Consider the following 72,089-nt stretch of genomic DNA (forward strand, 5'->3'; position numbering starts at 1 on the left):
TCAAAATAATCTCAAAGAAAATACTAATGCTAATAAATCTAGAAGATGTCTTACATGTAACTCTACTACTATTGATTCCATAGGAAAAGAATTAGTTAATCTTGATTGGTCTGATATTTTCCAGTTTGATAATGTTGAACTCGCATATGATTGTTTTTTTAATAAGTTTAATGATGTTGTTAGTAATAAATGCTCGAAAGGTAATCATAAAAAGAATTCTTCACCAAGAAAATCATGGATTACTTTTTCTTTATTAAGATGTATCAATAAAAAAAACAGGCTTTATAAAGAATTTTGTAAAACACGCAAAGATACATCTCATAATAAATTTAAAAGGTACCGAAATATATTGAATCGTGAGTTGAAAACTGCTCGTGAAAAATACTATTATGACTTACTACAAGTTAACAAAAATAATCTTTCAAAAGTTTGGCAAATTATTAATGAGCTAATTGGGAAAAGTAAGCAAGATAAACTCCCAACTTTTTTATGAAAAATGATGTTAAAATAGAAAATGATGATATTGCTGAAGAATTCAATAATTATTTTTCAAACATTGCTTCTCTTGCTCAATCTAAGTTAAATCAATCACCGAAAACTCACTTTAGTTCTTATCTTAGCCATTCTTGTAATAAATCGATTTATTTGTACCCAACATGTGAAACAGAAATAATTAATGTTGTTAAAAAAATGAAAAATTCTAAGAGTGCAGGGTTTGATGACATTAACATGCATCTTATTAAGAAAGTCATTCATTCAATTGCTGTTCCCTTGGTTCATATTGTTAGTTTATCTATGTGCACGGGCTCTGTCCCAAATAAAATGAAAATTGGTAGAATAGTTCCAGTGTATAAAAAAGGTGATAGACATTTATTTTCTAACTATAGACCCATTACCTTATTACCCTGCTTCTCAAAGATCTTAGAGAAAATCATGTATAACCGTATAGCTAATCATATAAATAAGAACACTTTATTAACTAATGCCCAATATGGTTTCAGATCAAATCATTCTTGTGAACATGCACTGGTTGATCTACATGATGTACTATTAAATAATATTCATAATAATTTTCATTCACTTGGCATTTTCCTTGACCTATCAAAGGCATTCGATCTGATTGACCATAATATTCTTTTGTATAAGTTACCGTATTTTGGCATTCGTGGTGTAGCGTTAGACTGGTTTAATAGTTATTTACTGAATAGGTCCCAATATACAAGGTATAATAATTTTGATTCATCTCTTTCCAAGGTTGAATGCGGAATTCCGCAGGGATCCATACTCGGTCCCTTGTTATTTTTGCTGTACATTAATGATTTGTGTAATGTTACTTCATTTTTTCATTTTGTTTTATTTGCTGATGATACCAATATCATTTCCTCACATAAAGACTTTAATACGCTCCTACATAAGACTAACGAAGAGTTAGGCAAAATAGTTGACTGGTTTGATTCCAATAAGTTAGTAATTAATCATGACAAAACATGTATTTTGTATTTCTCTAAACCTAATATTAAGTTTCCTCCTCATACAATCAAAGTGAAAATTAATGATATATACTTGAATGTTTCTGACTCCGTGAAATTTCTTGGAGTTTTATTGGACAATCAACTTACTTTTCAAAACCATCGTATGTACATACTAAAAAAGATATCTAAAAATATCGGAATTATTTGTAAATTGCGTTCTATTTTACCCAAAAAACATTTATTCATGCTATATAATTCACTTATACTTCCTTTTATCCATTATTGTAACATTACCTGGGCCAACGTTGGGAAAAGCAAATTAGAACCATTTCATAAACTGCAGAAAAAAGCCTTACGCATTTGTACAAAGTCACCTTATTTAGCGCCATCTCGCCCCCTCTTTTTTGAATTAAAAACACTTAATATTTATCATATATATGAATTTAAAGTCGCAGTACTGATGTATTATGTCAAGCATAAAATGGCCCCAGCCAATATAATTAATTTGTTTAACTTTAATAATGATTTTCATCAATATTACACACGTTCAGCTTCCCAATTTCACCTTCCATTAACTTCTAATAAGCAAATGTATAATTCTTTTAAACATGTAGGACCGAAGATTTTAAATAATTTAAATACAATCATTCGTCCATGTTCAACAGCCTCCTCCTTCAAAGCCTCACTTTATTCATAAATATACTTCTTGATTTCCATATATCTTTTTCATAAGTTTACCTCATATATGTACACTGTACATGTAATCTCTCTTTCTCCTTCCCTTCTATTGGGTGAGTGTGTGTGTTTGTGTGTGTGTGTTGGATGTGTCTGCTTGTGATTATTATTAATGTTTTACTTATAATTTGTTAATTTTGTCAAAGGGGCACCAGTCCACAAGATCCTGATCTTTTTTGGCTGCCCCTAACGATATGTTAATTTTACACATGTATATGATTATGTCAATATGTTTTATTGCATTGTACTATTTTCTTTTATATCGTTGAATAAAGATGAATTGAATTGAATTGAATTGAATTGAATGTCGCTTCTTTCAAAGAACGCCAGCTACGCTCGCTTACCAGTAGCATAGAAGCCAGGAAATTTGTTTGGTATACTCGAAAATCAATAAAGGGTGGGGAGGAAATAAGAAGCTGAAGACAGGAGAAGATAGTAGATAGAACGACGAAGGTGGTGATAACTGCTACAGTTAGTATAATTATAGAGAGAGGGTGTTAGGCAAAAGGCAGAGGAGAAGGGAGAACTGCGCATCAGGTATGGTGTAACTTTAGATACAGAGAGAAGAGAGAGAGAGGGGGAGGGAGAGAGAGAGAGAGAGAGAGAGAGTGAGAGAGACAGAGAGAGAGAGAAAGAGCATTTCATAGTCGAAAGATTGATTGATAATATTGAGAGAGAGAGAGAGAGAGAGAGAGAGAGAGAGAGAAACAAATATTTCTAATGTCATCTTTTCGTCTGTGACATTTTACTTTACCACATCTTTTCGTTTATTCCTTTATCTTGCATGATTGTTATATCTTTAAAAAAAAAATATCGTAGATAGGGTAAGAACTGGTTATACATTATAAGATTATTAACAATCTGCATTTAGGAGTACGTCAAAACGTGATCCTATTATTCTTACAAAACAGTTACGACAACTGCAAAAAAACAAGACCCCCCCCCCCCACGAAAAAACAAAAACAAAAAAGGGTTATCTGAACCCGATATACACGTTGCATACGAGGATCATCAATGCTGTATAGTCAATACATTGTGAAACAATCTATACCCTTTAAATACCTTACTTCCGCTCTTCTATTGTTGGAGTTTATAACCATGACAACGACCTTTAACCTCGACCACATTCATTGTTCCTCTTTATGAAACTTAGCTGTAGGTGGGCCTGTATTATGAGACATAACTCTTTTCGCATATTCGATATAGGTCTCAAATACTTTCAAATATTTCTGTGTCATTTTTGTTTGTATATATTTTGTCAATACTTACAAACTATAATCGTCAACATTTGCCAAAAACTTACAAACTATCATATTTACCCTATATCATCTTCCGCCCTATAGAATCTATACAACTTGTAAGGTCTTGAAAATATGGAATGGGCATCTTCAACAACAATAAGTAACCTTCAGGTTAAAGGTAATACAAAGTGTTGATATGGGGTCATGAATTTGGTTCAAATGAACATAATGGAAGCATATGCGATCCGAATATTCAGTGATCGTTGTCGCGGTTGAAATCGAGTCTAAATTTATGAAATTGTAAATAATAAACTCTTTATGTTGTATAGCTCCCTCTTAAGTTCAAGATATTAATTAAGCAATAAAACAATGTTTCTTGACTAAAATCGACCGATTAGCTATACCCGTTTGGAAATTATATATCACAACTACATATTCTGAGATTGTCATGATCGAAACTACCATTTAGCGACTGTAGTCGCTATTTGACAATTACAGTCTTTAAAGAGAAGTATTCTGATATCTAAATTACGTACATTCTTTATATAGGGAGGTATTCTATTGTCTAATGTTGCCAAAATTAATGACAAATAAAATTTTATAACAAATAATCCACGTCGTTGCAGGTAAAGAGACGTTAAAACCCGTTCTCACTCTTTGTGATGTAAACTGATAATGATATTACTTCTAGCGCCATACTTATACTCCCACTCATTTCATACTCGTTGCATACATGTTTCAAAACCTTGTCATCAATTTGTATTTCACTTCCGTGTTTACGGCATATATTATCCACACCCCCGTCACAACGATCAAGTTCACTTCTTACACATCTAAGTTGCTGTTCTCACCTTCGTATTTTGAAGAAGAACTATTCGATGCACGTCATGCAAGATGGCGTTTATAAACACCGGGGATTCCCCTTGCAAATCCAACGAGAATGTTCACGCATACTTGCATGTCGTGCAGACATAGGCGGGTAGAGGGGAAAATGTGCATCCTGTATTACCATGTGTGTGAGGCCGCGACACTTAATAGTATACTATCATTATAAGGGACACTTAACACAATTGTCATATAAATGTCAATGTATGTTGCTGTCTGTGCTTTGTGAGGAGTTATTTTGTAATACTTGGTGTTTTTAAACGTTATTGAAACTAATCAATTTCTATCTCTATATAACGTTGAGGAAATGAAAACATATCATAGAAAATGAACCACGGCGTTGCAGATAAAGGAACGTTTGATCCATTTCTCGATCTTGGCGTGTTGTAAAATGATTATTGCATTTCCACGCGATCCATACTTTTACTCACTCTCATTTCACACTCGTTTCATAACCGTTTCATCACATTATCCACACATCATAACGATCCAGCTCTCTTCCTACACATCTGAGTTGCTGTTCTCACCTTCGTATTTTGAAATCCGATGAAAATGTATTCACCTCCTCGATTGACTGTCCTATGATGTCTAAAAGTCGTCTATAAACGTCGGGGATTCCACTAACACAGCCAACTATACTGTTTACGCATGCTTGCATGTCGTACAGAAATAGGCAGCTAGAGGGGAGACAAAATTTTAATAGAAATGTCAATGTATGTTGTTGTTTGTTTGTGCTTTGTGCAGAGTTATTTTGTAGTACTTGGTGCTTGTAAACGTCCATGAAACTAGTCATTTTCTCTCCCTCTTAAAACCACCTTAACTTTCATTATATCCACTTTTATTCATCAGTAGTCTGTTGAGAGGCAAAAGGGTGTTAACTCTGCCTCTGCCTTAAATCATAGTAAACGCCCTTCTGGTTCCAATCAGAATTACAGTACGTACTCGGTGTCTAGTTATTGACCCTCTCTATCTCTTTCAATCTCTCTGTCCCTGTCTCATCTTTCTTTCTTTCTCTCACTCTCTCTCATTCTTTTTACACATCTTACTCTATTCACTTCATCTCCCCTCTATCTGTCTTTGCACATATTTCTATAGTTAGTGATCCCCCTCTATTTCTCTCTCTATCTCTCTCTCTCTCTCTCCCTCTCTCACCTCTCATAAACCCTTATCGTCATTCTCTTTTTTTTTGGGGGGGGGGGGGGGGGCAAGTGCACCCTGTGCGCCCCCCGTAGCTACGCCACTGTCCGTTGTAAATATAGCGTTGCATTAAGCTGCTTATCTGTTAAAGAAAATGATATTGGAGTTCATGAAAGGAAATCAATATCTCAGATGGATGTTTTTATTGGTTTTTGTAGTTGTGGTTTTAGTTGTTAGAAAAAAAAAACATGTCTTTAATAAGTAGTAACGAATTGTCTGTTGAGACCGAGAAGGGTGTTAAATTATATACTTTGACATACATGTAGATTTTAGAGTTAATATCCTTCAGGCTCCAAGTAGATGAAGCAGGAAATTATGTTGCCTTTGATAATTTCCTTTCGTAAGTTGGACTCCTACGTGTATTTTCTTCTTGAAAGTTATTTGTAATTATGCACGTGTATGTAATTTAGAATGTTTTCTCTTTACAGTGAATTGTCAATTTGTGGACGTTGTTATCATTTTCTATGGATCATATCGATTGTTAGCATACATTCTTTCACTGTGAATGGTTTACTGATATATAACAAAACTGTACACGTTGTTTCAAAGGTAAAGCATGTTCATTTTATTCATCTAGCACACACCAAAAATAACATACAAACAAAATAAAATAGAAGAGATCAGCTTATGCAATGATACAAATGGTATTGTACATTCCATAGAATAAAAGAAAACTACCCTGCCCCGAAAACAAAAAACACAAAAACAAATGAGAAACAGAAAATGACAAAACAACAATACAAATTCGACTGGCAAAGGAGATTAGTAATTGCGAGAAGTTGTATGTGGACTTGTATGCAATATAATGCAGTGATCTTTGTATTGTGAGTGAGTGAGATGATTTCGTTGTTGTTATTGTTACAGCATCACTTCCATCGACCTACACAACAAAGGTTAGCATATATGATATAACAATTAACAATTAACAAAGTCAAATCGTACAAATATTAGGAATTATGATGTTATGTACAATTCATTAGCATACTTGTAATGTTAATAATTTCCTGATACATATCGGTTACATACCCTGGATATACAACGCGTTGTAAGCCATCATCATCATGATGACCTTGCAGCATTGCAACATGCCTCAAAGCAAATAATACAAACAAATGTAAATGTTACAAGTAATCATTAAAATATACATGTGGTTTCGCGCCTTCGTCATTGTAATACAAGTTCTTTAATTATATTCACATTCCTACTTATAAATTGTATTGTTTTGAAGAAAATAAATGTTGATTTTAATCGAATTGAATTGTAAGCGATTACAAACTTTGTAGCTTACATGTGCAATATCATTCTACTATCAGTTCTATGAAACTGCATATCAAAGATTGATATTTCCCATAGCAACATTATGATATCAACATTGTTGAATCTGACAAATGCCGGGTATTATGATGCTGTATATACATATCATGAGCAATCTCGTAATGTAAATAAAATGATAAATCTTGCAACCTACTTAATTATCACATGCCTCATTATATAATTGTTGGATACATAAAAATCAACGCATCAAATACCATAACGAAAATTGTATAAATACTAAACATAATGCAGCTATTATCCTTCATTGCGGTAAAATATGTTCAATAAAAAGGACATGTTCATGAAATAGATAACACATCACTTAAAAGCAAAATGTAGAAAAATAAGTAAATAAGAAAACAAATGTAATCCTTACAAAAACGCCTCATAATGCATGTAAATGTTATATGTATGAGCATGGGTGATGTGAATAGTTTCTTGACAGAAAGACTGCCACTTTTTTAGAAATTTGAAATCAATCATTTCAATCCAATTCTCAGTTGGTAGGTGACAGATCATATGACATAATGAAAAAGAAATGCTAAAAGATCGAGAGGGATAGGAAAATAATGTCGGGACTGCCCTTAGCTAAAAAAAAAAAAATTGAGAGAGATGGCAATTTTATTTTCTAAACTGACCTAGATCAACATGTAATAAAGGAAAATGAAAAATATCTGGATTTGAATCTTCCTTAATTTTTTAATGAAGCACGAATTAACATAATTTATATCATGTAATTAGCCTCGAATTGCACTGTTATAGTATTTCAATATCATTGGTATATTTATTCCTAAAATCAATATGATCAATATTCTTCTCATGCAAATTCATGTATTGCGTTACTTTTCTTTGAAATAAAGAAATGGATACAACAATTCATATATTTTAATGGACAAATTGTGATCCTGTATATCATATAATCATGGATAATCTAGGTACATGTTATAACACACATATTGAGATCTCCATGTAATTGTTGGGAAGCTGGTGAAAATATCCATATCATATATTCATGAACATACGTGTTTAAAAGTAGTGAACATGGACAATTCTAATCATACAAGATTTGAGTTAGAAGGTAAATCTCTTTTTGAATACGAGAATGTCTTTTCCATCGCACGCAATCAGTTTCCCTGATGACGTCATCATCACCCGAGTTGATAGAAGGTAAGCCCACCTTTCCTTCAATGAGTCCAGTTTTGGTGATAGAGGGAATGATGCTACTCTTCTTTTCTTCATGTCACCCCTACTCATCACCTGATCAATCACACACGTCTTGCTGTCATCATCCAATGTCACGACGTAGAGGTCGTCTGTCAAAGGATCGATGCAGGCATTCAGGATTTCATCACCATGGTGGATTACTCTTTGAGCACCCAGTCTGTCGATGATGAAAACTCTGTGATTTGATGGTGTTGGTTGAGCGATGATGTGACCTGATAATATTAAACCATGCATCCTTATATTGTCTTTACATGTGATGGTATTCATGATCTTACCATCAGCTGGGTTGATGACGAATATCTTAGATTGACCCCACTCAGCAGCGATGATCATCCCATACTGGCCAAAAGCGACATCCACCCCTGTGTCATCATCCATTGTATGTTTAGGTATTGTGATGTCATTAATGTGCTTCCATTGTCTGTCATACACACTGATGCATTCAATCAAACTGTCTCCTGTACCGCTGCTGTATTTACCGCACACTATCTTATTATCATTCAGCAATACACATGAAGCAACACTTGATGAGTCACTACAGGTTATCACTCTCCGAGTGTGTTTAGTGTTCATATCTAACATGTACGTATGACGGCTACCTAAAAAGTCATCTGTGATGATTACATTGCTTTCATCTATGCATCCTACAATGATCGGGAATGTGAATTTATCTTTGACATTGATTGTATCAATGAGCTTCCATTCCCCATCATACCAATCAATCCTCCCATCATACTTCTCTCTCCCAGCACCCTTCACAAACCTCACACCCGATATGGTATCAGTGACTCGTTTCACCTCACCCTCATCCAGTACCTTCTTTAGTTCATCACTCACTGATGTCTTCACATGATGCCCGTCTTTAACGACATTTTTAACATCTCCGAGTACTGTGTCAATGGTGTGTATTGTAGTCTCTGTGCTTATTGTGTCATCTTGCCATGCGTTCTTTAACTCATTAATCTGTCTTTCTTTCTCTTCAGCGATGTTCTTAATGTCTGTTTGAAAACCATGTTGTTTATTGTCAATTGGTTCTCGTCTTTTCTCTGCATGTGAATGGTTTAATTCAATTTGCTTCTCTCTCTCCTCATCGTTCTTTCGAATATTTTCATTGATTTTTTTAATCTCCTCGCGAAGTTTTGTATTCTTCTCATCAATCTCCTGGTTAATTTTAGCAAGATCCTCCTTCTCTTTGTCTTCGTCTGTTTGGATCGCCTCATTGATTACCAAATTAACTTCATCTTTCAAAGCTTGTAGGTGAGTGTCGGTGTCTTTCCTACACTGATGAATCTGATCTCCATAAACTCGATAAAGCTCCAATTTGTCCTTTGCCTTTTCTTTTAGAATGTTGAGTTGTGCTCTACTATCCATGATGGCGCCCTCTATATCCTGTAGCATGCAAGGCTGCTGATGATCTATCATTGCGCACAATTGACACACTGCTACATTATGCGTTTTACAATACAGTTTGATTTCTTCACCACCATGCTTCTCACAATACAGATTGAGCCTACCCTTTCTTGTTTTTACAAGGCATTCCTCTTTGGAGGCGCAGTCATCGCAGAGCTTCTTTTCCTTCACGTAGTACGTCACATCTGTGATTGATTGACAGTCCTCTCCTTCACAGATGTTTTCTGCTGAGTTGAAGTGTGCCGCCATCTTGATCAGAGTATTGTCTTGTAGAAAGAACATATCTCAAGAGAGAAAGAGAGAGAGGGATTTGGGGTGGGGAGAAAAGGGGGTAGGGAAAGACAGAGGGGAAGGAAGGAAGAGAGGAGGGAGGAGGGAGGAATAAAGGGAGAGAGAAGAAGGAAGGGTGAGAAATAGGGGTGAAGGAAGGGCGATAGAAGAAGGGGAGGTCAAGAAGGATGGGGAAGCCACGTTAGGAGGAAGAGAAAGATGATGAGAAGAAGTGAAAAAGAGAGGGATGACAAAGGGGAGTAAAGGAGAGGGAGCGAGATGTAATAAGTTCGATACTTCATTAGAAATATTTCCCCATGCACTTAAACAAAAATGAATGTTAATGCACAGTAGTGTATTTTCTTTGGTGAAATTGCTTTGAAACTGATATCTGTTTTTTATCATTCAATTAATCAAACACTTGTATGGTCACAATTTACCCATTCACATAATGGAACTACCGGCCCGATGAAGTCAGTAACCTGGAACCTCTGCACTCAACACTGCATGGGAGTAAGTTTGTGGTCAACTTATTTTATGAAACAAATCCAAGCAAACGTTTTCATATGCGCTTGTCCTGTATAGTGTAGAAGCTGTGCATTTTAAAGTGAAACTTTACAACTTGTAAACCATACAAAAGCAAGGATCCTAGGGCTGAAACAGGGTTTGTAACTTTTCCTCTTTTTTTTCTCCATTTTCACACCTATCTTCTCTTTTCTTATTTGTCTGCTGTAGGCTACATTAAGGACGTACATCATTAAATCGTAATCATGTTATATTGTAATGCACCTGTTACTGATTTACTTAATAGTATAATATTTTTATAGTGTTTTCAAGCAATCTATCCTCTTATTAAAATTGTTGTACGTGTTGTATTATTTACTATTTCCAATCATCTGTCATTAGATTACCGTGCCCCCAGCCCGTAGCTGCGTCACTGGTTGAAGATTAAGTTGAGCTCTGGTCATGAGATTGCATTGTGAAAGAAACGTTGTGGAATATATCGGAACAGGTTGATCATCTAGCATATGAGTAATGGTGTGTACTGCAAGGTTCTTATGTCATCAAAATGATAAGAAATTTGACTCAGTCTTTGTAAAGTTACAAACACTGAACACAGAAATATGTATACGGGACTACACGAACATGTTGCATAAAGATCCGTCCCGATTTGTATGATGTTACATGCCATATTTAGAATATTCAGGCATTTGAAGAGCCATGCTTTTCAGGGAATATTTTTTCTCTGATGTTCTTCCACACTAAAGATACACGCTGATTACTGTATATAAATATACATGTTTCTCTCCATAACCCCTGGTTATTAGCCTTTCCATACACTTGCTATAAATATTGGCTTCTCTGTGACTGTAATCCACTTTATATAAACCTTAGTGGTCGCTATATACTAGTTGTGGTGTAGTTGTTAGAACAACTTATGCTAACAAATGTATAGATAGAATTTGTATTAGTATTCCCTGTAATGTGAATGTGAGAATGTTATACTGCAGGTTCTATATGAAAACTATGAGAATGATAAACTTACCCCTTTAAAAAACGTATAGTAGCACAGTAATGAGTGATGTAGAGTCCACAGCACAGCAATATTCGTATTCACATTTCAATGTGTTCCCACGCCACAGGAATATCATTAGCGAAGTATATCAATATTTCAACATGCAGAAGTGACAAAGGCTATTACAGCTTAGGGAAAAAGGTGATTGCGCAACATTTTTCGAAGAAAGTTCAACAAGGTCAATTTTTGTTCGATGAGTGATTAAAACAGACTTCACAAACATTCCCACGTACTGGAATAGATTGTTGCTTCCGGAAAATTGATATGATCTTTTGACATAACATCCGGTTGAACATGTTGGTTTTGCAATTAAACATGAGAAAAAGTGATCATTGAAGATCGCTAGCATGTATACCTCTATGGAAAGGCTGGTTAAACTGTCAAACATACATTTGTGCTGTACAGTGGCGTACGCAGGATTTTGTCAAGGGGAGGGGGGGGGGGGGGCAGGTGGGGTGGGTAAGAGGACATTTTTTCCCTTTTTTTCTGTACTTTGTATTATTATCTGAGGACACTGGAGCCCAGCCTTTGAAAGGCCAATGGCCTCTGCTGGCTCCTCCATATTCTTTGTATTATTTATGTTTATATATTTGCTTATATGTATAATGTATTGTTAAATGTATTTTTATACGAGAAATGGAAATAAAATGAACTTGAACTTGCATGTATATTCATCTACATATCTTAAATAAGTAGTAATGAATAGTTTGCTGGTAGCCAGAAGGGTGTCAAATCATATACTTTGACATACATCAGGGGCGGATCTAGCTTTTTGCTAAGGGGGGGGGGGTTGACCAAAATAATGACGATGCGGAGCATCGTCCACGAGCCGCGAAGCGGCGAGCCGATTTTTTTGGGGTGTTTATTTGAACCCCGTAAGTGATGTTTTCCTGGCATCTATTAACACAATGGAGACCATAAAAAGCAGTGCATGATAACGTCTTTTTAAATCAAGTAACAGTTAAATACACAGTTATATCCAGAGTTATCATGTGTTTGGTTAAGTTACCTGATGAGTTGAATATCTTCTCACAATATTTGCACTTGAAAGGGTTTCTCTCCAACGTGCGTTCTTTTTTCTTTCTTTTTTTCTTTCTTTTTTTCTTTTTTTTTTTTTTTTTTTTTTTTTTTTTTTTTTGGGCCGCCCAAGGGGGGGTTGCAACCCCCCCAACCCCCCCCTGGATCCGCCACTGTACATGAATATTGTAAGGTTAATATCTTTCAGGCTCCAAAGACATGAATCAGGGAATTATGCTGCCTTTATTCATTTCCTTCCGCATGTTTTTTGAGAATGAATTTCTCTACTCGAAAGTTATTTGCCATTCTGCACATGCATGTTAAAAATTAAGAATGTCTTGTTACGATGGACTGTCAATTTGTGGGAGTTTCTCTCATTTTCCATGGATCATTTCTATTGTCAGCATTCATTCTTCCATGATCATTGAAGGTTGTGCATTGTGCCTTCTTAACACATGCTAAACCACCTTACAAGACAAATCTGCAATGTACAATGTGTTAATGTGTCCCAGATAAAAACGTGTGTTGTATGGTACACATTGCACATATATATTAACAATGTTGTTGTAGCATGTGTCTGGTCAATGAGGGGGCGAAATGTCATACATGCAATTCTCAAGATTCGTTGAAGCTAATTTCTTCCTCTCTCTCTCTCCCTCTCTCTCTCTCTCTCCCTGTCTCTCTCTCTCTCTCTCTCTCTCTCTTTATCCCTCTATTTATTCCTTTCTCTCCTTCTCTTTTTATCTCATCTCTCCGTTTGTCAATTAATTGCCGCTATCCCTGTCAATGCCCCGACCCCCTCTTTAAATATTGTAACAAACCCATCAGGTCAAACTTTTTTCATTTAATTTCCCATCCGAGTTCCTCTCATTTTAAAATATCTGATGAAACTCACAATGACAACAATTTTTCTCAAAATTTGAAGACTTGTTTTATTAAAGGCCAAGTCCACTCCAAAATAACCTACTATCAATAGAAGCAGAACAATCAGACAAACAAATCAAAACAGTTTGAGCAAAATTGGATAACTTTTCTCCCCAAGAATCTTATTTCTTCACACCAGCATCCAAGTTAAATTGATAGTAGTATGTTTGTGTGTGAATGCATAAATAAAGATTAATTGTTTCCAGTTTAATCATGACAATGTGAATTTTTATAAACGTTTTATATAAAAATCAATCATTATGAATATACAATATCCAGAAAATAGTATAAATTCTTCAAAGTTCATAAACGATTTTGTGAAATGTCAAGCACACAATATGATACAAATCATATAACCTTTAATATCAAAGGCATGGGGTAATCAAGTTTTGAAGGATAATAAGAAAAATTAACGGGATTAAAAGCAATTGATAAATAGGGAGAACATGACGTCACATACTAAACCATGTTGGCAATTTGTGTTGTAATTCTCATTGTTCCATAGTTTTACATACTTTTTCAAAAGATCATAACTTTGTTATTGGTTATCCAATTTTGCTCAATTTTTGTTGATTAGTTTTTGTAATTTTTCTTTTTCTACTGCGAGTTAGTAATATTTGGAGTGGACTTGCTCTTTAAGTATAAGGCCATCAACAAATTTGAGCAACGTCCTAGAGCAGGGCAAATTCACTGGCTGGCCCTGGTGTGATCACCACGCAATTGTCTAGCACTACAGTATTTGGAACCAGCAACCTTTACAACTTAGCCATTATGACGTCATACTTTGGTAACCTATCATACAGCTATGTTCTTGACTGTGTAATATGAATGGTCTACTGATAGATAACAAAACTGTGCAAATAATTTCAATGATATAGCATGTTAATTTGTATTTATCTACCACAGACTAAAAATATCAACAACAAAAAAGATGACAAACACGATATAAAATCATGCAATAATACATCATTATATTGTACATAGAATAACAGATGAATACCCCTCCCCCGAACAAAATAAACAACACGAAACATAACAAGGAAAACAACAATTACATTTTAACTAGCATAGGAGAGTAGTGGTAACGAGTAGTGATATGTGGACTGGCATACCATATAATACAGTGATATTCATATTCTGAGTGAGTGAGATGAACAAAAAAAACAACACTACAACTTATTTCATAGCCATCAACCTAGACAATAAAGATCAACATATGTTAAATAGTAATTAACAATCAACAAAGTTGAATCTTACAAATGCTGTGAATTATGCTGCTATGTCCATTTCTTGAGCATACTTGTAATGTGAATAGGTTATTGATACATGTTGTTAGCTTACAATCGCTATACAATACATTGTAAGCCATCATCCTCATCATCATCATCATCCTCATTAATTTGTAACATTGTTATATTATTTGTGTAATATTTGTTTAATAGCAAATACACACACGAACCATAATCAATATAATCTATATGTGATGATTGTGAGAAAGGACAGAATGCAAAGCTTACACTAATTTTGATTAATGTATCTGTTCTATTAAACTACATATCAAATAATGATGTTTCCCATAGCGAAATTATACAATCAACAATATCAAATTGTACATGTACTTAATATTATGCTGATATGAATGTAATATGAGCGTTTTACTGTATAAACTTTCTTGATAGATAATGAAACTTCGCCCTATTTAATTGTTATATTATTCAACCTAACATATATTATACTTCTTCTTCTTGGATACATATATCAACAAATTAAAAGTTAACAAAATCTAACGTTGCAGAAACTTAGTATTATGCAGCTATTTACATGGTGTGTTTGTGTTATAGATAACAATACTGCTATTTTGTTCATTTCATTTTTATAGCATCGCTTCTATAAAACTGCAGACAAAGATTAAGATATATCGTAGGAAACCGATATAAACAACAAATTTGAAGCATACATATACTAGCTGTTAGCGATGATAAACTGTAAAGCTTACACGTATTTTGATTATTGTATTTGTTCTATTAAACTACATATCAAATAATGATATTTCCCATAGCGAAATTATAAAAACAATCATTTCAAAATGTACATCTACTTGATATTATGCTGATATGTACGTATCATGAGCGTTTTCGTAATGTATATACTTTCTTGAAAGACAATGAAACTTCGCTCTATTTAATTGTTGTATTATTCAATCTTACACATATTAATCAATCTTGGTTACATATATCAACGATTCTCATAACAAAGTGAAAAATTCACAAAATTGAATGTTGCAGAAACTCAGTAGTATGCAGCTATTTACATGATGTAAGTGTGTTAGATAACAAGACTGATTGTTATACATCTTTCCAACAAACTACAAACAAAGATTAATATATCTCGTAGCAAACCGATATAGACAACAAATTTGAAGCATACAAATACTGGCTGTTATGATTTTATGTACATGTTAGGAGCATACTTGTTATGTGAATGATTTCGTAACAAATAGCAAGACTTTGCAGCTCATTTGATTGTTATATCAATCATTATATTGAAAATACTTGTTAGATACACATATCAACATACCTCATAGCAGAATAAAAAAACAAAAATCGAAAGTTACCCAACAATAGTACTATATGCAGCTATTTACATGTTATGAGTGTATTAAATGATAGAAGTCTGCAACTTATTGAATATTGTAGGTTTTGCCTTCAACAAATTACATATCAAAGGTTTACATGTTCCATTGCAATATTATGAAATCGATAGCATTAAATATATTACAAATATTGAGTTGTATATATCAATGTACATATCATGAGCATACTTGTACTGTTTTTGATATATAAGGATATTTTGCAACCTAATTGATTGTTAAATTATTCATACATTCTACCAAGTAATTTTGTTGGATATACATGTATCACCATACCTCAACGCAAAGTTACAAATTCAACAAAATGAATCATACATAAACACTCAGTCTAATAAAACTGTTAACATGTTGCGAGTATTTTAAATGACAAAACTGTAAAATTATGAAACTATGAATCTACACAAACATGACAAGTGTCATAGAAAATTCATAAAATAACAAAGTTAAATTTTACAAGTTGTGGGTATTATACAGCTATATACATGTTTGCATGCTCAGGGCATATCCAAAATGCATATCCGTGCATGTTAGATAACAATGCCATGCAATCTAAAGCATGCTATCTTTAATAATAATAATAAATTGTTTCTTTTATAGCGCTATATCCAACTTACAACTGATCAAAGCGCTTTACAAAACAAATAAGTCAATCAATTAAAACTTAACAAAAATATGATAGAAAATGTAATACAGTTAATTACAATAAAAATAGGAATGTTTTGAGATGTTTCTTAAATATTTCAACTGGCATACTACAGCATAATTCACACGGTAGCCTATTCCATGTAACCGGACCATTGTAATGGAAACTTCGCTCGCCTATCTTCTATTTTATTCTAGGCTCATGGAGAGCCGTTGTGTATGTAGTTGAGAGAAGATTGTATGTAGAGTGACGGGGAGATTGTAACAAGGAAGACAAATATTCAGGGGCAACATTATGTGTACATTTATAAACAATCAGTGCGATTTTGTACATTATTCTTTTTTTCGACCGGGAGCCAATGAAGTTTTTTTAAGTAGGGTTGATGCGTGATCCTGTCTCCTAGCTCGAAGAACAACACGAGCAGCACGGTTTTGAATGTGCTGAAGTCTTTGAACTTCAGTTGATGTGGCACTAATGAGGAGGGAATTGGAATAGTCCAGCCGACTAAGGACTAGCGAACGGACAGCGTGATGACACACTTCTTCCCCATTTTTTTTTTACCCATAAATCATATATTATTCACATTTAAGCATTCTTTTTCTTAATTTCTTATGTATTTCATTGTTTGTTCAACTTATGTATTTCATTGTTTTTGTTGTTTTATATCATTTCTTACTACAATTCAACTATTTTGACTCCCTAAACAACCACCTAAACTAGAAACAAGACCCAATAACCCATGTTTGATCTGTTTTTAGGAAAAATTACTTTTCCATATGTTTTGTACACAAATCACGAAAATGAGCGATTTTCGGGCGGACATGCAAAGACAAAAGGTTACGTAACCTTGTAACCGTGTTTTCTATTTTCATTTTTTTTTTTAAGTTGCGAAAGACTCTAAAGAAAAAAAGTCAGCGAGCGGCGGGGCGCCATCCATATGCGTTCCCGAGCAATCAGAAAATTCGTGGAGGGGGGGGGGGCATAATGGCCCCCGGCTTTATTAGGGTTAAACTCAATACCAAACTTTGTATTAGATCAAAATCCAACTGATACAAAATAGCTCATTACAAAGATTTAACATTATAATATGATCCCTTTCTTTTATGAGGTTTCAATAACAATTCGTATTGTAAAATCGTATGCAAAACAGTTTGTTTGGAACACATTTATTAAAGTATTTTTGAATGAACAATGCGTGGGAATATATTTTTGCAAGTTGAAGCAGCATTTCCATCATCAATATTTATGTAGAGAAAAGAGCAATATTTGTTTCTTGTACGATCTAGGGGGGGGGGGGGGCAAAGAAGGGGCCGAATCCCTCCTATTTTGGTTTTGCTTTATACAAATCATACAGTTTTGCCTGAATGAACCCCACTTTTCGCCTGAAAATCTTGTTTTAATTATATTTTCATAGGGGATTGAACCCCTTCCACCATTCATAAAATCTGAAGCCGTCCCCTGATCTTGGAGTATTACTATATTGGGAGTAATGATACAATTCGAAATTATTGGACTAACCAAAGTTTAATGATAAAGAAGTAAAGAGAGAGAGAGAGGAGAAAAGAAAGGAAACACAGAAAAAGAGGGAGAATGAATACAAAGCGAAACGTGAGAGAGAGACAGAGAGAGAGAGAGTGAGAGAGAAAGCAAGATGGAGATAGTGGAGGATATGGTATTAGAGGGTGAGAGGATATGGTAAATAGAGTTTGAAGAAGTAAAACGAGAGGGGGAAGGAGGGAAAGAGAAAAGGGATGAAAACGAGGGATTGTGTGTGTGAGAGAGAGAGAGGGGGGGGGACAGGGGGGGGGGGGTAAAGAGAACTGATAATAGATTATTATAATGAAAACATTTAAGATATGTACAATGTTGTTGTAGTATGGATCCAGCCAATGAGGGAGCACCGGCGAAATTGGGCAGGGGCGGGGGGGGGGGGGGGGGCAACATGGACTTAGGGTACATGCCATTCAGAAAAAAAAAATGTTCATACATGTAATTCTCATGATCCGTTACAGCAAGAAGGTTTCTGTGTCTTTACCACCCATGTCTCTCTCTCTATCTATCTCTCTCTCTGTATCTCTCTCTCTCTCTCTCTCTCTCTCTCTCTCTCTCTCTCTATATATATATATATATATCTAATTCCTTTCTCTCCCCCTCTCTATCTCCCGTTCCCCACTATGTCCCTCTCTCCCGTTTATGTCATATATTTCCCGCTATCCCAGTCAGTGCCCTCGTACCCTCTTAAAAGAGTGTAACAAACCCATCACTTTAATTTATTTTTTCATCTAATTTTCCCTCCGATTACCACTAACTTTGAAATTTTTGATGAAACTCTCAATGATAGCCCAAACTCACCAATTAGATTTTGAAGACACGTTTTATTAAAAGACAAAAAGCAACTTTTTCATATACATGCAACTAAAGATGTCTATAACCAATGAAATCTGTCATGATGACTTTACAACACAATTATACATCTTCAACTGCAATCTTTTTCTTCAATTTAGAAATGTCAAACTGATTATTGTCTTATAAAATATTCTAAAAAATTAACTTTAAGGCATACATTTACACATTGCCTTTTATTTTTTTTATTTCCTTGAAAACTTTCTATGGATTTCCATGGTTTCCAGCAGTACTCGCAATAGCGTACCAAAGTGCTAAAGTCATATTTGCTCGTCGTTTAAAGTTTATACTGGTTCTACACAAAAGTCAGAGCCTGCGTATGAGGTTCACCGTGAAATCATTCAGGCTTCCTGCTGGAGCAGGGAACATTCAGTGATTGGGGCTGGTGTAATCACGACACCGTTGTTGAGCACAACATTGTTTGGAACTAGTAACCTTGATAACTCAGCCATTGTAACTTTATACTTTGATACTACATGCATATGCTGCAACTTTTTTCATGATTGTGTAATATGAATGGTCTCCTGTTAGATAACTATTAAAACTGTGTAGTTTATTTCTTCGAATAGCATTTTAATTAATATTCATCTGCTACACACCAAAGATAACAAACAAAGAAAAAAAATGAGATAAACTCGTGCAACAATACACATGATATTGTGCATACCATAGAATAAAAGAAATAGCCTTTTACCGTAACAAAAACACATGACAAGAAAAAACAGAAAACACGATAATATTTCAACTGGCAAAGGAGATTAGTGATTGCGAGTAGTTGTATGTGGAATGGGATACTATGTTACGCATTGATTCTTCCTATTTAGAATTGATGATTTGAAGAAGAAAAAACAGCTACAACATGTGTGTATAATATAATTTCTTCCATCAGCTTAAACAACAAAGATAAACATATTTCATTTAATAATTAACATTCAACAAAGTCAAATCCTACAAATACTGTGCATTGTGCTGCTATGTACATTTCATGAGCGTACTTGTAATTTAATTTTGTTATTGATACATTTTGATAACATACCATCGCTATTCAATACATTGTAAGCCATCGTCATCATCATTATTATTATCATCATCCTCATGACCTTGCAACATGGTTATATTAATTGTTGCAATACTTTTTTGATACATACATGCATTTATCAACGTGTTTCAAATCAAGTACAGCTTTCATGTATTTCGTTCCTACTATCTGTTCTATCAAACTATATTTCAAATATTTATAACTCCGATAGCAAAGCTATCAAATCAACAGTGTTGAATCTGAAAGTTACTGGGTATTATGCAGGTATTTACATATCATGAGCATACCCAAAATGTAAATGTTTTCTTTATACATGTAGATAACATGCCCTCGCTATATAATACATTGTAATCCATCACCATCATCATCATCATCATCATCATCATCTTGCTCATGACCTTGCAGCATTGTTCTTTTATTTGATGTAACGAATATACTTGTTTTATACATACACAATTGTTTTTCAAGTATCCAAAAACAAAATCATCAATTTAAATGGTACATGTAATCAGTTTATTATGCATGTGCTGATTGTGAGCGATGACAAACTGTGCAGGTTACATTCATTATATCACATTACTATCTGTTCTATCAAACTACATATCAAAGACTGATATTTTGTCCAGAGCAACATTATGAAATCAACAGTGTTAAATCTTACAAATGCAAGGTATTTTGTAGCTATGTACAAATCATGAGCTTACTCGTAATATGAATTAAATGATACATTTTCCAACATGTTTATTCATTATATACTTGTTGGATACATATATATAAACATGTCACAAACCAAAACGCAAAATCAACAAATTCTATGTTGCAAAGAGTTGATATTAAGCAGCTATGTACAGGTTGTGATTGTGTGGGATGACAAAACTGTGTCACTTCTTTAATTTTTTTAGTATATCTTCTATCAGACTAGATAAGGAGACTACTTATTGTTCTATCAAAGATACCGGTTGGATGTATATGTATGTATATATATATATATATATCCAACCGGTAGAGCAGTGGTCTCGTAATCCGGTGACCCGGGTTCGAAACCAAGTCCATGTGATAATGCCCTTTGGTAAAGGTATTACTCCTCATTACCAGGTCCCTCGGAGATGATCTAAAGCCGTCGGCTGTCTGGTTGCTTTCTTACAAACATTTATGCTTTCTTAGCAGTCAGTTAAAATAACCACCACCACCACAACATTTGAGTTGAGGCTGTATGTCAAAATGCCAATCAACAAATTGAATCATAGCAATTATCAGTCAATCTACATATCAAAAGTTAACATATCTCGTATAAAAACGGAAAAATCAACAGTGTTTAATCTCACAAATACTGGGTATTTTGTAATATGACATATCATGATCATACTTGTAATATAAGTAATTTATTGTTATATAATGAGACTTTGCCCTCTTTAGTTGTTAATATTATTTTTACACAAAAATGAAAAAAAAACTAATAACAATCAACAAGAAAAACCTCCATGTCAAAACAGCTATGGACGTGTTGTGGGTGTGTTAGATAACAATACTGCAACTTATCTCATTATTTAAACATTGCTTTTATCGAACCGCATATACATAACAAAGATAACAATTAAAAAATCAACAAACTGTAATCTTACAAAAACTGGGAATTATGCAGCTTTCATTACAATGCGATGCAATCTAAAGCATATTATTTGTAAGGTTTTTTTTTTAAATAAACTTAAATTTATATGTGACAAAAGGTGTATCATTGAATTTCTTTTGAGTATTAGGATTGGTAAAAGGTGCTTTTGCCTGAAATCCCCCCTCCCCCTCCACGCTATCGTCAAAAAGACGTATATATTTGGTGTACTAATGACTATACAACACATTTGAATACATTTTCTAGCTAAAAAAACGATCAATACATTTCAAACTTTTAAAAGAATATACCCATACATGTACTTATTGAAATGCAGCTATTTACATTTACCTATAAATGAACTTGTATAGTGTTCATGTTGTGTTTTTTTAGCCATAAGGGCAGAACTTAGTACATACTGAGAGTTTACTCCCTTCTGGCTCTAAAAAGATGATATACATGTAGTCTCTTTTACCCGTTGGCTACTGAATTATCTAATTCCATTAGGCTTAACACAGGGACCACCAGGTTCCAGTAAGCAATGGGTTAAAAGGTAATCTGTAATAATATGAAAGATATCTGTCATAATATTAAGTATTATAGTACATGTATTTGAGTGTGGGATATTATCAAGTAATTTTCCCCTTTTACCAATGTTTTTTTACCTCCCCCTAAATTTCCAGGATCGGTTGCATTATTTAGACCCCTTTTTTGACCTCGATCGATTACATGTATGTGCCCCCCCCCCCCCTAAAACATCAAACTCTGGCTACGTGCCCGGTTATACTATTTACGTCCACACACAACACATTCCATGATTCTTTATCGTGTTCTAGTTCGAAACGATGCCCAGACCAGCGTTTTGTGTACACACACATTGTCATCGTATAAATATCCCGAAAATGTATAACTATGCCGTTATACGATAGGTATACGATGAATTTGTTGTGTGTGGACAAAGGGGTTCGTTATTGGATCACAGCTGAGGATATTTCATGTATGATTTAGTCTTTTATGTGAATCTGGTTGTAAAAGACAAAGGTTGTATTAGTAGTTTTGTTTCATGTAAGCTAATTATCATTGGTATATGAATGTTGATATACACATGTAGTCTCTAATTTTGTTGTGCTCACTAATATGAGTATGAGTTATTCATAGTTCCAGACACATTAATTGTTATTTCTATTGTTGATTCATTGTTTATCTTTCTAGTAGGTGCAAACTGTTGCTCTGTTAATAAATTATGTAGTCTTATGTATTAGCAGTCGTAGTTATACGAAAATGAAATCCGGAATATTTATTATGTCATCTTACCAAGTACAATGTATGGAAATTGTTTGTTTTGTTTCATAGAGTTCACATAGTTCCAGAAGAGTGACTGGATAGAACGGCAAGATGTGAGGCTACATCTAACTTACAGTGGTTGTTGTTCTCGTTAAACCATTGTTGGATGAGTTAGTCATAATGTCCGAGTAATATTGATTGTCTTTTAAAGGATTAAACAGCTGGATTCGTCAATTTAAGTGATGCTATTAAACAATTAGTAATACAAAAGTCGTATGTGTATATGGTTGTTTTTAAAACTGTATATACATGTACAAGTTAATTTGTTTTTTAATAAAAAAGGATGTATTTTGTTGAAGGAGTTCGAACAAAAATGATAATGTAGATATATATATAATAATCAATTTTGATTTTATATTGATGATTTTTTTTTTTTTTTTTGTTATTTATTAATTTTTTTTTTTAATTTTATTTATTTATTTATTTATTTATTTTATTTATTTTTTTATTTTTTATTTTTTTATTTTTATTTTATTTTTTTTTTTTTTATTTTTTTTTTTTTGGGGGGGGGGGTATTTGTAGGGGTTTTCTTTTTTGTTCTTGTTGTACCTAATCAAGTAAGATACTCGCCCTACTCCTATTTGTGTAGCTTCATGATGTTCTGCATCCTGGCCAACGCGCCCCCATCCATATGCTAGACTATGACACTATATTTGTTTTATTTTTAATAAATAAATTTATACAATAATTCATTTATTAAAATGAAAATTTGTTATCCTGTATACTTAACACTCATGGCTTATCTAGGTACATGTTGTAACGCATATTTTGAGATTTACCTGTAATTGTTGGGATGTTAGTAAATATATCCATATCATATATTTACGTACGTATGTGTGTATACATAGAGAGGCTAGATGATTGTAATCAAACGAGAACTAATCAAATGAAAATCCGTTTTTAAATACGAGAATGTTTTTCCCGTTGCAAGCAATCATTTTCCCTGATGACGTTATCAACACCTTAGATGATTGAAGGAAATCATAAAGTTGTGGCAGTGGGACCCATTGCCTAAATGGAACGAATGATGCTACCATTTGATTCTCTATGTCACCCCCACTCATCACCCGATTAATCAAACACGTCCTGAACTCTTCTTCATGAAGTAAAGTCACGACGTAGAGTTCGTCTGTCGTAGGATCGACGCAGGCATTATCGACGGAAGGACTGTGGGTGATTGCCGTTTCAGCACCCTGCCTGTCGACAATGAACACTCTGTGATCCAAGCCTGAGGGTTGAGCGATGATGTGCCCTGATGACAGTACATCAGACATAATTATATTCTCTTTACATGTGATGGTATTCATGATCTTACCATCGGCTGGGTTGATGACGTATATATTAGACTGAAACCACTCAGCAGCGATTATCATGCCATCCTGGTCAACAGCTACATTCACCCGTGTTGAATCACCCGTTGTATTTCTTGGTATTGTGACGTCATTTATGTGCTTCCATTGTCTGTCATATACACTAATGCATCCTGTCAAAATGTCCCCTGTACACCCTTTACGGTATTTACCGCATACTACCTTGTCATGATTCAACAACGCACTGGAGATAACACATGATGTACCACTACTCGTAATCACTCTCTGAGTGTGTTTAGTGGTCAGATCTAACATGTATGTATGATCGCTACCAAACATGTCATCTGTGATGATCACATTGCATTCATCTATGTATCCTACAATGATCGGGTGTGTGATGTTATCTTTGCTTTTTATTGTATCAATGTGCTGCCACTGCCTATCATTCCCATCAATCCTCCCATCATACTTTTCTCTCCCAGCACCCTGCACAAACCTCACACCCGATATGGGAACAGTGACTGTTGAAACATGCTCATAATACAGCTGCTTTCTTAGCTCATCACTCACTGATGTGTACACAAGATGCCAGTCTTTGACAACACTTTGATCATCTTCGAGTATTGTGTCAAGTGTGTGCACTGCTGTCTCTGTTGTTTTTATGATATCTTGCAATGAGTTTTCCCACTCACCAATCTTTCTTTCTCTCATTTCATCGATGTTCTTAATGTCTGTTTGAAGACCATTTTGTTTATTGTCGATTTTTTCTCGTCTTCTTTTTGCATTTTTACGGTTAAGTTCAAGTCGCTTCTCTCTATTCTGACCGTTCTTTCGAATCTTGTCGTTAATCTTTTGAATCTCCTCTTGAAGGGTTTGATTCTTCTCCTCAACTTCCTGGTTGATTTTCGCAGCATCCTCCTTTTCTCTCTCTTTGTCTATTTTGATCGCCTCATTTATTACCGAATCGACCTTTTTTGTCAACGCTTGTAGATGGGTGTTGGTGTCTTCCTTACACTGACGTATCTCATCTCCATGAAGTCGACAAAGCTCTAATTTTTTCTTTGCCTTCTCTTTCAAATCATTTAGGCTTGCTTTATTTTCCATGATGGCGCCCTCTATATCCCGACGCACGCAAGGCTGCTGATGATCGATCATTGCGCATGAATAACACAGAGCTACGTCATGTGTTTTACAATATAATTTGATCGCTTCATCATGCTTCCTACAATAAAGATTGGACCCACCCTTTCTTGCTTTTCCGATGCATCCCTCTTTGGAAGCGCAGTCATCGCAAAGCTTCTTCTTCTCCTTCACGTAGTACGTCACATTAGTGATTGCCTCACAGTTCTCTCCTGCACAGATGTCTCCTGCAGAGCTAAAGTTCGCCGCCATCCTGATCAGAGTATGCACCTGTAGAAAGATCTGTTCTCAAGAGAGGGAGAGAGAGAGAGAGAGAGAGAAGATAAAGTGGAGAGAGAGGGAGAGAAAGAGAGAGGTGTAGGAGATTTAGGGGAAGGATGGATAGGGAAGGGATAGAGAGGGGAAATTTATAAAGAGAGAAATAGAAACGAACGGGGAGACCGAGTGAGAGGAAGAGAATATAAGAGATGTAACAATAACCTTCATTAGTAAAATTAAATAAAACTAGATTTGAATTCGTCAGTTTGACGAATAAGGTGGTCTGTCTTCAATCTCATGATAGATTTGACTATTTACTTTATAGAGGAAGGGAGAAGTTATGTAGACATGTACATGTAAACAATTATGATCATTTTGATGATAATGATGATGAACATGATAATGTTTATGAGGATAATGATGATCATGATCATCAAGATAATGTTGATGATGATGATCATCATCATAATGATGATCATGATCATGATCATGATCCTGACATCTGATTGAAAAAAATGAGGAAAAATTTAGATAACATATAGTTTCAGTTACAACATACTCAAAAATCAACATAAACCAAGCTGAAATAATGGCGATGTTGCTCGCAAAAGACAGGAATGTAGAATCCAGATTTGAGAAAAAGTCATCTCTCATAGGGAATACACGCAAAAGGTAATGGATCAAGTGATAATAGGGTAATAATAAAGTAAAATGGTTGTACATTACATTATTTGCGATTATACATGTTTTAATATTTAAAGGAGACGGTACTAGGCCAAGAGCATTAGGTCAAAATAGGCTTAAACCTGGACATTTTCCAAAACATGCTGATTTTTTCAGGATAGCTCCGGGAATATGTTTAGAATAACATACTAAAAGTCTTTATGAATCCTCTTTGAGCGTTTTCCGCAATCCAAGATGGCGTCCAAAAAGGCCGCCATTTCCTGAATTTCGTATAGCTTTGCAACTAGATAACCCAAATACAAAATTTAAATGTCTAAATATATGTTTTTTAGCATAAGGAACTCATTAAAAAACATGTTGATAAATTTGGAAACACACAAGTAGCTTTAAACCACTTTATCCCATCCCGAAATCCAAAATGGCGCCCAAAATTGCCGCCATTTCCTGTATTTCTTATAACTGTGCAACTAGATAACCAAATACCAAATTTGAATGTCTAAATATATGTTTATCAGCATAAGGAACTCAACCAAATACTTATTAAAATATTTTAAAACACACAAGTAGCAGTAAAACCACTTGAGCCCTTCCCAAAATCTAAAATGGCACTCCAAATGGCTACCATTTCCAATTTTATCTCATTGTATTAAAAGTAGATAAGTTATGAATGCAATCAAATGTCTATACTAGAAAAGCACCATTGAAATACATATCAGTACAAATAAACCTTTCATTAAATAACTAAATACTTCTTATACATAACGTATACACACCCACCCACATACACACACATGCACACATATGGCTGCTTCCATCATCCTTAACGACATGAGACTTACAGTGTGCAACCGTGAAGAGTACTCAACGTCAGATGCCCGGGTTAGATGGAACTGGAAAATGGAGACACATTAGTACCAATGTTGCAAAGGCAAAAGTCACACGGTTTCAAACAGGAAATGCACCTCAATAGCACATGCCATATCATCTTTGCTAGTAGACTAGGTCATTTCTGTCGCCAATATTGTTGGAATAGCTGTGTATAAACACCGGAAGTGTGGCTCACGTGAACAGACAGACATCGTGAGCAACATGAGCTTGGTCCTTCATGGAGTGGTTTCATGAAAGTGACCATCACTATGAACATGTCAACAAACAAAGCGGACAAAATATACAGTTCCTCAGGTAGACAAAAGAACATCCCTTCACTGCTATTATGTAAAAATGTGTAGAACAGGTGTCACATGCATATTCACTTTTTACATAATAGCAGTGAAGGGATGTTCTTTTGTCTACCTGAGGAACTGTATAATTTGTCCGCTTTCTTTGTTGACATGTTCATAGTGCATGCAGAGTGACTTGTACGAGAATTGAAACTCTGCCCTTCATAAATGTAGACCCCTCCTATCCGAGTACCATCTACACGGCACTATACTTTGCACATTCACAATGTGAAAAACATAACTTAAGAATATGTGCAGTAACATTTGACCAGCCCTCGTACATCAAGGCAGCAGAGATTGTAGCTTCTTCTCAAGACCTAGAAAAATTAATCGTCCGTCTTGGTGGATTTCACCTCCTCATGTCATATCTCGGCAGCATATAGTCCACGTCATGGGCGGAAGTGTGCTTGCAGAGCTATGGGAGACAGTGTACGCCAAAGGGTCTGTCATACATATGCAATCTGGTCATGCATTTCCCCTTCTCTTCGTGTTCACATACTTACTTCAGCTGCCCTCATTGGCGTGTTGATGGGTAAACCTGTCATCTTAGACAGCATAGATAAGGACCACTTAGCAAATATGTATGGTGCACTCTTCAATCAGGACACGAAGGTGACTGATGTACTTGAGAAGGATTGTGTCAAACAGTTAAAGTCAGATCATTTCACACTTCATTGACCGGGCAGCAGGACAAAGTAGGATAGGGTAACTTTGGTTGCAGTATATCCGACAATTATGTGTCTCTTCTGCAATGTTTCATTTCAGCTGAAAGGACAGGGGACTGGAAGCTCCATCTCAGCTGTGTGAGGGAGATGATACAACATTTCCATGCTGCAGGACATCTTCCCTATGTCAAATCTGCTAGGTTGTATTTACAACAGATGGAAGCTCTAAGGTAAACCATGCCAGGAAATGAATATACACAAGTCGCAGAAAAGGGATAATTCACCATCCGCCATATGGACTCATTCTGTGGTGGAAACTTCTCTGATCAGACCATTGAAAAGTTCCTGATGCAGCAGCTGAAAACATCTAGAGAAATGACTCGTGGACGTGGAATCACAGACAGTACATTGGCTAAGTGGGTTCATGCACTTCCTCGCTGTGTTCCTACCTGTGATGAACTGGAACAGTTCACCGGTACATCTGGTACATCAGAGCAGCATAAAGACATACAGCAAAGTACCAGGTCAAGAGACAATAAAGATAGATGTATCTTTGTCTGATGGTTGCAGGCACATCACCATTTGCTGGATTTGAAACTAACTGCCTGGTCTCCTTGTCAACTGGCATCGTCTCTGGCTTATCTGTTAATTGTGATTACCCTTTACAAATCGGCCTAGTAGCGGCATCCGAAACGAATGCATAGTAGGAAGTTTACAGATATCAAGCTACGTACATCGTAAGAACAAGGTGAAGACCATTGGTGCTAAGAGTAAGAGAGTGAAAATCAGGGAACAAAGCACATAAATCAACCCAACGCTACTGTTCAACAGAATCACATGTGTCCTGAATAACAACACTGAGATGGAATCGTTCTTTGCACCCAGGCACGTTCCCTTTCAAATGTGGGGTGATGCGTAAGCCAACAAAGAGTTCTCTGGGTCTCCTGCTGAATTCGTTCACCAAGCAATCCAACCTGCCAGAAATGGTCTCTTTGTTTAAGATGGTGGTCGCTTGCGGCAATCAGTTGTTTGGCCACAACTGTCAACCTATGCTGAATTTGTTCAGTCATATATTCCATACACCCTTAAGCATTATGGAGCTCATTTGACGGTAGTGTTTGATGGATATGGAAGTGCAACTACGACAAAGGATAGCTGAGCAGAGACGAATAGCCCAGAATGTACCTCTTTATTTGATGATGATATGCCAACACGCACAACCCAATACAGCTTTCCTAGCCAACACCAACAATAAGATGAGACTTATACAAACTCTACGTGACAAAATACGTACCAAGCAGGCAGAAGTGGATGCCACTACCCTGATTGTCTCCACAGCACAATCAGTAGAAGAGTCAGAACAGGTGCCAGTTGTTGTCATTGGTATGGGCACAGACTTACTGGTCATGCTAGTTGCTCGGGCAACCACTTCCACAGATATGCACATGCTATGCCGCAGTAATCCTGTCACGATTTTCAACATTCATGAAATTCAGCATGCCATAGGGGACACTAGAAATCGCCTGATGTTTCTTTATGCTGTGACAGGGTGTAACACGGTCTGGGCAATCTACCGTCAGGGCAATCGTAAACTTTCAATATGGTCCACAAGAAACTTGGCTATGTTTTGCTTGATACATTCGCAGTGGAAGCACCCATGACGAGGTAAAAAAAAAGAGCAGGGGAAGCCTTTATGGGGCCATCAGTTTTGAATATCTTGATGACTATACCGTCACACTGCATACAAACGGGCAATTGGTCGCAGTTCTCTGAGTTCATCCTTTCAGTTAGAAAGTCTACCTCCAACTAGTGCTGCAGCAAAGCAACATCCATACCCACCAATCTACAGTCATTATGTATAAAACGCTTTAGCGACCTTGGTACTTATGTGTCTCCATTTTCAGTTCCATCTAATGTTGAGTACTCTTCACGGTTGCACACTGTCAGTCTGGTATCGTTGAGGATGATGGAAGCAGCCATATGTGTATGTGGGTGGGTGTGTATGTGGGTAATTTATGCATAAGTATTTTTTAATGAAAAGTTTGTTGTACTGATATGTATTTCAATGGTGCTTTTTTAGTATAGACATTTGATTATATTCATAACGTATATACTTTAGTACAATAAGTTAAAATTGGAAATAATGGCCATTTTGGGTGCCATTTTGGATTTCGGGAAGGGCTCAAGTGATTTTTATGCTACTTGTGTGTTTTAAAATTTGTTAATAAATATTTTATTGAGTTCCTCATGCCTAATAACATATATTTAGACAATTAAATTTGGTATTTGGGTTATCTAGTTGCACAGTTATAAGAAATACGGGAAATGGCGGGGAATTTTGGCCGCCATTTTGGATTTTGAGCTGGTTTATAGCTACTTGTGTGTTTCAAAATGTATCAACATGTATTTTAATGAGTTCCTTATGCTAAAAAACATATATTTAGACATTTAAATTTTGTATTTGGGTTATCTAGTTGCAAAGCTATAAGAAATTCAGGAAATGGCGGCCATTTTGGACGCCATCTTGGATTGCGGAAAACGCTCAAAGAGGATTCATGAGGACTTTTAGTATGTTAATCTAGACATATTCCTGGACCTATCCTGAAAAAATCAGCTTGTTATGGAAAATGTCCATGTTAAAACTAATGCTCTTGGCCTATACAGTTAAAGATTTTAACAAAAAAAGTGATTTTTTTTATTTTTTTAGAGACGCCCGAACTTGAACCAGGGGTCTCGAGGTCCGAAGTCAAGTGCGTTACCGATATACCAAAACATTTCCCATAGCGATTAAAAGTAAACCGAAAATGGAATTCTCAAATCCCACTTTGCAAGTGGAATAAGAGCATGATCCCGGCATCTGATCGAAAAAATAAAAGGCACATTTGTGATAGCTTACTGTCTCAGCTAAAACACATTCAAAGCTCAGCGTAAACAAAGATAAAAGGACGGAGATATTGCACGCAAAAGATATTGCACGCGAAAGACGGGAATGTAGAATCCAGTTTTGAGAAAAAGTCATGTCCTGTAGAGAATACACGCACAAAGTGAACAATTGAATGGACGCTCATCTGAATATGAATGGTCAACATGGTATCAAATCGTTTAACAAAATATGGGAATTATCATGAAATAAAAAAAAAATGGCGATTACATGTTGTGTAATGGCGTTACGCGCGAAAACGCGCACGCATGTGCGCGTGCGCGATTTTTTTTTTTTTTTAAATGCTCCAAATGGCGTAAAACGTATGCAAACTAAATTTGAGATGATTTTGAGCATTTAAAAATTTGGCGCGCGCACTGACGCGCGGACGTTAGCGCAAGCGCTCGTTTTTTTTTTTACCCGAAATTGACCGGACGGATATTGACCTTGATCATGATAAATATGAATGAGAAATGACTTACCGTTATGAAAATATGATCATAAGTAAATTTTCAGAAAATTTCACAAAATGGCGCCTAGATGACGTCATCATTCAAGGTCAAGGTTGAAAATCTTACCGTGTTTTTTCCATATGCCTATACATATTGAATTTTGCCCCGCTGCGTACAGTCATGATTCAGTGGCTAAGCAATGGCCTCGTTCCTCCTAGGCCCCAGGAACAAAACCGTGTCGATCAGCTATATTAATGCCCTTTTTTGATGCATTAATCATCCTTTCTATCAGTTATGACTTCAGGGCGTCAGTCCCCTAGTTGATTAGCATAGTAGCACACACATGCGTTAGCAGACACGCAAAACAAACACTCGCAAATTATTATTCAACCAAATCTGAGAATGTATACTATTATCTAGATCTATTAGGAATAAATCATTGTCAAAATCATTCCATAAGTTGGGGTAAAAATAATTATCCCATCATTAAGACCAACAGTGTATTACACCATCCTTGTTCACAGCAAAATGACATACACACAATGTACAGCTTACCTACCTTTATTTTCAGTTCCTTGCGATATAAATCTTCGTAGTATAAGGTCAGAAATGAAGTTGATCTTCTTGATGCTCCTTTTTATAATTGATCCTGGTTGAAGGAAAACAAATCATTTTTTAAAGTGGGTATTATAAGGTGCAAATCAAGATGGCGTCTAGTTGTATGCCATCCTACGTCAAACTGATGCTCACTTGCCACTGATTGGCTCACAAATGTATGGGCATTCTTCACACATGGCTTGCATGCGTACAGTGCATGAATATTGCAGTAGAGGGACAAAAGGGTATTTCTCTCCAAAACACACAATCTATGAGCGTTGACAACAGATGCGCTCTGTTGCTCTTTGTGAATAGATTAATATGAGTATGAATCATCGCAGTCTAGCATAGGATGAATGCATTCACACTCATCGTGATGTCAAAGTCCATGGGTGGAATGGGGGAGGGGGGTCAACAGGTCCCATAGGGTGATGCAAATAATCAGCTGTAGTTAGACGAAATTCTTCAGAATTATACATCGGTCACATGACTTTGTATTACCATTCAATCCAATGAAGAAGGCTGGGAAAATATTGAGAGTTTTGTGTATGAACATTTGGCTGAATGGCATGTACCCTAAGTGCATTCCCCCTTTTTCACCGGTGCCCTGTTATTGGCTAGACCCTTTTTACAACAGCTTAACATGTTCGCATTATGAGTATCTATATCTGTCTTCCCCTCATGTATATATTTCTCTCTTTTCCCCTTACTCTTTTTCCTTCTTTACACCATTTCTCCCTGCACTCCCTTTTCTCTATTGTTTCTCTCCTCTCTCGCCCCCATTACTTTCGCAGTTATGCTTCCTCCCACCCTCTCCAACTGACTATTTCTCTCCCTTTCTCTCTTTCTCTCTTTCTCTCTATCTCTTACTCTTTTTTTATCTCGCTTTCCCTCCTTATTTCTCTCTCTCTCCTTCTCTCTATCTTGCTCTCTTTTCATCTATCTCCCATTACCCTGTGTTTAATTTGTTTACGTTTTCACCGTCAATACTCCTGCCCCCCTTTTAGTTTGATATACCTCCCAAGTGTTTTGCTTAAAATTTCTCAGAAAACTCACATTGAGAATTATTTTAATTTTTAAGACATGTTTAAAACAAAAGGGCATTTTTCATAAACAAAGATTTGTATAACCAATGGAAATTGTATGATGGCTTCAAAACATTATAAATATTTGCATCTGCTAAAAGAAAATTTCCCCAATTGATGATATCAAACCGATTAATGTCTTGACGAATATTCCGAATATGAGCTGGCATTGAATACATGAAAAAACGTGCTGTTAATGCCTTGAAGAAAAAAATTGTGCACGAAAATGTCAGTTTAATGTATTCTGGGTAAAGCTTGACATTGCCTTTGCATAATCATCTTCTAGCAAACTGTTTATACATGTCCATGGTTATCAATTGTACTCAGAATAGAGTACAGAATCGCTAACATCATAATCGCTTGTCGTCCAGGTTACTAGTTCAGAGCCTGCGTATGAGACTTAAGCAGGGCTCCCACTTAGCCGAGTTTGAACCTCGAGTTGTGGCGAGCTGGCGCGATCTTATGGCAAGCCGTTTTATTATTAATTGATATCAATAAATCAATTCTTGTTATCAAGAAATAAATTATGTTGTAAAGCAATGGTAATTATTGATATCAAGAATTTGATTTCGTGATATCAGGAATTCGATTTCGTGATATCAAGATTTCAACAACTCGAGGCTCCAACTCGGCTAAGTGGGAGCCCTGCTTTACACTGCAATCATTTAATCAACAGCCTTTCAGCAGTTGGCGCTGGTATGATCACCACACTATTGATGAGCACACAATCGCTTGGAGCTAGTAACCTTGACAACTAAGTCAGTATGACGTCATACGTTTGTACTCTATGCTACAGCTATTTTCAACATGTGTAAAATCAATGGTCTCCTGATAGATAACAAAACTCTGTAATTTATTTCATTGTATAGCATTTGATTTAATTTGTCCACACACAAATTATAACCATCAAACAACAGATACACTCATGCACAAATATAAACTACATTGTACATTCTATAGAATAAAAGAATAATACCCACCCCCCCACAAAAGCAAATTAACACATAAATAACATTTCAACTGTCAAAGGAGATTAGTGATTGCGAGTAGCAGTGTGTGGAATGGGATACCACATAACGCAATGATCTTCATATTGTGAGTGAGGGAGTTCGGAAATAACAACAACTACAACTTATTTTATTGTTATAGCATCTCCACCACCATACACAACAAAGATTAACATATCGCATATAATAATTAACAATAAAGCAATGTCTAATCTTACAAATATTGTGAGTTATGCCGCTATATGTACATTTCTCGAGCATATTTGTAATGGGAATAATTTCTTAATACATGTTGATAGCATACCGGCGCTATACACTTATAACCCATCACCTTCATTATCATTCTCATGACCTTGCATCATTGTTGTTTTATTTGATGTAATGAATATACTTTTTATAATATTACATATTTGTTTTTAATGTTAATATAATCATGTCCCAAAGCCAAATACAATTATACAATTTAAATGTGCAAGTAATAAGTATAATCTACATGTGGTGAATGTGAGCGATGACAACATGTGCAGCTTACATGCACGATATGATTCTACTATCTGTTCTATCAAACTACATATCAAAGATTGATATTTCCCATAGCAACCTAATGACATCAACAGTGTTGAATCTGACAAATGCTGAGTATCATATAGATATGTTTGTTTAATGAGCATACTCGTAATGTGAATTAAATGATAGATTTATAAAACTACTTAATTATCATATTATTCATTATATACATCATCATTTTAAAAACCAAAACATAAAATCAACAAATTGTATAACACGAATACTTAGTACAATGCAGCTATGAACAGGTTGTGAGTGTGTGGGATTATAAAACTTTGTAACTTCTTTCATTATTTTAGCATCTCTTCTATCAAATTAGATGAGTAAACTATGCAACCTATTCACTATATGAAATATACTGGTATCTTTAAAAAAAAGATCAACATGTCATAGAGTCGGATAATAAAATCAACAAATTTAATCATACTAATACTTAATACGCAGTATCTGTTCTATAAAAGATGAACATATCACAAAAGATAATAACGAAATCAACAGAGTTTCATTTTACAAATACTGGGTATATTGTGTTATTAAGATACCATAAGCATACTTGTAATATAAATACTTCCTTGATAGATAATGAAAACTCTCCGTATATATAATTGTAATATTATTCATTCTATCAAATATACTTTTTGGGTACATGAATATATTGAACGTCTCAAAACAAAATTATAAATTAACACACTGAATCTTAGACAAACTAAACAATGTACAGCCATCTACATTGTGTGAGTTTTATTTCAATGTTATTGCATTTGACTCGGGAAAAAAGTTCCATTGAGCGAAATGATAAAATCAATAGTGTTGAATCTTTGCAAATATTGGGTATTATTGTGCTATGTATATTATAATGAGCATAGATTTAATGTTTTTTAATTTGTTATAGATAACGAGACTTTACAAACTATTTATATGGTGTATCGTATTAGTCATTCGATCAAAATGCACTTGTTGAATACATAATATGTACATATGCCTTATCAAATAAAGTCAACAAATTGAATCAAACGTTGCAGAAACTTAGTATTATGCAGCTATGAACAAGTTGTGCGTTAGATTAAACAAAAAACTCTGCAATAGTATAGCATCGCTTTTTATTAAACTACATGCTACATAACAAATAGTCTCACAGAAGGATGACAAAAGCAACAAATGTTTATCTTACAAATACTGGGTATTATGCAGCTATAAACATGTATTGTATTATATTTATGAAACTTCATTAATGTACATCAATATTCTGTTTATGAACATATAAATCACTTTACAATGTAATGTAACTAATGGATATTCTGTTTGGAAACATATATATCATATAAATCAATTTACAATGTAATTTAACAAATCAGTATTATGTTTGTAAACATATAATTATATCATATAAATCAATTTCCAATGCAGTATTTATAGCAAAATATAAGGAAATTATATTCAGCAGAAACACTATTTTTCCTTTTTGTTATAACATGACATAATGCATAGAGTAAATAATATAATGTAATGTAACGTTCTGAGCATATTTGCTATGCGTATTAATGCATCATACATTACAATGCTATGCAATGTTAAGCGTTTATTTTAAAGGGTTTGTTAGAAATATTGAAAAGACAAAAGGGGTATAATTTAATTTGTCCTCAGTAGTTACATTGGTAGAAAGTATTTTTGCCTTCCAACACCCCCCCCCCCTCCCGTCACAATTGTGTATCTTGTTTACTCATGACTATAAATCAAATTTGATTGGATTTCACTATCTGAAAGAAGCGGTCAATCAATTTGAAACTATTAAAATAATATACCTATACATGTACTTGGTGTAAAACAGGTACGTACCTTTATTTATTTATTTATTATTTATTATAGTTTTATTTCAACAGGGTAATCTTATTTCAAGTTCATTTCTGGACCTGATCTCCCACAGAGCAATAAAGCTATACAACAATAAAAACATGAATTCAAAACATACATACGAAGGAAGAAATATACATTGCATATACAATAATTCAACTCTATTTAATATAAATAAGAAAAAGGAAAACAAAGACTTTGCAGAGACTTACAGTTGTGAATATTACAGGGTAATTTATAATAATTTAGCCCCTAAAACCGCTAAGGTTTTCATTTTAAAATTTGTTTTACTTTTTTGAATGAATAATGGACTGTTTAGAGCATAACGAGTAAAATACAGTACCAGTCTTCTTCTAATACATGGATTCAGAAATGGTGGTGATAGGTCGTTGATGATTTTAAAAATCAAGATGCATTTCTGATATTTTTGACTGCCATTAATAAAAATGATAATAGAGAATATTTATGAAGCGCATAATGAATTGAAAGTGTGTCTATGCGCTTGACAATAATAACAATTTGATAACATAACAACAACATTAATACAACAATAAATAACAAATAGATAAGCAAATTACAACAATTATTTATGGGAAAGTTAACCAATGCACCTATAGTTACACCTACATTGTAGGTAACTTATTCACATTACATATAACAAATTCAACAAACAGACACTCATCATGTCGAATTAGCCTCCGAACCAGCAACGGACAAAGCAGCTCTAGGAGACCCTCGAAAAAAAGGTTTTCAGGGCTCTTCCAAAGCCGTCAGTGCTCCCAACAACTCGACGCTGGTCAGGAAGTTGGTTCCACAAGACATGCGCTGCCGTTGAAAATGCCTGAGAACCATATGTTTGGGTCGATGTGGTAGGGACAGTCAGGAAATTCTTTGTTGAGGAGCGGAGATTTCTACCCGGTATGTAAGAGCAAATAATATCAAAAAGATAAGTCGGGGATTTTAAGAATCATCACCTTGTGACACAACATAAACAATTCATAAACAATTCTTTCTTTTACAGGTAACCAATGAAGGCGAGTCAACTAAACATGGGTGTTACTGGATCTCTCCCCCTTGCTCGTTCAACAAGTCTCGCAGCACTTTTTTGGACAATTTGCAATTTTCTTGTATCTTTCTTGGCCAAACCAAACAATAGAGCATTACATCAATCATTCCTAGAGGAAAAAAATTCATGAATTAATATTTCAATTTACTCATTAAATATTTTTGGAGGTAAAATATTCGGCACATTTTTGTAGTTTTTGCAAATTTGTTAGATTATGTTTCGAAGTATTTTCCAATACTGAATTACTTTAGTTTAAATGCGATAGGATAAGTGAATAGCATAATGTAATCAGATTTTTACGGGAAATATAATGGCGTATACGTCTAATGCAGGCAATCGTACCAGATACTTTTTAACAACTTATCTTACATGTAGCGACCATGATAAGATATTTGTCTAGTGTTACACCTAGATTTGCATACTTTCGACTGAGTCGAGTACATTATTACTGTAATGAATACAAGTATTATTAGTTATATTTTTTCTTTTAGAACCAAAAAGTAATGTTTGGTCCATCTTATTTTAGCCATTTCAAGATACTGTCAAAGTATTTTTTGGAGATTGCATTCACAAACTTTATGATCCTTTTCATGATGAAATACTGCCGTGTCATCTGCATTGAGAAAAGCTTTGTCTTGGAGTTGCAGGTTACAAATACCATTCACATAGAGGCAAAATATTAATGACCCAGTATTGATCCTTATGGAATTCCTGATTCCGAAGTTAGAAAATTACTTGGGTACATGTCTTATCAATAATTTTCTTAATTTGTTTGTAACCTTCCAAAGAAGTTCTTTCCGCTTCTTAGTGAGGCTTTCATTGATGTAGACATGGTGTTTATTCTCATCGCTAAGATTCTTTAACTTGGATCGTGCACTGTAGACCTGTTCTCGGGTGCGATAGCTATTGAATTTAACAATGAAATTCCTGGGTGTGTGGCTATAGCTGGTCGTCCCGGTGCGCGGTTTCGTCGATCCATCGCTTTGGCATTTCTGCTGCCCAAGTGATTAGTCTCTTGATAGACCTTTATGTTGTAACACACATATTGAGATAAACATGTCATTTTCGGGATGCTAGTTATGATAGCCACATCAATGTGTTTGTACGTATTAAACGTGTGTGTACGTTACGGTAGTGAACATGGAAAACTGTATTCAAAGGGGATACGATTTAGAGGATAAATCTTTTTTTGAATACGAGAATATTGTCTCCATCGCAAGCAAAAAGTTTCCCTGATGACGTCATCAACACCCGAGATGATAGAAGGTGACACTCCCTATCCTCCAGTGAGTCCAGTTCTATTGATAGAGGGAATGATGCTACTCTTATCTTCTCGATGTCATCCCCGCTCATCACCTGATCAATCACACACATACCATACTCCTCATCTGATGATACGATGTAGAGGTCGGCTGTCAAAGGATCGATACAGGCATTCATGATGGCATCACTGTGGGTGATTTCCCTTTGAGCACCCTGCCTGTCGATAATGAACACTCTGTGATCTAAGGGTGAGGGTTGAGCGATGATGTGACCTGATGATAGTACACCGCGCATCAATATTATGTGTTTACATGCGATGGTATTCATGATCTTACCATCATCTGGGTTGATGACGTATATCTTAGACTGACCTCCCTCAGCAGCGATGATCATCCCAACCTGGTCAACAGCTACATCCACCCTTGTGTCATCACGCTTTGTGTTTCTTGGTATTGTGACGTCATTGATGTGCTTCCATTGTTTGTCATACACACTGATGCATCCTGTCAAACTGTCCCCTGCACATCCATCACTGTATTTACCGCATACTACCTTGCTATCATTCAGCAATGCACAGGAAGAAACCAATGATGTATTACTACCTGTTATCACTCTCTGATTGTCTTTAGCGTTCATATCGAACATGCATGTATGACAGGCATCTATATTTGTGATGATTACATTGCATTCATCAATGCATCCTACAATGGTTGGCGATGTAAATGTCTCTTTAACTTCAATTGTGTCCATGAGCATCCACTCCCCATCATACCCATCTATCCTCCCATCATACTCTTTTCTCATAGCACCCTTCACAAACCTCACACCCGATATGACCCCAGTGATTTGTTTCACATCACCCTCATTCAGTGGTTTCTTTAGTTCGTCATTCACTGATGTAATCACACGATGCCCGTCTTTGACGACATTTTCATCGTTTTCGAGTAATGTATCGATTGTCTGTATTGTAGTCTCAGTGGTTTTTGTGTCATCTTGCCATGATATCTCCAACTTACCAATCTTTATTTCTTTCTCTACAGCGATGTTATTAATGTCTGTTTGAAGAGCATGTTGTTTATTGTCGATAGGTTCTCGTCTTTGCACTGCATTTGTATGGTTTAATTCAAGTCGTTTTTCTCTCTCTTCATCGTTCTTTCGAATCTTTTCATTGATCTTTTTAAGCTCCTCGTGAAGTTTCTGATTCTTCTCATCAATCTCATGGTTGATTTTTGTAGCATCCTCCTTCTCTCTGTCTTTGACTGTTTGGATCGCCTCATCGATTACCGACTCTACTTCATCTTTCAAAGCTTGTAGATGGGCGTCGGCGTCGTTCCTGCACTGACGAATCTGATCTCCATAAACTCGACAAAGCTTTAATTTGTCCTTTGCTTTTTCTTTCAAATCGTTTAGTTTTGCTTTATTTTCCATGATCGTGCCCGTTATATCCTGTCGCACGCTAGGCTGCTCAGGATGATCTATCATTGCGCATACATAACACACAGCTTCACCATGTGTTTTACAAAGTAGTTTGATTTCTTCATCATGCTTCTCACAATAAAGCTTGGGCCCACCCTTTCTTGCTTTTCCGATGCATCCTTCTTTTAGGACGCAGTCATCGCAAAGCTTCTTTTTCTCATTCACGTAGTATAACACATCCGTGAATGCCTTGCAGTTCTCTCCTTCACAGTTGTCTTCTCTAGAACTTAAGTAAGCCGCCATGCTGATCAGAGTATAGACCTGTAAACGAGGATAAGAACGATTCACCAGAGAGAGGTGTGAGAGAGAGAGACATCAAGAGAGGTTCGGAGAGAGGAGGAAAAGGAGAGAGGAGGAAGTGAAGAGAGAGAGGGGGGAGGGAGAAAGAGATAGAGAGAAAGAGAGAGAGCGAATGAGAGGTGCAGGGGACGGGGAAGGAGAGATAAAGGGAGAGGGAACGGAGAGACAGGAAGAGATAAGAAGGGAGAAGAAGATAGGAAGGTGGGGAGAGAGCAGGAGAGAGGAAAGCAGGATGAGGGAAGGAGGGTTAGAGGAAGGAAGAGAGACGAAGGGGTAGTCAGGGGGAAAGGAAAAGATCGGAGGAAGGAAGGGGGAGAGCAAAAGTGAAAAAGAAAGGATACTGGAATATTGGGGAGTGAAGGAGATGAAGAAATAGAGGGAGGTATAGATAAAGAAAAGAAAGGAGAGACGGAGCGAGAGAAAGAGAAGACAGTGACCTCAATTAGTCATTTTACTTTGTACAAGTTTGTTTTAATGTTAATGGATGGCAGTGTATTTCCACTGGTGAAATTTGAAATAGATTAACAATTTGGAATTAAAAGTTATTTTTATCATTTATCTAAACAATCACTTGTGTGATCTTAAATTGTGAGGATTTTCATCGGCAACAACCATCGGTAACTTTAATTTGTATAAAGGGAAATTAAGTTTATTTCAGTCTAAGTTATCAAAATGTAAATTATACATGAATTGCCCAAAACATTTGTTCTTCTACATGCTTTATCTTGATTAGACAGAAGGGAACTAATATATTTATTAATATTATTTGTATAAATCATAATAATTGACCAAATTAGTCATTTTCTAGCAAAATTTAATCTTGTTCTTTACATAGATTAAGGATTGTGTGCACGATCGTATAGCGATATTATGGTTTGATATTATAAAGTGGCCAAGACATGTCGAGCAATGTATGCTGCGCTTTATAACTGCAAGGAGGAGCTGCTACATTATATTAAATACATTTTGCATTAGAGTGGAATAAGCTCTTTAATTGTGTTTGCAAACCAATATTATACTGCGTTTTATAGATCGCGTTAAGGACCACACACGGTGTATTATTACATCAAAACATTGCGTACTCCCAAAACAGTGTACCCAACTTTGAAAGCTTCTGATTATAACCTATGTGACCTTGATTAATATTTCATGAGGGGAGGGGCACGAACCCTCTTGTTCCCTTCGTAGCTACGCCACTTCATCTTGTAAATATAGCGGTGCGTAAAGCTTTTTATCTGTTAAAGAAAATAATACTGGAGTTCATGGAAGGAACTTAATATCTCAGATTGACGAACATGTATATATACTGGCTTTTGTAGTTGTAGTTTGGATATAAGAGAAACTTATGCTAAGAAGTATACATAATATAGTATGCATATCTTACTGGCTACAAGATATCCCTATTATGACCTGTATATAATAATTTTATACTGCAGGTGCTAACATAACTAAAAGAATGGTGAACTTACCCCTCGAAAAACGTATGGTAGCACAGGAATGAACTCTGTAAAGGCCACAGTATAGCGATAATCGGATTTATATTGCAATATTTACCTAATGGCACAAGAATATAATTAGAGCGGTAGTTTACATGCAATAGTAAGGAAGTCAAAGCCTCGTGGAAATAAAGATTTCGCAATATTTTTTCAAAGGAAGTGAGAGCAACGAAAGTTCTGCCAGCGTAAGAGCAGACAAACTGAATATGTGAGCAATGCGTTTGAAAAAAGTGCTCAGTAGAGTCCACAGAGGAGCAATATTCATGAAGAGTTCAACATACAATAGTCAAAAAGTCAAAACCTCGGGGAAATAACGATTTCGCAATATTTTTTAAAAGAAAAATTTGAAACTTCCTTTAAATGGAAAAAGAGGAGTTGAATATGTGAAGCAATGCCTTTGAAATAAGTGCTCAATATCTATATTTAAATAATAACCCCTTCACCGACAGTTTGCAGTGATTGTATAATTCAAGTTCAAGAAATAAACGAGAAAATCCTATAAAAACTTCTCGTTTATTTCTTAAACTTGGATTATACAATCACTGCATACTATCGATGAAGGGGTTGTCATTTAAATATGAATGTCAATATTTCTACACTGTGTTCTTCACTGAGCAATTATTCTGAAGGCATCGCATAGATATTCAGATCCTCTGCTCTTCCACTGGCATAACAATTGCAATTTATTCGTCGCTCTCACTTCCTTTGACAAATATTGCGCAATCTTTATTTCCCCGAGGCTTTGACTCTCTTACTATTGCACAATAAACTCTTTACGTACCACTTGAATGATATTCCTGTGCCATTTAGGTATAATATTGAAATATAAATACGAATGTTGCTCTGCTGTGGCCTTTACCGAGTGCATTCCTGTGCTACCATACGTTTCTTAACTGGTGAGTTTGTTATTCTTTTAGTTCATTTTAGAACTTGCAGTTTAAAATTATTTAATACAAGTTATGACTATTCTACTAAAGACATGCGGGTATCATGTAGCCAAACAGACCTGCATATTAGTGGTATGTATGCTTTTAAATAAGCAATTACTATATAGCAACCACGAAGGTTTATGCAAAGTGAATTTCAATCATGAAAATGACCTCATTTAGAGGTTGTGTGTGGAAAGGTTAATAACCGAGGGTTAGGGGAAAAAACACGAGTAAATTGAAATACAATAATCAGCACGTATATTAAAGTGGAAATTCAAAAAAAAATCACAAATATGTCAACTAATGTATCACTAGAAATTGGTAAGCTAACAGATAGCCATCGTACAAGTTTTAGGTCAACTACATATCGGGTGATTTTTAAAATTACAAACACAACCAAAACCATGGGACATCGTCTGCTTGTGCAAATCAGGTCCATCCTGTGATCTCACACATCTCAGCAGCGTTCGGAGAGCTCTCCAGGTGCTATGCTGGGGCTATATTTAAGCGTTTTGTAATTTGTAATAACCATTACTTCGAATGTTTCTAAGCATTGAATTGTGATAACCTTGTCGAATCAAAGGTTCAACTTTGCAATAATGAAAAAAAAAAGTTAGATTTTTAAATCAATGAATATCTACTTTAAGACCGTACATAAGTGCATTATTAGGCAAAACTTTTGTAATTTACGTTACATATTGTAACATAGTACGTATTACTCCTATTTTTCTTGTTTAAGCTTCTATGTAGTTCCTGAAACTTTTTGTATTTCTTTTCCTCTCCTCACCCCTTGTCACAACACCATTCTACGTCCTTAAATTCACAGTCTATCAAAATATAACGTCCACTATCGTCTTGCTCTTCGTTAATGAGATTAAAATCAACAGAAGTCTTTAATAGAATAAGTACCCCTCTGTTGTGATTAGATCCGTGACTATAATACCATGCCCCGTGCCACATACAACTCCACGTGTCATCAAGGTAAATTTCAAAAGCGCTGGCCAATAGTCCCCCATGCGTCCCCTATGTGTGAAAGGGCCAACTAGAGGAGCAAATCTACGAATCAAATTAATAGTCGTGTTCACACGATGGCTATTTTGGTCGGCATGAAGGTCGTGCTTAGAGCTAGTCGGCGTAAATATGGTGAGGTTTGCGTAAATGTCGGCGTAGTCACGTGATCGTCTAACGAACGTCGTGTTAGCTACACTGACCTTTATATTACACCGACCGATTTAATCTTGAATATATACAGGAGTAATGCGCTAACACTACTAGAGGGTTTACTGTGTGTATGTTCTCGGAATATATGTGACCTTTCACGAGGGTTGCTTGTTTACAACCAAACATTTAAATGAAATTTCGCACGGTTTAGATACGGAAGGTGGGTTCAGGTATACTAGTGCGGGCGACAACACAACTAGGGGCAGATCATTTTACCTTCAGAAATGCCTCATAACGTTCCATGAGGCATATTACGGTTACAAAATATCCAGGCCCCTTTAGCGGACTCCGGACCCCCCCCCCCCTTTTTTTTTTTTTATAGAAAATCCTGTATCAGCCCCTGACTTATAGCGGTTGCGCTGAGTAAGACTGGGTCAGTGGAAGGTCGTGTTAAGTTAATCTTGGCAAGGTGGTCCAAGCTAGAGGGTATGGATAACTGATGTGTAAGTCAAATAATTACGAGGTATTTAATGCTGCGGGATTGATTGCGCCGACCAGGAAGCCCGCGTTTAAACTTGACTCTAAGGTTCAAATTTTCCAGGGGCAAAAAGGGCAAAGGCTTAGCACTTAGCTCTCACAATTTAATACATTTCGCCCTCCCCTCCCCTTCGGAAAATCCTTGATCCGCCCCTGATATTCGGAAGATACGCTTTGGATTAAACTGGAAGGTAATGGTATTTTAATCGTGGTAAGTGGGTCCGAGTAAGAGGAGATGGACAACTTATGATGTAACTCAAAATACGTTGGAGACATTTACTGATGCAGGGATTAACTAACGCCAACTAGGATGCCCCCGTCTGAAAGGCTAATTAAAAAGGACATTTGCGTATGTTCCCAACACCTATGATATTTCAAAGTCTTCAGACAAACACTTTACCCAATGCAGGAATGTCTCAAGTTCTATGACCCAAAGTAGCCATATTCAGAAGGGGCTTCCTAGTAGGCGTAACTTAAACGTTTCAGCAATAAATATTTCATACAAATTTGATTTTACACATCAGTTGTCCATACGCTCTTACTCGGATAAATGTGCACGTTTGTGTTAACACGACCTTCCACCGACCCAGTCTTACGCAGTGTAACTTCTGGAAGTGGCGAGACGCCCGCACTAGTCGACCTCAGCCCAGCTTCTGCAACTAAACGCGCGAAATCTAATTTCCATTGACGAATGTAAACAATCGTACTAGCGCGTTACTCCTGGACAAATCCAGTAGTAAATCAAAGGCGTAAAGGTCGGCGTATATAGCACGACTATCGTGGCCTTACCATGTTTACACCAAATAGCTGTAAACACGACCTTTACGGTGATTCTCTTCGGTATCCGTCGATTATAATTTTGCCTTTAATTTTTAGAAATCAGCTCTTTGCCGTTGGAACAAGTTCTAGCAAGGAATAGCAACAATCTTGATCATGGGCAATGCATCTTCTTCCCCTCGGATTCACAACAACACTGATGAAATACTGAAGATTGTTTGCACGGACAAAGACGGCAGAGAAACAAGTCAGATTGTGAGGAAAATGGATTCGTGGCAGCCGACGATCCCGTACGGCAAGGTAATCATCTCGGTCTACATCCTCGCCGAAGGTGTCCCGGTAGCTGGTCAGGGAGATGCCGTCCTGAGTGCAGCAGAGTCTTGCTATGATTTCACTGTTCAACTTGTGAAAGGAATGGTCAATATTACACAGGATTACAGCAATCAGTCGAGGTATTATGAAAATAATGAAGATAATTATGATGGTGATGTACATGATGATGGTGATGTTGGTAATGATGATTTTAGTGAAGGTGGTGACGATAACGGTGGTGATGATGGTGATAATGATGAAGATGGTGATGATGGTTATAATGATGACCATGATGATGGTGGTGATGTTCATGGTATTGATAATGATGATGGCGATGGTGATTATGATGGTGGTAATGGTCGTGATGATGACGGTGGTTGTGTTGGTGATGATGATGATGATGTTTGCGATGATGATGGTGGTGATAGCGATGATGATGATGATGTTGGTAAAAATTATGATAGTGGTGATGGTGGTGATGATGATGATGATGATGGTGGTGGTGATGATGATGATGGTGATGGTTGTGGTGGTGATGATGATGGTGGTGGTGGTGATGATAATGATGGTGGTTATGGTGATGGTGATGATTATGATGATGACGATGATGATGGCTGAGATGATAATGATGATGATGACGATTATAAAGATGATGATGGTGAATTCGGTGGTGATGATAAATTAGGATGACAAGGATGGCGATGATGAAGGTGATACTAGCCATGATGCCAGAATACTGTATTTTTTTTTTTGTTATTCTATTTGTTGTTTCTGTTTTTAATGAAGGAAAATTGGGGATATTCCTCGCATCACAAACGCGACAAATGGAACACTGACGATCCTCTGTACGGATAAAGATGGCAGAAAGACGAGTCAGATTGTGACGTCACAGAACATGTGGCATCCGTCCATCCCGTCAGGTCCTCTCACAGTATTTGCGTCACATCTTCAAAGTGGCTTCGACAAGGACGTAGAAGGAGCAGTCTACACCGCAACATCTTCTGATAATTTTACCGTTAAACTTGTCGAAGGAAGACTCAATATTAAGCTTCAATAAAGCAAGATAGCGTTGCTTAATTAGCCATAAAATTATAAGTCGGGAGGAGGGTGGGGGCTATTGAAAATAGGAAGTGAACTGAACTGAGGATTTTATGTTGTTTCATCATATTTGATTTGTCAAGCTCAAATATACATAACATTTTAAAAAGAGCAGTACGAAGTACCAACAAAAAAAGAGCACACGAGGAATTGATATGGCCTATTAGATTTCGAGAGGTTAAACGAAGAGATCCTATAATTTGCATACATGCAAAACCTGTGTGGGTTCTTGGGTGCATGTTTTCGTGTGTGTGTCTGTGTGTAATTTGATTTTTACAAACGTGCGTCGATCGGATGTAATAGGGACTTTTAGATTTGCACGTCGACAGCTTTGACTGCAACGTGTGACGTCATTTTAAGGCACTGCGCATGCGTCACGTCGTCTCAGTCGGCGATCGCGAATGCGTCAACCTTGATTTTTTTCCTAAATCTAGTACGGTACTAGTATATGCCGCGTGCGCATAAAATATACAGTTCCTCAGGTAGACAAAGGAACATCCTTTCCCTGCTATTATGTAAAAATGTGTAAAACAGGTGTCACATGCATATTCACCTGTTTTACACATTTTTACATAATAGCAGTGAAGAGATGTTCTACCACAGCAATCGGCTTTTTTCGTAATGTAACCAAATGTAATGCATAAGTGTTTGTGAAGTGCCTCAATACAAATTATTTCATTCACCTGATAGGAATAATAGTATTTCAATAGTCAGAATGCAACTGCATATATTAAGTGTTGCTAGGTAGGTCAAGCCATAATGCTTGTCCAACCTGACAACAACTAATATATGCAGTTTGGATTATGTATATTGAAATACTATTTATCCTTATCAGGTGAATGAAATAATTTGTATTGAGCCACTTCACAAAGACGTATGAATTAAATTTGTTACATTACGAAAATGGACTATTGTTGAGGGTAGAATGAGGAACTGCATATTTTGTCCTCTTTCTATGTCCGTCATGTTCATAGTGTTACTTCCTGCATGCATGTATATCGTCGAGTGCAATCTAAAAGATTTCTAATTGTAGTCAATGATTACGTTGACACGTATGATCAGTCGGCATTCGTCGTGTTCTCGTCCACTCAATCTAAAAGTCCCTAATAATTTACCTCTGTGACGTGACGTCTGAGTGAGTTTGTAGGCGAGGACAGAAAGCTCACCAAGTAAACGTTGCACATCTCTTTTCCCTTCTTTGATATTACTAGTCATCGGACATTTTTTATTTAATTTTTGGTTTTTGTAATCCATTATAGAAACCAACATTTGTTGGTGGAAAAACTGCTGCAATATTTTTAAATTGCCTATACTACATAACATAATTCCTGTTTGCATTAAAAAAATCCAGGTATCACTTGTAAAGTTTGTAAATCTTTTTATTTTATAAGACAAACAAAAATAAATAATGGAAAGTAAAGATGCGGAAAGAAAATTAAAAAAGAACAATGCACTGTTGTATTTTTTCCCCGAAATTAGAATATTTTTTTGGAAAATTAAACACTGTTTTTTTCCTATGATTGAGATCATTATTATTACTATCATTATTATTATTATTATCGTTATCGTTATTGATATCATTATGATATCGGTGTTGTTATTATCATTATTAATAATGTTTATAATTTGTATAAGTAGTAGCATTAATAACTTTTTATTGTAATCATTAATGTTGTAGTATTATCATTATCATTCGCACATGCCTTTATAACGGATTGGGAAGAGGAGTAGGGTGTTTGAGATTATTGCATAAAGACTATATATGTATGTATAGAATGCGGACTGGAAAGGACGGGTGTCTTCTGTTTTGATTGTTTTGCTTCTTTGTTATTTCTTTCAACGAGTTTTTCTTTCTTCAAGTTCTCTTTTTTCAGGGCTACTACTGTGTTTCAGTTTAAATGTATTATTTCGTGTATAAAACATTGTTTATTAATAGCAAAATTGTATTAAAAAGCCTACGTAGGTATATTACTTTTGAAAATTGTTTTTTAAATATTATTGTGGCTGTAAACAAGAAAAGGTACGATTTTTTGTAAAACTTGTTGATTTAAGTCATTTAACATATGAATGATAGCAAAATTGTATTAAAAAGCCTACGTAGGTATATTACTTTTGAAAATTGTTTTTTAAATATTATTGTGGCTGTAAACAAGAAAAGGTACGATTTTTTGTAAAACTTGTTGATTTAAGTCATTTAACATATGAATGATAGGATTTGTACTAACTTTATTTTGATTTGTACTACTTCTGTTCGGAGAAATAAAACATTTGATTTAAAAAATAAATAATAATGTGAACTACAATGGAGATCTCTTTACATGCTCTTAAGGTTCGTTCAGATATAATACGGAAAAATGTACGGTCAATGTAAAAATATTCACTGAATATGCTGACCATGTGTTTGTTTCACACATCAGGAAACTTTTGGAAGACAGCAAACGAGTTTGGGACATTTATCTTCCAAGGAGCATCTAAGGGTCTACCTTGGAAAATCGAGGTAAAGGGACAAGAAGTAGAGTCTCTGCTCAAACACAGATCCCAGTAAACTAGCAAATTTCTAAGAGATCCCACAAATAAGGAAGCACTATTTGAATTTCTTTCAGATAGAGTATCTGCCACAGATTGTCTGCTTGATAAATAGGTATTCATAACTTCTGGTGCCAGAGTTCTTTTAAGGGCAGTAGATCATACTTTGCCTATTACATTCAATCACGAGAAAGCGGATACCGGAATACTTATTCATCTGAAAGATGCGTTGGAGAACAGCTCAACGACTTACTTGGTCCGGACTGTTGAGAAAGATGTCGTCATTATTCTTTTCCCATCATCTACTGTCTCTATGTCCCACCGCAGATGTATGGGTAGCTTTTGGCACATGGAAAAGCTTTACTCCTGCAGTACCACATCAATGCAATATTCCATGCTCTAGGAAAGGACAGATCGTTGGCTTTACCCATGTTCCACAGCTTCAAAGGATGTGATACAGTATCTGCATTCTACAACAAAGGCAAACGAATAGCATGGCGAGCCCGGGAATATTTTCCTGAAGTAACAGAGGCATTCGCCTACTTGGCACAACATCCCTTCACTCATATTCAAACTGATTGAACATTTCACCGTTGTTCTCTATGACAAAACAAGCCAGTTGACTTATGTGAACAGTGCCGCAGGGACATATTCTGTCACAAAACCAGGGCAAAATCCCTCCGACCCAACATGCCTTACTGCAACACTTGAAGCGGGCTGTGTTTCAGGCCAGCATCTGGACCACTAGCCATCAAAGTGAGCAGAATCAACCAAGTCCAGAAGCATGGGGCTGGACATAAGATAAGGACAGTGAATGCTGGATTCCAGTCTGGAGTACACTGCCTGCAGCTTCCAAAGCATGCAGTGAATTGATAAAGTGCAACTGTAAGAGGTCAACTGTAAGCGGTGCATGGTAGATATCATTTCAAGAAGGCTGTGTGGATATGCCCCGAGCTCTGTAACTGTAATTGTGACAAGTAGATTTCCTAAATGTTTGTCATCTTACTTCAGTTGGAGATCCAGGTTAATCAATAATAGAGTATATTGGAAATTATTTGTTTGAAACTGACTAAACTGACATTGCAAAATGAAGTGCAGTCCTCAAAGTAATTAAGCAATTTGTCTAATCTGTCATGTCTAAATTTATTTTGAAGCGAGTTACGATATCACAAATTATCCCTGTGTATTGCCGTCTGCACTGGTTTTATTGTAATTGTATATTTATTGTATCGAATTCCATACTTCACTAGATTCTTCTCTTTCTCTCTCCCCCTCTCTCTCTCTCTCTCTCTCTTTCTCTCTTCCACTACTTCCTCTTCCTCTTTTTCGTGTCCTGCCTACTCTTCTCTTTCTGTCGCCTTCTCCGTCTTCAGTTCCCCCCCTCTCTCTCTATCTCTCTCTCTACCTGTGCCTACCCCTTATGTTTCCTTACTTGTTCCATTCCTTTCTGTCTCTGAACCAGTGTTTCTCTATGTTTGTCTTGCTCATATCTTTTCTTAGTTTGACCACACATTTGTTTCGTTAGACGTCCTGAATCTATATCTTCTTCGCATATTCATCCTACAAACTATTTGGTCTTAACCCTAGCTTGGCAATCATTCCACACACTGAGGTTTGGCTCAATAACTTCTGATTTAGAGTCTTAGAAAAATATGCCACATTTATGTCTGAGTAGAAAGGCACCACTTCCTACATACATTGCATCTATATTTTTGTTTGTTTCACGAATATAATGCATTTGATGCCAGGAATTAAATATAAATGAAAATGAGAATTAAAATCCTTAAGTTTGCGATACGTTTATAAATTCAATGTTATTGTTTTCTGACCAAAATGTGGATTTGTTTTTCCCGCGGCAATATTTGCGCCCATTTATATTGTTTTCAAAGATCATTGTTGCCAATTTGAAGAACAGTATCTCATAAATTTAGCTCTACCTATAAATCCTGTCTCTAGATGGTTGACGGCACAGCAACTGGGGTGAATTAGTGATAGTAAGAAGAAAACAAAATAAAACAAATTTTAACTCTTAAATATTTCATGGTCACTCAATCTCGCCATTTATTATTATGATGATCTTATGTCCATAGACTGCTCAATCGATATGTATTATGTTATAGTTTCACGACCAATTACACCTTTTTACTAATTTAATGCATACATTTTTACAGAGACAATTCCCGTGTTAAACTCCATCTTATATATCAAATACGTATACACTTCGATCGTAATCACAGCAGATTTTCTTGCTGTACATTATGCACAAACTGGAAAATGATACTTCTTAGCATCAGTTTTATAACTCAAAACAATTTAGTATATTTATAATGTAAAGAAATATGAACATCAACATTTTAAACACTATTCAGGTGTATTGTGAAAACAAATATTCGATTTTTCTCGTTTTGGTCATGCAATAATTGTGTTGTGCGGAAATATTATTATAAAATTGTTCTACATTTACGCAACAAGCCTAGCCTTTGAATATATTAATTTTTCATTGCCGTATTTCATGATTTAAAGAAAATTCTTTCATGTTTTCAATTACTATGATTCAGTATTATCTACTTCAATATATGCATAATCTGAAGAATGATTTGTATTTTTTGCAAGGGAACTGAATAATAGCAAACATATCAATGAAATAATGGCCGTTTATTAACTGATAAAATGCTTTATAAACATATGCTCATTTTGTATAAGCTAAGACTATGGACACATGTTTTGCTTCTATGTTATGTACGAAAAAGATGGATTTTTGAGAAATAAAATCAATGAATACAAAATCATTTCCATCTGTGTAGAATTCATCATCCCTAATAATTAGGATTATATCTTCCCTCGATAGTTTTAAGAACGCCCTTCAGACTAATCTCTTCTGGCAATAGTGTCATATTTTTTCTGGATTGAGTTCATATTATTCAAGTTTTCAATTCAATGTATATAAATAATAAAATAGAATTGTCGTTACTATGCACTGCACGAATCTAACGTTATTATTACTATTATTAGTATTATCATAAGCCTCCAGGGTTGTAGGTTTTGCGGGTTGTAGGTTTTGCGGGACGTCGGTTTTGCGGATTGTCGGTGTTGTAGTTTGTCCATCGATCACGATAAATCACTCAACAGCACCTTTCGGAGAAAAAGAAAGAAGCTGTTAATTATTTGAAATTGTGTTCCATATGCAGCCATCAACTGAAATGATTAGATTGATAGGTAGATTCACTATGGTAAAATTTGATATTACCACTCCACACTTGCAGAGTAATTCATCTTTGTTTCCCTTTGTGCTTATAAAATAAATAATATATGTATCTATAAATACAACTCTATGATTATCATTATTTAAGGGATCCACATTTTACAAGCCCTGCTTCTCGGTGGATCCCTCCGTTTCCACACTTTTCCATTAAAATAAGCATAAATAATTTATAGCAAATGTAAACATTTTCTTCTGTAATTCAATGAATGATTTGTAAAATGCAAGTGATTCATTTTTGTCCTGTTTGTAATGAAGGTTGTGTGGAAAATGAAAATAAAACCCAAACCGAATCTGAAGCTAAAACCACGTACTAAGCCACTTTTATGACATCTTCAACATTAGGAAATAAGATAGATCAGTAAAATGTTGAAATCCCTCTACACCGAACCGAAGCGCTAACGTCAAGTTCGCAGCTCGTCCATGTTCCTGGTTCTAATCAACTGAGCCTGTGTACGAGGTTCACCGCAGAAGCATTCAAGCAACGGCACGGAGCAGGGCAAATACAATATGAGGGGGGGGGGGTGGTGTGATCACCACACCTACTATTGTTCAGCACATTGTTTGTAACCATCAACATTGACTACTTGGCCGGTATGACCGCAAACTTTGATACTCTTAACAACAACAAAATCTAATTACATTACATTTTTCCCACCGTTTGACATTTCATTGGATTGATAGAGCGCCTTTTCGAGGGGACACTAGACACTGCCTTTCGTCAAAAGAAAAATTTATAATTGTAGAGGTACGTTTTTAGATGCTTTCTGAAGAAGTCAAGCGAAGTATAATTCCTAAGAAGTAGAGGGATTTTGTTTCATAGGCGTGATGCTATAACATGAAAGGATTTGAAGGAAGTGTGCCTGACAGAGAATTAACGCGCTATATCATGGTAAACTTGCTTACAGCGCGTAACCCAGAACCTTATTTCCACTTCGCAGACAGAGGGCGCTATGCAAGAACCATCAGCAAACTTAGGGAAGGAGCGAGTTACGGGACAATAATGCTACAGCTTAACAGAGATGGCGCTAGAGGGGATTTTAGGAAGTGCTTCTAGTAAAGTGTGGCTTTAAAGGTTTGAACAAGTATACTGTATAGTATTCTCTCAGAATGTTATAGCAAGTGTGGTTCGTTTTACAATATTTCGCTTACCTCTTGTATCAGCTGGACACGATCATTGTTTGGGCACATGCATACTCTACCCTGTCTCCTCACTACTAAAGCAACACTGTTAAAACAAGTATTTAAAAAAAAGGTTAAAGAATTTTTGATTAAAAAAATGCTCAACCATGGCTATAAATGTATTAATGATTATTATTTACTTTTAATCTTGAGTGGGTTAATACATTTGTTGATCAAAACTATTCCTTTTAAACTTTGTTGGTTATGTTCAAGTCGTTGGCAAACAATGTAACCCAGCATGGATTAGAAACAAATTTCCAACAGTAATGATTGCCCCCTCCCGATTAAAGTTTAATGAAAGTTGATTAAAGTACTGGTCACGTGACCCAACGGAACGAAGGGCGCATCACGAACATTAACGTACGCTATAGCAATAGCTATAGGCCAAGAGCATTAGGTCAAAATAGGCTTAAACCTGGACATTTTCCATAACAAGCTGATTTTTTCAGGATAGCTCCAGGAATATGTCTAGAATATCATACTAAAAGTCCTCGTATATCCTCCTTGAGCGTTTTCCGCAATCCAAGATGGCGTCCAAAATGGCCGCCATTTCCTGAATTTCCTATAGCTCTGCAACTAGATAACCCAAATACAAAATTTAAATGTCTAAATATATGTTTTTTAGCATAAGAAACTCAATAAAGTACTTATTGATAAACTTAGAAGAAAAAAATAGCTATAAAAACACTTGGGCCCTTCCCGAAATCCAAAATGGCGCCCAAAATTGTTGACATTTCCTCATTTTTCCTGTAACTTTGCAACTAGATAACCCTAATACGAAATTTAAATGTCTAAACATATGTTTTTCAGCATAAGGAATTCAACAAAATACTTATTAATACATTTTGAAACACATAAGTAGCAGTAAAACCACTTAAGCCCTTCCCGAAATCCAAAATGGCCACCATTTCCAATTTGTATCTCATTGTATTATAGAAGATACGTTATGAATATAATCAAATGTCTTGACTAGAATAGCACCTTTGAAATACGTATCAGTACAAACAAACTTTTCATTACAAAAATACTTCTTATGCATAAAGTACACACCCCCCCACACACACACACACATACACACACGCACACGCACACACACACACACTCACAAACACCAACGAAAATTGAAGGAGAAATCTAGGAGTTTGTCCTAAATCACTTATATTATTGCATTATGAGGGAAACATTTTTACCCTCAGTTATATTGCTAAACAGAGAGGGAGACATTTTGTACCACAGGTCTATAATTGTCTTCACATCAAGCACATTAGATGAAACTTTAGTGCTAACCAACTTTTTTACCAACAAGATGCAGATCATATCTACTTTGGGGTGAGTTTCATTTCAAACTTGTAATTATTACTTAGAAAGTTCAAGTATAATTTTGGTATCCTGTTCCATATCTGTTTAGAATTATACAGTGTAACATGTACTACAAAGATATAGCACATGGCAGTAAAATGTATAGCACATGGCAGTGAATTGACATGGAGTAGCCTATTGTTTCACTTAAAAGATTGTGATGATCAAATTAATTTATTCATTTCATTCAGATTACATAAATGATATTGCACTGACTAACCTGAGTGCACTGGCACTGGAACTTACAATATAGTCTACATCTAGAGTACAGATATATATTAGTTCTACATCTAAGTTAGATCTAACTAGATCTAGGCCTAAGTTAGGTCTAACTAGATCTAGGCCTAAGTTAGATCTAACTCGATATATGCCTAAGTTATATCTTACTAGATCTAGGCCTAAGTAAGGTCTAACTAGATCTAGGCCTAAGTTAGGTCTAACTAGATCTAGGCCTAAGTTAGATCTAACTAGATCTAGGCCTAAGTTAGATCTAACTAGATCTAGCTCTAGATGAGTGGTCATAAGTAAATTTACACATCAGTATATGATGGATGATCCTGTTAATAAAGGAAAGACTAGTCTAATCCGTACTGGACACTCTGACAATCACATTCTTATCTCACCTTGTCTAATGCATGCCCCAGCCTACCTTGCTAACCCTGTATTCCCAAGCAGATTTGTGATAATTACTTTTTCCTTAACAAAACAATTGCATATTTTTTGTCATTACAGATGATGGATGTGCATTGCATTATCTGTAAAGAAACATCACCTGATACAGTTGCAGTTGGGGAGAAGGGACGGAGGACACTTGTGGTGTCAAGTTTAGAACGCGGTGATGGCTTCCATGAGTCATTTGAGAAGACAACACCACTACGAGTCCATGCTGTTTGTCGCAAGAATTACACAAGGAAGTGTTCCATAGAGTCTGCAAAGAGAAAATCTTCATGTCTTGAAGAAGATGAAGATTTGACTCAACTTCGCTCAAGTGCTTCAAAGACATTTAACATAAAAAATGATTGTATGTTCTGTTTGGAGCCCATCACTCAGGACACTAAAAATCCTTTCCGCAGAAAAGGTTCAATAAGCAGTGTTGAGACCTTAGAGTTCCAGGTAACAGTATTGGATCGTTCAAGAGAGCGAGATGACAAATGGGGTAACGATGTGTCTGATCGTGTGCAACAAGCATATGATCTGGTTGCAGCTGAAGCCAAGTATCATCGAGCATGTGCCCAATCCTTTTTTCAGAACAAGTATGAGGGAATTTCAACTGAAAATATTCGACAGGAAGCATTTCAGAATCTTTGTAAGTTTCTCGATGATAGTGATGAATGCCAATACTCAGTTCAAGAGCTTTCAGATTACATGGCCACATTTCTGGAAGGGAGGGAGGGTTTCTCACTGAAGCATCTCAAGCGCAAGCTCAAGGATCATTATGGTGATGATCTAGTTATAACCAGCATCAAAGGAAAGTCCAGTATCGTGAGTTTCCGTGACTCGGCAAACAAAATACTTCATGAAAAGTGGAACAGTGATAGAGTGTCAGATGCTGAGAGCCAAAGCGATCGCATAATAGATATGGCTGCTTCCATCATCCTCAACGATATCAGACTAACAGTGTACAACCGTGAAGAGTACTCAACATTAGATGGAACTGAGAATGGAGACACATTAGTACCAAGGTCGCTAAAGCGTTTCATACACAATGTAGTGGACAGCAAAGACAAAGGTCACACGGTTTCAAACAGGAAATGCACCTCAATAGCACATGCCATCATATCTGCTAGTAGGCCCAGGTCATTTGTTTCACCAATATTGTTGGGAATAGCTGTGTATATACACCGGAAGTATGGCTCACGTGAACTGATAGACATCTTGAGCAGCATGAGCTTTGCTGATGATTATAAAGAAGTACAGCGGTTTGAACAAGCCCTCATGTCAAATGATGAACCATCCTATCACCTGGGCGGTTTTACCCAGTTCGTGTTTGACAATGCCGACTTCAATGTAGCGACAGTGACTGGTCACAACACTTTCCACAACATGGGAGGAATCGCTTGTGTTACTCCGCCTGGGGTCGTGGATAATTCACCCATCAAACGTTCAGTGAAATTGCAATTGGCTGACAAAGTTGGAGCATTTGGACATATTCCGATAAAGACATACAGCAAACCTGCTGTTCCTGGCTTGCGGTCTGTTGTAATAGGTCCCCTCGAGAAACCTGACCAGGAGCTCCCGTCTCTCCGATCCGCAGTTGCCATAGACTCCCTCTGGGTAGCTGGCTATGTTCTAGAACTAGACTTGTGTCCTTCATGGAGTGGTTTCATGAAAGTGGCCATGCAGAGTGACCAGTACGAGAGGACGAGAATAGAAACTCTGCCCTTCATCAATTTGGACCCCTCCAATCCGAGTACCATCTACACTGCACTATGCTTTGCACAGTCACAATGTGAAAAGCATAACTTGAGAATATGTACAGTAACATTTGACCAGCCCTTGTACATCAAGGCAGCAGAGATTGTAGCTTCTTCGCAAGACCTAGACAAAGTAATCGTCCGTCTTGGTGGATTTCACCTCCTCATGTCATATCTTGGCAGCATAGGCCACATCATGGACGGGAGTGGGCTTGCAGAGCTATGGGAGACAGTGTACGCCAAAGGGTCTGTCATACATATGCAATCTGGTCATGCATTTTCCCGTTCTCTCCGTGCACACATTCTTACTGCAGCTTCCCTCATTGGCGTGTTGATGGGCACACCTGGCATCTTAGACAGCATAGATAAGGACTACTTAGCGAATCTTTATGGTGCACTTCTAAACCAGGACAAGAAGGCAACTGATGTAGCTGAGGAGGAGTGTGTCAAACAGTTAAGTCAGATCATTTCACAACTCCTTGACCAGACAGCAGGACAAAGTAGGACAGGGAAGCTTTGGGTGCAGTATATCCGACAAGTGTCTCTTCTGCAATGTTTCATTCGAGCTGAAAGGACAGGGGACTGGAAGCTCCATCTCAGCTGTGTGAGGGAAATGATACCACATTTCCATGCTGCAGGACATCTTCACTATGCCAAATCTGCCAGGTTGTATTTACAACAGATGGAAGCCCTAGAGCAAACCATGCCAGGAAATGAATATACACAATTCGCAGAAAAGGGATACTTCACCATCCGCCGTGTGGATTCATTCTGGGGTGGGAACTTCTCTGATCAGACCATTGAGCAGTTCCTGATGCGGCAGCTGAAAACATCTGGAGGAATGACTCATGGACGTGGAATCACAGACAGTACATTGGCAAAGTGGGTTCATGCACTTCCTCGCTGTATTCCTATCTGTGATGAACTGGAACAGTTCACCGGAGTGCACACTGGTACGTCAGAGCAACATAAAGACATACGGCAAAGTACCAGGTCAAGAGACAATAAAGATAGATGCATCTTTGTTAGATGGCTGCAGGCACATCCACCATTTACTGGATATGAAACTGATTGCCTGGTCTCCCTGTCAACTGGCATCGTCGCTGACTCATCTGTCAATTGTGATAAAGCAGTAGATATCGGCCTAGCAGCGGCATCCGAAATGAATGGTATAAAGTTCACAGATATCAAGCTACATCGTAATGACAAGGTGAAGACCATTGGTGCCAAGAGTAAGACGGTGAAAATCAGAGGACAAAGCACAGAGGTCAACACAACACTACTGTTCAACAGAATCACATGTGTCCTGAAAGACAGCACTGAGATGGAGTCGTTCTTGGCTTATGAGCTTGCTCCCCAGCCTCCTTCCCTTTTCAAAGGAGGCGTGATGCGGAAGCCAACAAAGAGTTCGCTGGGTCTCCTGCTGAAGTCGTTCACTAAGCAATCCAACCTGCCAGAAAATGGTCTCTTTGTTTTAGATGGTGGTCACCTACTGCAATCAGTTATTTGGCCACAACCGTCAACCTACGCTGATGTTGTTAAGTCGTACATTTCATACATCCTTAAGCATTATGGAGCTCATTCGACGGTGGTGTTTGATGGATATGGAAGTGCAACTTCGACGAAGGTAGCTGAGCAGAGACGAAGAGCCCAGAAATGTACCTCTAGTGACATCATATTTGATGATAATATGCCAACAACCACAACCCAAGCTGCTTTCCTAGCCAACAGCAACAATAAGATGAGACTTATACAAACTCTACGTGACAACATGCTCATGGCTGGTATACGTGTCAAGCAAGCAGAAGCAGATGCCGACACCCTGATTGTCTCCACGGCACTAGCAGTAGCAGAGTCAGAACAGGTGCCAGTTGTTGTCGTAGGTACGGATACAGACCTACTGGTCATGCTAGTTGCTAGGGCAACCACTTCCACAGATATGCACATGCTATGCCGCAGTAATCCTGTCACGGTCTTCAACATTCATGAAATTCAGCATGCCATAGGCGACACTAGAATTCACCTGATGTTTCTTCATGCTGTGACAGGATGTGATACGGTTTCTGCAATCTACCGTCAGGGCAAGCGTAAAGCTTTCAATATGGTCCACAAGAAACAGGACTATGACTTGCTTGATACCTTCACAGACAGTGGAAGCACCCATGATGAGGTCAAAAGAGCTGGGGAAGCCTTCATCCTTAAGCTTTATGGGGCCAGCAGATTTGAATCTCTTGATGACTACCGTCACATTGCATACAAGCGGGCAATCGGCCGCAGTTCTCTGAGTTCATCCTTTCAGCTAGAAAGTCTACCTCCAACTAGTGCTGCAGCAAAGCAGCATTCATACCGCACCTATCTTACAGTCCAGGAATGGATGGGTAACTCTTTACCTCCAACAGAATGGGGCTGGCGATTTCAGGATGGAACTCTTACACCTGTAGAGACAGACATTGCTGTGGCACCCGACACTTTGCTGAACATGGTAGCATGTGGGTGCAAACCAGATGGTTGCAGAAGCATGACATGTAGCTGCAAGAAACTTGGACTCTTCTGTACCTCAATGTGCAGTAAATGCAGTGGCCTCAATTGCAACAATACAGCACCAACATTAATAGATCCCAATGATGATGATATTGTGGCTGTTGCCCCAACTTCAGAGGACATTAACACTGGAGATTCAGCATCTGACGAGGAGGATGATGACTAATGCAACTTAGAAGTATACTAAGTTTGTGCACGCGTAAGGTAAAGAAATTGTTGATCTATCAATATTTGAGCTGCTCATGGACAATGGATAAATTAGGCCTAAATATTGCATTTCTCAACCTCAAATATGTATAGAAAACTTATGTTTCACAATCGTCTGGATGCAGCATAGTATCGACATCACCTTGCATATTTAAAGAGCCTGTGAAAGATGTCAATACATAACTTTATGAATCTAAATGTCTAAAGAATCATCACAGGATGTTCCGACAACGGTTTTGACCTTAAAGTCCATTCATTGTTTTCAAGAATGAACATATGAAGTAAAAAGCAAACTGGCGGTCATTTTGGATATCATTTATTAAATTCAACTGGAAATTTTGAATATTTAGATCTCTATCTTTATTTTTTGAGCTTTGTTGTTTCTTTAAAACAGGCATAAATAATTGCTTTACATTACTAATTTGAATTGTGATGAATGTACAAAATGGCGGGCATTTTGGGCGCCATTTTGGATTTTGATATGACCTCAAGTGGTTTTATTGGTACTTGTGTGTTTCAAAATCTCTAAATAAGTATTTTATCGGGTTACTTATGTCTCAAAACATATATTTAGACACTTAAAGTGTGTATTGGGGTTACCTAGTTTCAAATTTATGAGAAAAACAGGAAATGGCGGCCATTTTGGACGCCATCTTGGATTGCGGAAAACGCTCAAGGAGGATATACGAGGACTTTTAGTATGTTATTCTAGACATATTCCTGGAGCTATCCTGAAAAAATCAGCTTGTTATGGAAAATGTCCATGTTAAAACTAATGCTCTTGGCCTACTAGTCCTTTCGCGATCGCTCGTCACATACAATACACTTGTCTTGCAATAAAATCATAACACAACAAATGGGGGGTGTCGCGAAGACGCTGAAGGCAGGCGTGGATCTAGGATTTCTTAGTGGGGGAGGCCCAAATTTGAAATCTATTTGAAATTTAGAGTGCTAAAATTTAAAAAAAAATCGTACAGGTTGATGTTTCGCTCAGTGGAGGGGGAGGGGGGGGGGGGGGGGGTAGTGAGCACCTTTTTTTCTCCTTCTTCGCGCCGGCCGATATTATTTTTTGGGGCCTTAATGGGGGCAGGGGGCAAGGCCCGCTCCCCCCCCCCCCCCCCCTTCGTCCCCTGGATCCGGGCCTGGCTCAGGGAATAATGGGTTGGAGGTATTATCCCCGTGTTTGCAGGTAAGTAATTATTTAAATATTATTATCATCAATTCTAAGATTGTAAGGAAGAAGTGAAATCAGGTTCTTACTCAAATTAAAAACTGTTTGTGTTCTGTAGGCTGTAGCTCAACCAGTAAGTGTAACGGATCACCTACCCAAATTACATGCATTAATTAAGACGTTTTACTTTATGATGGCTATCTTATTTTGTATCTAATTGTTACCAATAATCTGTCAAAAATTGTTAAAAATAACAAAGTCATCATAAAGTGATTCCTCTAATTTTACACTTAAATACAATCCCAACAATTCTAGACCAGAGCCTAGCACTCAGTCCCTAGCTGTGTTATAAAGACTCTTAAACTCCCTGAACGTATATGCCTACCGAGACTATGGGGTCCAACAGACAGTGCAGTCGACATAGTTTCTTCGTTCAGACACTATGTTAAGGCTCGTTCACATTATTTTGACGCGCAAAACTGCTTCCAACTCCCAAAGCCCCCCCCCCCGTCCCCCATAATTTTTAACGTCTATATGAACGGCAACAGCGCGCAACAAATGACCTGGACGTATGCACTGAGCTATATGTGTCCTTAGTTTACAAAAGGGTTAAGCGCAGTACATTCTGCGTCGTTATAACCAACAACAACAAAAAACGCCACGGTTTTGCAGTGTCACATCCAGGGGCGTAGACAACGGGGGGGGGGGGATGAGGGGGATGCATTCCCCCCACCTCACAAGGTGGGGGGGATGGCATGTACAATCATCCCCCCCAGGTTTTTGGGAATGATATTTGCTTACTTAATAAGTCATAATGATGATAATAATAGTAATAATAATAATGATAACAATTATAATATTAATAATAATAATAATTATGATGATGATAATAATAATCCTCATCATTATTGTAATTGTGTTTATTGTTATTAGCCGCATTCACACGGCGAAAGCCAATTCAGACGGTAAAAAAAAAGAAAATCTTACAAGCATTTTGTGGTTTGGAAACCACAAGATAACCACAAGATTAAACAGGCGCGGATCTACGGGAAGGGGGGGGGGTTTAGGGGTTTAAACCCCCCCTTGGGCGGCCCAAAAAACAAACAAAAAAAAAGGGAAAAAAAGAAGGAAAAAAAAGAAAAAAAGAAAGAAAAAAGAACGCACGCTGGAGAGAAACCCTTTCAAGTGCAAATATTGTGAGAAGATATTCAACTCATCTGGTAACTTAACCAAACACATGATAACTCTGGATATAACTGTGTATTTAACTGTTACTTGATTTAAAAAGACGTTATCATGCACTGCTTTTTATGGTCTCCATTGTGTTAAAGGTAATATGTCCCATTTGCAGGCCAAAAAATGAAAAAGTTAAATTCCAACTGCATTTGAAAGATAATACTAATTTAGAACTTCCCTAAAAGAGGTGGGGCTTGAAAATGTCTTCAAGTGGGAAAATAACGACTCTTAGTTGTCAAATCAACTTTAGGGCTATAGAGCCCAAAAGAAATAGTCTTGATTTTCAGACAATTGTACCGAATGGTCATACGTTTTATGCTGCGCAAAGATTCAATCAGTTTAATCTTGGCCATCACAAGAAGTGGGTTATTGATGAAGACAAATGCTCATGTACCCTTTACAACTCTTTTCATGTATGTTATTACCAAAGAAGGAAAAAAGCCAGTCAGTCACTCAATAGTGTCTGACAGTGAAGTCTAGCAAGTAAACGGGTTTCCTTGCATAATTTGAATATGAGGACACTGCTAACGTTTAAATTTCACAGATAGGACATACATGACATATTCATAATTCCTGCAAAGTTCTACAGAATTTGAGGTTGGCTGCAAAAGGGACATAGTACCTTAATAGATGCCAGGAAAACATCACTTACGGGGTTCAAATAAACACCCCCCAAAAAATCGGCTCGCCGCTTCGCGGCTCGTGGACGATGCTCCGCATCGTCATTATTTTGGTCACCCCCCCCCTTAGCAAAAAGCTAGATCCGCCCCTGAGTCATCCCCCCCAGGTGTACGAACCTGTCTACGCCACTGGTCACATCTGAACTACAACTTACGTACTACGACTGGAAAGGCCTTAAAGGGATTTGGCGTCCAGACCAATTACTTACAGTCTCATCCACCTCTGTTTCGCCTCGAGTTCCGTCATGATTATCCATAGAAGCAACTGTTAGGAATAAGTGTATTTCAATAATCAGAATACGAATTGAACACATTCCCTGTTGTTTGGTAGGACAAGCCATAATGTTTGCTTTATCCAGCAACAATTAATATATGCAATACAATTCAGTTATTAGCATTTGATACTTGATTTTCGTTGAGTGTTTAAACCTAGTCACACCCAGGGGCGTACGCAAGATTTTTTCAAGGGGGGGGGGGGGGGGGGGGGTTAAACAAAACAAAGGGGGGTTTTAGGTTTTTTTTTTTTTAAATACACACATAAAAAATGCCAAAGGGGGGGGGGTTAACCCCCAAACCCCCCCCCCCCCTCCTGCGTACGCGCCTGATCATATTAACTGAGTTTGAAATATAGCATATGTAATGTTTAATGTTTGCTTTCGGCCATGAACCTATTGGCATTTATATATTTTGTTGCTATTGCACGGAATCCTCTGGGAGTGCCAAGATATTAATCTATATGTGCCTCTTTACACCCAGGTGTAGGAAATGTTTACTTGATACGAAGAAATTTGAATGTCATATTTTCTTATAACGTTAGCTAGCCCGGCTAAAGTCGGCGTAATGATAATTTAGTACAGCGATTAGAACCATGAACGTTGTATACATACTATAATATGATACTGTTTTTACAGCTTATACATTGAAGCGCTTATTAATATTTGTATTAAGCGCTCTGTAAGTGTTACTACACATGTATTATCGATATTGTCAATACAGTTTTTACAGGTGATAGAAAATGCCTGTTCACTTCTAACTTAGAGATGAAACATTTCATTCACCTATTCAAAACATCATTTAATTTTCCATTATTTTGTATTTTGCATAAACAATGATGGTGGCAAGGTTTTATTAGAATTTGATAAGGTCTTGTTTGTGTGCGCCTTGAGCATTTAATTTCAAGTGTATTACTAGTGTTTCGGGCGCAATACATATCTCTCCGGGAATGGAGCATCATTATTGCTTGTATTTGTGTGTATTTTCTCGAACTCCGAGTAGAAATCTAGACTTTCTTCGATATATATGTATATGTATTGTGCAGTTGCGAACAATTACCAGTTCAGGTATCAACAGATTATTGTTGACAGCTTGCCACACCAACAGTCTCTGTATTAGAGTCCCACATATGACATTCAAATTGGTTCGTGGCTACTCATATGGTGTAATGTATCTCTTATTTATAAAACACAACATTTCCTACACATGTAACAGCAAGAATTCTTTCCCTTTTTTTCTGTTGATGTAAATGAATGGCAAATGTGTACAGCAAAGTACTTGTGTGTATTCACTCAGCGTTAAAGATACTATACAGACATTGGAAGCGTATTGCACGTCATTATTACCTTTGTTTTAAAGGTTGGAGATGCATTATATATTTAAAGTCATCTTTATATCAGTGGAAGAAAATCTAAAAAGTTAAATGGATAATAAATCCAGGTCCTCTGTTACAAAATGAGAAATAGGCCTACTTCCTCCTCAATTGACAAGAGGCAGGGTCTCGAATTGCTTATTTTAATATATTTTAAGGAAGAAATGCCAAATAAAGTGAGCTGGGATATCATATGTAAGAGTTGTTCAAGCTAATGCACAAGTGAACTCTAAATGTTCTTTGGACATATCAGAGGAGTGCATATAATTTGTTAAAGGGAAATCCAACCTAATAGCAAGTTCATTTATTAAAAGAAAGAAAAGAGCAAAATATGAAAAGAAGATTGGTGAAAGTTTGAAAGACATCGGACAACAATAAAAACAAAGTGCTATATATATCCCAACTGTTGTTAGCTGATTTATAAAATGCTTTAATTACCAACCAAAAGTCTGCAAAGTGTTTGTTTACTATTATACATGCATCTTACCCATTTATGTCAACGATTGCCATTAGACCATGCTTTTATTAGATAGATAGATGTACATACATATATAGTCAAACCCGACTATCAAGGTCACCCAAGGGAAACATAAATAGTGGCCTCTGTAGGCAGTTGGCCTCTCTAGACAGGTTCATGTACAGCAAACATTTCCTTCTCGAGGGAGACAAAATATATGACCAATACCCATATGTGGCCTTTGTAGACAGGTGGCCACCAAGACAAGTTTGATTGTATATAGATAGATTGAAAGAAAGATAGACAGATAGAAAAATGGTTTCAGATGAATTACAATGGTAGAGTGCACTCAAAGAAGGTAACTGATCAGCATTGACAAGAAATTAAAAATTTAAAAGAAATGGTTGATATCGTTTTATCATTAATCTGTTAAAGCAATCGAAATTGTGATTGATTTTGATGAGTCCGTCCCATATACTGACCTTGGAAAATATGATGGGAGTATAAGTATGTTTCAAAACAACTTTCACTTGAATGCGCTTTGTAACACTTTGCATTGAACAATTATGTTTGTTTGTATTGAGAACATTCCTGAAATAAATTAACTCAGTGTCATTCCATTGACACCAAATAATGCGTACGTGTCACTGTTCTTACTGCATTTAAAAGGGCCAGGCCATAGGTATTTGGCCTGGATCTCTCACTGTTGAACTGTGAATTGTTTCATGAAACCATAAAATAAGTACAATTTCCAATGTGTTTCAAGAGGGTTCAATGAGATGTCGGCGAACATGTCATTATAATAATTGTACATGTGACGGTGAAAGAATCGAATTTCCATAAATTAACCCCCCCCCCCCTCCAACAAAATAAATACATAATAATAATAATAAATACAATTTTAAAAAGCAAATGAAAAGGAAAAACAATTATAATGAATAAGTACAAAAATTAAAGCCCCTCTTAAAGTGTTGGGAGCTACAAACAATTCCCTTAAATTGTATCATAATGTGAAAGAGGATGTCATTTAAGACACATTTCTGCAAGGTGCTTTTAGTCGAATATTGATGAAAGAATACAAAATGTAGGTTTTCTGAGTACAACAGAACATCCAAATTATGAATTATTTTGTCTTCAAACACATATTTTTTTAATTTTTTGTTTAGGGGGGGGGGGGGGGGTTTCAGAAGTGTGTCTTAAATAAAATCCTCTTTCACATTGTGATACAATTAGAAGTCACATTTTGCCATCACATTTTGGAAAAGATTATGGGCTCCGACTTTAGAGGGGCTTTAAAGCTTATCTGCCGTAGTTTACAGGAGTGATTAGACTGCCCTGCAAGATCACTGGACAGGTGGTTATCTCATCAACTCAGCTCTCAGTTAACATAAGAAAAAGAGGATCATGGGGGACCAATGGTCACCGATTGGGCATTGTTTGTTATATAGAGGGCGCAAGTAGCTACAAGTAGTGCAGTGGGCCTTTAAAACATGATAATAAATAGTCTTAAATAACAAAAAATGAATACAATTTAGAAGAAAAAAAGAAATGCGGCTTTATTACAGAATCTGCTTTCATACGAAATGCATTTAGGGGATCAAAAAAGGTCGTAAGAGACTTGTTTGTTATAAAAATGTAATGAATATACTAAAGCAACCAGCATACTATACATTCACCTAGTTTTAGCCCTCAATCTCTCACCATTATTATTGTACTTTAACAATTTAGACCTCAATATTAGGCCTCTATACGGTGCGTCCCAGAAAATGCGTTTCATATGAAAACACATCACCATATACAAACTTATTCTTTGAGATCGATAATTCTCGGTTTCGTTTTTTCTGGGACGCACTGTATATATAGTAAAGTAGGTATAGCTGTGGGTTTTCACGATGAGCGAGTATTGATATCATAATGAAGAGTTCTTATAAGACCCTCATAAGCCTAGGCCCTCTCATTCTGCTTTACAACTTACAATTCATAATCAATGAAAAAACGCTTATCATCAAAAAGATAAGTTTTGTAGTGCTCTTAATAACATTTACGCCTGTCATGGAGCATTTAGCGTTATTGGGGGAGGGTTCCAAAGTTTTTGGCCCTTACATTTTGATTTGATTTGATTTTATTACTGCATTTTTCCAAAATATACCCAACTGAATAATAACCAAGAACACGTTTTTATAAACAATAAATGTAATGCTTTCTGGGAGAATTTACTGGTTGTAAGCCACAAATATGTTTAAACTATTAAAGAACATGTTTGTAAGGTAAAATACAAGCATCTTTCACATCTGAAGGACTTTTCACATTGCCATTGATGAGCATCTTTCATATCTGATGGACTATTCGCATTGCCATTGATGAGCATCTTTCATATCTGATGGACTATTCGCATTGCCATTGAGGAGCATCTTTCATATCTGATGGACTATTCGCATTGCCATTGATGAGCATCTTTCATATTTGATGTACTATTCGCATTGCCATTGAGGAGCATATTTCATATCTGACTGACTATTCGCATTGCTAGTGATGAGCATCTTTCATATCTGATAGACTATTCGCATTGCCATTGATGAGCATGGACATGACTGGGGTATTTTATTTCGCTAAACATCGACAACTGCTCTAGCGCCATCAACAGACTATCGGTTTACAATTTCATTTTTTCTGTGAATTATTGATTTTTCATTTATTATTGTTATTTTTTACACAAATTGATTAATATTTGATTTATTTTATCATCTTTTGTCTTATTTTCATATTTATGTTACTTATAATGTTTTCATATGATTTGGTTAATTTGTTTATATTTTTTTGTTTGCTTTTGTTTTTGTTTTGTTATATTTTGTTACTGGCTTTTCTTTGTTTTATTTGTTGTATTACTTTTATCAAGTTCATAGATTCCGAAAACAACCGTTTAAGGCTGAAGCGAGTTGCCGTGATTAAATAAATAAATAAATTGAGAACAAATGTCATGAATAGTTGAAAATGTCATCATCCACCAGCCTTTTACCGACATAAACTTTCTCTACGATATTTATCACAAATATGTCAGGTGAAAGAAAGTTATTACGCATCCCTTTCCCCCTTTTATCTCTCGCACTCTCTCTCTCTCGCACTCTCTCACAATCTCCCTCTCCCCTTCTCTCTCTCTCTCTCTCTCTCTCTCACCCTTTCTCTCTATCCCTATCTTTCTCTCTCTGTCTCTACCTCTCTCTCTGTGTCTCTATCTCTCTTTCTCTCTCTCTCATCCCCTCTCTCTTTCTTTTTCTCTCTCTCTCTCTCTCTCTTTCTCTCTCTCTTTCTCTCTCTCTCTGTTCCTAGTATCACCTTGAATGTTCTCTGCCTGGCATAATCACCATTCAAACCACTATCATCACCATTATCATCATCATCATCTTCATCGTCATCATCGTCGTCATCTCCTTCTTCTTCTTCTTTTTCTTCTTCTTATTCTTCTTCTTCTTCTGCTTCACCATCACAATTTCGTTCACTATCGTCGAACAAACCAACATAATATATCCCTCATGCATTACCAAAACCACAACACTCTCTTTGAATAAAACAAAAGTAAAAACATGATATTCTTTGATTTCCCACCCAGGTCATGCAGTTTTATTTCAGACTTTCTTCAACCAATGATACCCACACGGGCCACACTAACAAACGATCGCCAATGGCGTTTACACATGCACCATGTAAAAGCGTTGAGAAGGGGGCAATGCACCACGCCCTTTTGACATATTATTATGCACCTTTCATTTTGTTGATCATCAAAATAAATCATATTTAATCAAATTAAACCGTTTGATACATTATTAAGATTGGTATTAAAGCGGAATATTGTTTGTGGATACCAGTGGAAAAACTTGCAACGCCACTCGCGATCGTTTAATAGGTTTTCTCATATTCGTTTCCCTGATAGTCATCTTCTATTTTATTTTTCAAGTTTGTACATAGAAGGGAGGGAAATACATCTCATTAACATTTCTGGCACATTTTATGTATGTACATTGGCATTACAGTGGTCAAAATACCAACAGAACTGTATGTATAATCGAATCGTTGTCGTTTGATATTATTTATTAGCATTTATTGTCAAAATATTACGTCATGTATTCTACTCTCCAGCATTAAGAGGTGTCACGAACCGAATATAGTTTAGATCATTTCTAGTACTTTTTTCTTCTATCGTAAATCGTCACAAAAATGGAATACGCAGGAATTAGGAACGTTTATTATATTATGATCACTTAAGGAGCGTAACAGATTAGAATAATACCCAATCGTAGGCTCTTAGTCTTTCGAAAACGCTGAATGTATGTGCAATTCTTCATAAACTCATGAGCTACATTTAGTGAACAACATCATTTTAATTGATAATTATTTTGACAGGTGTCAGATAATGATTGTATTATAAATGATAACAAATAAAATGCTACAGTTTAAGAAATATTAAAAAGCACAGATTAAGTGTGATCACTTAATGCGGGACTGCATTGCCTAATCGGTGACCATTGGTCCTCCATGGTCCCCTTTTTCTTATGTTAATTGAGAGCTGATTTAATGAGATAACCACCTGCCAGTGACCATGCAGGGAGGTCTAATCCCTCCTGGCCAAACAATATAGTGCATACAGGCTTTAGAACAGTAAAAAGCGAATAGCATGGTTATGATGGTTAGGAATCGTGAATCAAATATTGTATGTAGGCTACGCACGAAGTTGATTCAGTGCAATAAATTAAAGTGAGCATGTTGATTTTAAAAATGTTAACGACACCTCTACTTAGAAAATATAATAGAACTGACTACAAGCGTGCTTTTAAGCACAGTATATTTGGGGTGCATACAAATAGTACTTTCTTGGACTTTGTGTTTAAATCGACTCACAGCCATTAAATAGTTCCTGTTCATCATAGCGTGACTTGCCTATGTCATACAAAACGATCAATTTCACAACCTTTGGCCTTTACACGTAGCAGACAAACTGAAACGATTAGGATTTCATGTGTGTTCCTCTTGAATGCGTAATAATGTGAACATTTCAGACAAGAGGGATCGCAATATTCAACAGACGAACATTTTCCTTCATTTCTGTAAATTGCGTTTCATATAGTTTAATGTAAATTAGGAACATGCTAAATAAGTTCTTCAACATAATAACAAGATCGTGTGCGCTTTGCTGTGTTTACTTGTAGTCTTTAAGACCAGTCATTCAATTCCAAAATAATTTAGGACTGAACATTTACAAGCAAACTGTAAATAACTACATAACAAAGAAAACAAATAATACTGCGATTCTATTATTATATAACTGTACAAATCTTCATAAATACATAATATTGCACTATCGCCGAAATAAGAGAAGAAAATATGATAGCAAACGCAAATAGAGAGTAATGTCTATTAGAAGTACAAGAGAGACACGGTAGCATTCCATAGACCTTGAATTGATGAAGTTGGATAAATTCATTTACAAAATAAACTGAATCACAAGAGCGCCATCTAGCGTGAAGACTAGTCCCAACCGTTCGGGATAGTTGCTTCATCAGGTTCGTTGGCAAATAATACTTTACGCCCAAACTATAAGCGGATCTGAGTGTGAGTTATGTTGTACAATTTCAAATTGAATGAGAGTAAAGGGCTCTTTGGAAAACCACAGGTGTACATCTTTTCCTCCTTTACACTGAATAAATATTTTAAAGGGAATTGAAACTGAGCTCGCGTCTTTCTTGGACATGATAGATACGAATACATAAGCGAAATAAGTTAGTTGATCTAATCGAGCCTGAACATGGAATGACGATTTCCTGATTCATATTACAATTGCTTCCTTAAAAGACCTTATTCATAGCAGAAACAAGTGCTGTGTTCCTCTCAGTCTGGCACACATTGAATGAGGTTGAACTTCCTTCAAACCAGATTACAAGTAATATTTTCTTCCATCAGAGAAGGAACTGGGCTGAGAAAAGTAGGGGGTGGGAAAGAGTCACTTCATCTGATGTCTAACCAAGTTGGCGCATAAGGCTCGCTGTTTCAGACGGCACTGCTATGACGTTGTAGTCTGAATCAAGTAATCCAAGAGCTTGCATTCGGTTCAGTTTTTCTTGGTAGTCGGCTACTTCATTGGCGTGTAGCCGTAACTCGCTCACAAATCGACTGAACGCACTGAAGGAAGACCCGTCAGATGAGACACCTGTTTAATAATAAAAACAGAAAAGAGGGAAAAGAACAAATACATTAATAAGTGATTAGGAAGGAGGAAATTCACAATTATTTCTAAACAAT

General features: G+C 36.5%; 2 protein-coding genes across 2 annotated transcripts; one reads left to right on the plus strand and one right to left on the minus strand.

The window, feature by feature from the left end:
• Positions 1-23,543: 23,543 nt before the first annotated feature.
• Positions 23,544-32,350, minus strand: LOC115927287. The gene is made up of 2 exons (XM_030993016.1): positions 32,159-32,350; positions 23,544-25,682 (listed from the first exon to the last, which is right to left on the minus strand). The coding sequence occupies exon 2, from the start codon at positions 25,650-25,652 to the stop codon at positions 23,829-23,831; it is 1,824 nt and encodes a 607-aa protein (XP_030848876.1). The 5' UTR covers positions 25,653-25,682; positions 32,159-32,350; the 3' UTR covers positions 23,544-23,828.
• Positions 32,351-43,118: 10,768 nt separating this feature from the next.
• On the plus strand, positions 43,119-47,482 carry LOC115927092. The gene is made up of 3 exons (XM_030992564.1): positions 43,119-43,203; positions 45,811-46,163; positions 46,810-47,482. Exons 2-3 carry the CDS (start codon positions 45,868-45,870, stop codon positions 47,078-47,080), a joined length of 567 nt encoding a protein of 188 aa, XP_030848424.1. The 5' UTR covers positions 43,119-43,203; positions 45,811-45,867; the 3' UTR covers positions 47,081-47,482.
• The last annotated feature ends 24,607 nt before the right edge of the window (positions 47,483-72,089 follow it).

Source organism: Strongylocentrotus purpuratus, unplaced genomic scaffold, assembly GCF_000002235.5.
Source record: "Strongylocentrotus purpuratus isolate Spur 01 unplaced genomic scaffold, Spur_5.0 spur5_scaffold_20, whole genome shotgun sequence".
Taxonomy (NCBI): domain Eukaryota; kingdom Metazoa; phylum Echinodermata; class Echinoidea; order Camarodonta; family Strongylocentrotidae; genus Strongylocentrotus; species Strongylocentrotus purpuratus.

Bases quoted from the DNA above. Each gene is read 5' to 3' on its own strand.
- LOC115927287 (XM_030993016.1), bottom strand. From the start codon at position 25,652: ATGGCGGCGAACTTTAGCTCTGCAGGAGACATCTGTGCAGGAGAGAAC.
- LOC115927092 (XM_030992564.1), top strand. From the start codon at position 45,868: ATGGGCAATGCATCTTCTTCCCCTCGGATTCACAACAACACTGATGAA. The intron at 46,164-46,809 runs GTATTATGAAAA...TTTTTAATGAAG, and splicing joins GATTACAGCAATCAGTCGAG to GAAAATTGGGGATATTCCTC.